Below are 72,089 nucleotides of genomic sequence, written 5' to 3'. Positions count from 1 at the left end.
CACAAAATTACTTGTAATTACAATAACCAAAGGATAAAAAGTAAGAATAGTTTAAGTATTGTGCATTATTTAACTTGGTACATGAAATATGTTTTATGTATATGTATGAAGCATGCAAATAGAAATCTGATCTAAAGTGTGCTTCCATGGCTACGGGATTTTAATTTATTTATTTATTTTCTATTGTGCTTGATTGCTGTCAAGAATACTGATAGATAAAGGATTTCAAATTACCTTAAACACTGTGCTTTTTCAAGTGAATTAAGCTTTCCTCTTGTTTGCCTGTAAGACATTTGGAAGAGGTGGGGAAAATCTTCCTGGTCAAAGGTTCTCCCAGCATCCCACAAGTTCTCCAGGATCCATAAGCTAAACATCTTCTTTGGAGAATTAAAAAGATGATAACAACTCATCACAATAAATGGGTCAATAAGGACATTTCTCCACCCGCTTGCCATGAGGTTGAAGCAGCAACCACAGTCTGCCCGCCATCAGGAGTCATTACAACCCAGTGAATACAATTTCCTGGTGCCCAAAACCTGCGAGAAGGGGAAGGGAAGGGGACCAAGATCCTGGACACTGATGCTGGTGGCTCATGGGAAAAAAAGGCCATGTGGGAACCACAGGGAAGTGAGGAATAAAGGTTCATTTTGTCCACCACCTACTTAATATGGGCAGAAAAAGCCCAGAGCATCTCTTGCTTCCCCCCACCCCTTCCTACTTAAAGTTAAACATTAAATGGCCAAACTATAGGGATCTCCCCTTTGCCAGTTATTACTTATTATGATAATCCATTTTGTTCTGTTCCCAGATCAGCCTTAATCACTATTCTCCTTGCACAAAATAACGAAAAAAGGGGGTTTATCTGGTATGAGCAGTCAGTGTGTATCATCAGAGCTGCTTTAGATCAATGGAGCTATGATACTAAGAAAAGCTGAACAGCTGGCCCTGAGACCTTAGTGTTCCCAATAGATTAACTCTGTTGATTTTCTAAGAGTGGCATTTCAGCATATCGAGAATGTATTGCTTTCAGAAGGAGGACAGGTGCAAGTCCCAGACGTCAAAGGAGTCACCCTTTTATTGTAAGGAAGCTGAAGTGTATTGACAGGTCTCACAACGAAAGCCATTTCATTCATCACATGTTGACTTTGGCAAATTTTGCCCTGCTCGGTGGAGCAAGAATAAAATAAATTTAAAGCAATGACAACCGAGATTCTGCCAGGTGGGTGTGCTATAGAGATGCTCTACCACTCTTCCACTGGATGTCACTCTGACATTGAGCCGAATTCTAGACTTTCCGCAGACCAAAGTGGCTTTGTTCAGGGAATAATGCAAGAGCTGGTGGAGAGAAAAGCTAAGTGACTTCTTATTAAAGCAGCTTCAGATATCCAATAACTCTTTGAGAAGTGATGCTTTGTCACAGGGATTGATGGGGCAAGACAGCAAATAAACAATAATTCTTCAGCCTTAGCAAAACAAGGTTGGGAGGGGATAGATCTGCTGTAAATAAATCTGTAGATTTAATGCCTAGAGGGAGAAACTACTGAAGCTAAAGGACAGTAATGCACATGAGCATAAGAGAGTCTTGATCTTATTTAGACTGGAAATTAGAGAAAGGTTTCAGAGTATAAGATCAGAGGGGGTATGGCATTGCCTGGCTAAGTGGCCTAGCAGGACAGTTCTCCCCCTCCACCCAAGAAAACAAACCCCAAGCTAGGATTAGAATGGACCTTGATCTGTTTATGAATGGCACTATAGCACATCACTGCATGGGTCAGGAGGTGACCTAAATCTGTGACCCAGGAGGTCTCTTCAATTATCAGCAGCACCTTAGCTACTACCCACCTCCACTACATACTAAGGCAAAAGATTTTGTATGGAGTACACTCCACAGCTGAGAATGACTGGAGATATTTCTGCCTCCTGGCGTTCTCCTGCCTCCCCTACACTTGTTTTGTCACATTCACAACACAAAGGGACAGTCAAACAGGACTAAGAGACATCCTGAACTGGGCAGGTTTTACAGCACCATAGATGAAATCACCAGGAACTGTATTTATCTCAAGTCATTAATATTTGGTCTAGACAAAGGACTGAAAGTGAAGCGATACACCATACAATGCTAATAGCTGCTGGAGATGTTACCTGTGGTATCCCAGGAAATTCTTTAATAAAGGCAAATTTGTTTGCAGAATTAATTTCAGATCACTTCCCTTGCAAAGTCTCAGAGGCCCTTGGAGATGGCAGTTTAGGTGCTCCCCGTGCTCCTCCTCTCCTCCATCTGCCTAACAGGTGACATGCCATGATACGACTGAGCCCAAGCACACAGAGCTTTCAGAGGGTTTCAGGCCACCTCCTGCTTTCCTTGCACAAGGCTGCACTGGACTCTGACAAAGCTCCCCTGCTGCAGAAACATCTGGATTCCCAAATCTCTGACCTCTCAGTGGCGCTGCCATGCATCTGCTCCGACAGCACCAATGACCAGGGGTCTTACAGCTGCTGTCCTCCACAGCGCTTGCATGAGGGATCTCCTGTGTGTCTCACCCCCATTCTCCACCCTCCCAGGCAGGCTGTTGGAAAGACAGCCAACTAAATTGCTACCCTAGTGATGAAGAGAAACCCCTTTACAACAGAATTCACACCATCTCATTAAAACAATAATTAAGAGTCTAGACACTTAGACCACCTCTCTGTTCTTGTAGTCTACATTAGCATCACCGAAAGTCGTCTCCTTCCCTTCAGAATCAGCCTCCACCAGAATATGATAATGCCTGAAGAAATAGCAAGAGACAGGTCAGGGTTTGGATAAGCCTACCTAGCTTTCACTAACCAAAAGTAATAATTCAGGTAGCTTACAATCCCCATGAGCTTGTGCAAGGGAATAATTTAAAGAGAGCACTGTTAGTCTCTTAACAACCAAGAAAAAAAGAATTAAAAACAATTAACTACTCTTCTTCCTGCTTCTGATCATGGATTCTCATGGATCATTAAGCAAGCCTTGCAAATGCTAGTCAAGGTCAGCCTTCTTCAGACTACCATCACTAATGTGAGAAAAAGACCAAACAGGAAAACAGCAGTGCTTCTTGTTCTTATATGGATGGTTATATCTAGATATTTACTAAGCAAAAAAACCTTTCCTTTCAAATATAGCATTAATATGAATCCTGAGTTCAGACTGTGTGCCTGCAGAAGATCTTATAGGAAAGTACAGAAAATATAGGAACAGCCAAATAGAGTGAGTATAATGAAATCCAAATTGTAGCAATAGAATGCAAATGCTGAGTATGATTGAAGAAAGGCCAACTAAGCATCTCTGGGAAGGCCATGCTACAGGCATTCATCCTAGCGGGCAACCAGAAGACAAAGAAATAAAATTGAGCATTTCTGAAAAATTCAGAGGTCCATGAATTTTTGCAGAGAACTACCAGCATGTCCTTGGCAGAGAGAAAAGAAGGCAACTTTTAACAGCAAACAAAGATTTCTAGCATCTGCAAAACCAGCAGTAAAAATATTATTTTGTGATAGAAAGATTATTCTTTACATCTAACAGTATGAATTACTGTCCGCAGAATATACCTATTTGTGACTGCATAATAATTTTGTGTACACAGTCAACAGTGTCAAATGCACAGAGAAAAGATGTCACTGAACCTTAGCCATATGACAAGTTGGAAGGGACTTTACCACCGTATTACTGAAATTATCAAGGAAAGAAGAGTCTGACGTTCCTAAATTTCTTAAAGGATGAATAATTTGATTTAATTCCCACACTGAATAACAGATTTACTTGTAAATGCTCAGACTTTCATTCTGCACTCAGGGTAAGCACCCTGGCTTTGGGGAAGAAACACTATATTTTCTTTTATACACAACAGTAAGTTGGAGACAACCCTTCAACTGCAAATCTCAATTCCCCTCATTTATTGGGCCATCATTGATGCCTCCATAACTGCAGAAGTCAGAGATTTGAGAGTTTTGAAAGGGTTTAGATTCAGAAGTCCCATTAGACTCATGGGAACCATTCCTGTAAATCTTTCAGGCAGCTCTAAAAAATTTCAGTCTATATTCCTTCCCCCTCCCTTTGCATATTTTAGAGAAACTAGACACACCCCTGGAGAACAGCAGCAAGCAGAGGAGACTACATTATCATCAGTGTTAGCAAGGTAAAACAAGAGAATTGGCTTTGCACAGTAGGAAAATTTAATAAAAGGCACTTAGAAGTGCCATCATGTTTGTCCTGCACGTCTAGCTGTCACACATGGTATCAAGTGACTGATGTTGCAATGCTATGTGGTACAAGGCAAAGTAAGCTGCATATAGTGGCTGGCCAGAGATGAAAATGCTTCTGAAAGATTGCAAGCTACTCCTGAACATAAAAAGAAAGATAAGTTTAAAAAGCTGAAGAAAGGAAAGAAAAGAAATTCATCCCATTTCAATTAACTGGGAAGGCTGAATGGAAATATTTACGCCCAAATAGCACTATCAGCTTCAAGTCTGATTCTCCTTTAGGGGACAGAAAGTTTGATAAAAAAGCAACACTCTGGTGCTGATTATGATAAATGCTCATTGAAGATGTATTTTGGTGGCGATAAGGAGCTGCGTGACCTTGCGGAGACCCAGTGCTCCAAGGCAGACACTTGCAGCGGCGGCAGCCGCACCGCCATACAGGAGCAGCCCTTCTGCAGAAAAAGCAAAAAAAGAAATGAGCTCAGCTCTGACACAAAACATCTTTTAACTCAATTACTGTTTACAAACACAGCCATGCTCCTGTCTGGGGAAGCAGAGCCCAGATACTGTCAAACTGGATAATGAAATGGAAAAGGGAGGGGGGAAAAAAGCGCGCCTTTGCCCCAGCATCCCTCCTTTTCCTAGCTCTGGTCATTCGGAGAAACGCATCCAATCCCACCCGGAGATGCAGCGAGGATTGGCCTCCCAAGAGGAGCAGGCAACATAAAAGTCTGGAATGTACTCTGTCCTACACCCATCATGGCACAGCATTTGAATATTGGATTTAGTGTTGTGCTTCCACAGATATAAAATTAGGCCGACAGAAGTCTGGATTCAGGCCCTTGCTCCATACTGCTAACTTGTAGAGAGCCGGTAGCCAAAAGCATTTGGAACGGTTGTCTCTCTCCAGATGCTGCCATTCATTTCTGTGGGAACAAGACCACTTACATCTAATTACAGTTTCTGCTCAAATTAACAGGACAGAAATGACAGCAAAAAAAAAACTTCTCTGGACTAACTGGGAGACCTTTCGTCGGCACGGCTTATAAAGCAGTTGACTTTCAAACACACCAACTTTTAAGTAATTTAAAGTTCACACGTTTGAACTGCTCAGTTTGTCTCATCAGCATATTAAAGCAACAGCAAAAGGGAGAGAAAAGGGACAGTTTTATTAAAAAGATCTCCTGCTTGTGAAAGATTTGTTAAATGACCTTGCAGTCAAGTATAGAATTGGGATCATCATGGCACAAAACATTGTTTTCGTTATCAAACCAAATGCCAATTGCACATTACATTATATGATGTGGGCTAGAAGTTATACAAAGACACGTGTTTTCACTGATATTGCATACGGACCGAAAAACAGGTATGTTGTCTTACGTGTGCATATGCTTCTGTCTCTCACTTAATTGTGGAAATCAGGTCTAATTCTCCTGAAGGATAAGAAAATCTGCAGTTTTCAGATGAGAATCAAGCCACCCATGTACACGTCCCTTCCTTGCATTACATTCACCATTGGGATCATATCAGTAGTCCATTGGACACAGAATATTTCTGCCCTTTTGCTATCACTGTCAGCTGGACTATGTTATCATCATAGGTGTTGACTAACTTTGCTTGGACTGGTCCAGTCATAAAAAGGATGGAAATAGAGGAAAGTGTAAGGCTATGAGATTCCTTCCCTCTGTTTTGTCAGGCAGTACTAACGCAGTGGCTACAGTCCCGTAAGGGGTCTCCATGTCCTGCTGGTGAATTGACATATGATTCAGGTTTCCTCCCTGCCAAAGAGATGATCTGTGCATGAAAATCATTCTGTGCTATTAATCATTATTGATTTATTATTCTGGTCCAACCTTGAATAGTCACTGTCTCTCTTAGATCTTAATCAATGTGTGGTAGATAAAATCATTCGTATCATTCCAAAAGAGGTGGTTACATCAACATAGTTAATAGCTTAATACATTCAATGGAAAATCCTGTTCCTTTTTTTCACGTAAATTCACCAGCAAACAGGTTCTTTTGCAGTTCCTTACCAGCAGTGCTACTGCATTTGGGTATTACCTGGATGCATAGGGGGACATAGAGCAATGCACAGCTGTCATACGGTGTGGGAACGTGCACTGCCCTACTTACTAATTACACCTGATTAATCATTTCTAAGCTCTGAGTGAATCTACACCTGATACACACAGATATACACAAGCAAACACTTACCAGCTCGGAATGAGCAAATTACAAACTTGAAAAGGGATGGACAAAGAAGCATGCACAGAAGGTACCGCTAGATACGGGCCCTCTGCCTGATGTTACAGGTAGGTAAGGGTCAAATACGAGCAATGGATTACACTTTATAGGATACCCATAACCCATCTTAAGACCCATACCACTGTCAAAAAAAATTAAAATGAGTTTGTAGTTGACTTCCAACACACGGGCTCCTAAATTTTGGAAGTTATTTCTCCCCCAGACTTCACAATTGGACACAATTTTAAAGGACCTGACAGCGAGGTCCAGCTCCTGACTTGTTCCAAGGGGCAAAGTAAAATCACAGAAACCATCAGACATCGATTTTTTGTGTGCCAGTTGTGAAGGCAGCTGATTATGGAGCAAGAATTTACAGACTGCAATGCACAAAATTTGCCGTTTCCATCTATTTCAGCAGCAGAGCCCTTAAGACACACCAATCAAGGTAAAAATCCTTCTCTAGAAATATGGACCTCACCTCAGACTGGATAGACTTTAAGAAACATTTCAAACCTGAGATAAACAAAAGAACAGGAGGAAATATTGTACAATGTCAGTATTGTATAATGTTCATAGGACCAAACTCATAGGAAAAATTCATAGACCAAATTCATAGGAAAAACAGGAATTAGTTTTAACTGAAGTTTTTCTCCCCTGTCCTGCCTTTTCTTAGGAGAAAGGAAGGCTCTGCATTTGCTCCCACTTAATTATTCCAAACACACAGACATGGTGCTTCAGCACATTATGCCTGTTTAAAAGTGATTTTTGAACAAACACTGTAAAATCTATTGGACGTGCATAGAATTCCTTGCTGAGGGTCCAGCCCAGTTTCCACTGGTCAGTACTTGGAGTTCAATGGCAGTTGTGTTGGACCTTTAAGGTGAGATTTTCAAAAGCTTCCCAGTGACTCACAGTGTGTCTACACAGTTAGTTAAGCTTATGTCTGGGCCTGATCCTTAACTCAGTAATCATCTGCACAGTTAACCCTCCACACGCCTATAGTTTGATGCTTGAAGACCTTCAGGAAGCGTAGGGTAAGAGAAGAACCAGCCCTTTTGAGGAGCTGTGAGGGAAAAGGCTGTGAACTCTTTCCATAGGTGGTGCAGTAGGAGGAGCTCAGGATGAAGGAACAGCTTCTCAGGATGCTCCTCAGCTGCTTAGCTGGTGATGTTAACTCCACTGTTTGACTTTGCACTGAGAGGGACTGCAAGCGTTCACATGGTTGGTAACAGCAAAGCAGAAACTTCGAAATTTATGAGTACCTCAGCAATGGAAGCACTGTTAACTAGGAGTACATGAATATTGCCGCTAGAGCTGAAGCTGATTGTATACTTAAAATTAGAATCATAGAATGCTTTGGGTTGGAAGGGACCTTTAGAGATCATCTAGCCCAACCCCCTGCAGTGAGCAGGGACATCTTTAAGGTACTTAATGTATAATTAAGTTGTGTTCATCTCTTCTGCTGAACCCAACCTCTAGAATAGCCCTAAAAGTCCAGCTTTCCACAGAATCGATATCCCAGCCTTTCCTCCAGGGAGGTTCCATGGAGTAGGGAACCACAGCAGTATAACTCCATTTTTACGTATTTTTAAAAAAAAGTTAACATAGTTTTACTTTCCTGGAATTAAACTCACACTGGTAGTTATAAGAAGAAACCAATAGGTATGAACCAGGTGAAAGAGAAAAGAAACTTTTATCTTCAAGCTGCTGAAAGATTTGAAGTGTTTTGTAAGGGACTAGCTAAATATTGATTTTTTTTTTTCCCCCCCCGGTAGAAAAATCACAGAGCATTGAATTTTTATAACAAGGAAACAGACAACTATCAATTTGTGATCAGCTTGCACCATCTTGGTCTTTCCCAGAAGAGATTTCTTTCTAGCCAAATATTAGGGATATTGTCAGTTGGTTCCAAGGATAAATTCCTGGAATAACAGCCACTAAGTCGACAGGTTTAAAGCTTTATCTAGAGGGAACGTAATAGGGAATGTGCGACAGAACAGATTTTTCACTTGAGACTCATTCCAAGAGCTGCAAAACTACAGCAGTTTCCAAAATGTAGGACAGACTTCCTCAGGTTATTGCCTTACACACATGTCCACACAGCCAAGGATTAAAAATTCACAAGAACATCTTGTCATACAGCTCAGCATTCAACTTGCTTTCCAGTCTCTGAATCTAATCTTACCTTGAGCATTCCCTATCTCAGGAGGAAGCTAGTCTTGCAGTTAAGACAGGACTAGGCTGCAAAGTCACAAGAGTTCAAGTCCCAATCCTGCTTCTGAGTTTTGAAGAACTTGTTTAATTCGTCCAAGATGCAGCTTTCCATATGCAGAATGGGGATAATACCACTTGCTTTTGGTTGTCTGTTCAGTTTCTCCAGATCCTAAGTTATTTAGGAAATAGTTTCTTACTGTATATTATTATCCTACCTATATATTATTATCTTACCTATATACCTCTTGCCTATACACCTTCTGGTTTTTGGACATCCAATGCCATTGGACCCCTTAAGCAATGTAGCAATATTAGTGAAAGCTAGCGAAATAATGCCAAAGGATATCATGGTGCATGCAGCTTTTAAAGCCAGGTTAGACAAAAGACTCTCCAGAATGTTTTAAACAAAACCGATCCTGTCTTGAAGACCATGGATCAGTGACATCATTGCTTCTCAACATGGTTTGCCACTTAAGAACTGTTTCTTCTCTCACCCTGGTATGAGGTCCTGGGTCTGAAGGGATTCCATCTCTAATTTAATGTCTATTGCACGAACACCAGGAAGGCATCACTGAAGAAGGAAATCAGCTTTGTGACTCCTACCTTGACAGAAGCTGAACTGCATTTCAACCTAAAACTGATGGGCCTGATGGAGAGACTTCAGGATGAAATTCTCTGGCTAACGTAGGCCAGATGTCAGGACAGATGATCATAGTAGATCCTGCTAGTCTCACAAAAAATTGGCTAATCCACTGTGGCCAACTGTCAGCTCGGGCTCATGAGGAAGCAGTGATTTCTTACTGTACTGGCATGCAGGCCATGCAAGGAGTAGTCATAGGGAAGCCTTTGCAAAATTCTGAGGAGCAAATATCATTCCAAATATTGCAGACCACTCGGTGATTTTTTTGCATATCAGAAAAAGGGATGTGTTCAGAAGAATATAGCCTGCAAATTGTTCGCCCCGTTCCACTAAGCCTACTAAATCATCTGGAGGTGTCCCAGTTAAGCAGAACTACAATCCCTATTAAGTAGCACTCATTGCCACTAAGCATCGTTGGACTTACGCGATTTCCCTTGTAGATGTCTGGATTAAGTGGTTTTGCCAACTAAGCACCTCCTTTTTCTGATTCAGCGGAGCGTACTGAATCGTACGTATTTATTTGCTTTATATATTTCAAATAGCATGAAAACTGGCTGGTTTTGTGGAAATTAAAATACAGTTTATCTGTTGCACAAATTTTCAATACACGTGAGTTCCCAATGCATGTGGAATACATTTCATACCATCTATATATACAGTCCTGCATTATGTATATAGTGGTTTTCAAAGAGCAGCAAACAGCCTTCCCATGCACTTACCCTGGTCTGATAACATTCTTATGAAACAGAAATCATATGCTGAACGTTGGAATAATGACAGCGCACAAAGGCAGGGAAAATAAATAAATAAAGAAAACCAAAATCCAGGCACCTTGAAGCAGAGCTCTGAGAAACCACCTGTCTCAATGGAAAATCCTAAGGCTGGTGCATTTGGCCGCTTTCAGAGCATAGTTCAGCAAGTAATGCCTCATTCATTGGACACTCAAAGCTCTAGAGTCACATCTGTTTGTGCTGGCGTGAGATTGGCATGCTGCTCCTGCTGATGAAAGCTGAAGCGATGGTGCCAACTGACAGGGAAAAGCATGGCTTTCAGGATTTTTTCCTTTCTTTCCTTTTGCTGCAAGTATTCTAATACAGTGCCAAGGTGGTGAAAGAGGCGAGCGCATACAAGTTTTCTTCGGAGGACAAGGGGGATGGAAGGAGGGATGTGGTGGGGGAAGGCATCTTGTCTGAAATCTGAACCTGTCAGAGTTCTTTCTTTTTTGATGATAGCAGAACAGGTCAACAATGATCTGGACCATGGAAGGCATCAGAAGGTTTGCCTTTATCTTCTACAGAGGCAGCTTCAGTCCCTGCGCCTCTGTGTGGCAAGCACACACGCCCTCCAACCTAAAGTGTGAATGTGCCTGATTTTCAGAATATAATCTTTACAAATTGCTTCCTTTTCAGCTGAGGCAGATCAAGCACTCATAGGATTTTAGACTCATGCGTTTGACCCAGTGAAGTGTTTAGGCATTGATGAATTAGGGGCTGCAAAGCCCAACATCCAGGTGCTTGGTCCCAAGAGACCCTACAGCTTTGTGGTGCATGCCTAGGTTCCTTTATCAACAGACGGCGAGAGCTGGAGGCCTCTGAATTTGGCTGATGAATCCTTTGCAGCTCATGCTTAAAACAGTAACTCTGTCACCTTTATTCAGCATAGTCCAAACAACTCACACTTCCATTTTTCTCCATCCTTTCCTGAGATTAATCAAGGAACAATATCCACCTAGGCTACTCTATAGCCCAAGAGGTGCAGACTACTTCAAGCTACTACCTCCACCACAGGATAGCAGCGATGGGTCAGGGACAGAAACTTCATTTCTAGGTAGGTTCAGATTAATAGGAATTGATGCTATGGCCCACAATTTGAGTTGTAAAAATAGGGCTCATGCAGGAATAAATGTGAGACCTAGGACTCTACTCTTCTGAAGGAGCAGAGGCTGCAAATTGTTTGAAACCCAGTTTCAAATATGGTTCCTTAAAAATCAAGTGGAAAGCAGAACGAGGAAAAACAACACATAACTTGCCTCTTGAAACAGCATCACCAGAAGGAAAACAACACATGATTCATGAGGCCAGATCTCAGGGAGTTTTTTTCCAGTGCTTTCATAGGGGAAGACAAAAAAAAAAAAAGTTGGGTTGGTTTTTTTTTTTGAGTTGCAGCAGGACTGAGATTTGGGGTAGCCTCATTCCCATGCCTTGTAAAATATCTGAGAATAATTAAATCTGTTCCTTTTCTTTAATTAGCCTTGTGTCTCATTAGAGCAGTTCACTGCCATGTCTTTATTTACTTGATTATATCTCCTCCACACCTTTGCTTTCCCACATTCACCTAATCTTAACATCTCTCTTTTCCTTCCCTTAAAGCTCTTTATTTTAATGCTTTGATGTTATATTGGCTTCCCCCCCACATGCTTTGTTTAAAAGAAAAACAAAGATAGAAAATCTATACACAAAACAGAAGTCAACTACATCTTGACAAATCAAGCTTTTAAAAAGTCAGAAAAAGCAGATTTAAAGATGAAAGCTCATTCTTAACCCAGCTTCCTTCTTCAGAGACCTTAATATGATCTCTTTATGTAACTGTTTGCCAATTAATTCAAAATATAATGCAAGCTGCAATGTCGCAGAGAGACATGCATTCATTAAGTTTGTGGAGAGTATACAGTTTTCAGACTTTGATTGATTTTTAAATCTTATTGAGAGGTACAGAACAAGACATCTTTTAAAGACATCAATTGTCCAAACAACCACTACTTAAATTTACAAATTTACAAGAAACAGATATTTTTCACATGGGTGGAAAACAGTTACCGTAGAAGAAAGGTAACAACATTTAATCTTAAAGCAGTGACAAGTCCTGTTCAAGTTATGACCTACATATGGAGAAAACAGCAGTTCATCATCACAGAGTTTGCCTTTCTCAACACATTACCAAAACTTATAAGCAGGGGCCATGTCCCAGGCTATGAGAGAACAGATTCCTGAATACGTAAGATTATAACCCGTAAAAGTGGCTCTGGGCACTTGTAGTTATCACTGCCATCCTCTTGCAGATGCCCTTGCATTGCACCGATGGTACAAGGACACATGGCTTTACAGGTAGACACATACCTAAAACCATCCCAAATAAAAATAGGAATATGAAAGTTCTTTCCCACCAATTCTGCTTGAGAAATACACATCTTAAACTGAAGAGACAGTAGTTGCAGGGACAGAGGTTTCACAGGCACCCTTTGAAGGGCCTTCCTGATTTCATACCTAAATAGCAATGCTACCCCCAAGTTGCTCAGCTGACCCTCATACAGTAGCTTGCTGGCATACTCTGAAATACAAGAAAAGATAATAAGAAGACATAAGCTGTGGAATATGTTATTAAGGTTTACTGGCATGTGTTTCAGGTACCCAGAGTATTCATTAAACAGGAAAGGGTTTAATTGAGCTCAACAGATTTAATTTTCAAGGATTCCTGAGTGGAATCAAGAGTCCAAACCCTGATGCCTTTCAGATCTTTCCATTCCTGACTTAGTGAAAGTGCTTCAAAGTCCCTGCCCTGCTTTGCCTCCAGCTACAATGTTGTTACTGAACAATGATACTGCAGCAATATGCTGCAGATGCAGCCTGACACCCCATCAAAAATGGAGTCACCGCCTGGAAAAAATGACAGACATCCAAATCCTGGTATAAGTCAAAGTATTCCCTGCATTCTTCACATGCAAGTGGCCTGCAGCATCCAGCATGGTCCCATGGTGTCATACTTAACAGGACCGGGTAAGAAGATGGCCAGAATCTTTCTGAGATGCATTGCAGTGCACACTGATTAGCTTCCAAGTGAGCCCTCCTCTGCAAGCCCCACGTTTTAAAAATTTCTGCCCAGACATTTTTGTCACATCAATTAAATGCCCTAGCGCATAGAATACTGAAGCTAAAATAAACTGCAAGTTGAGCATTATCACCCATAGGATTTGGTTGGAGACCATACCGGCTCTGCAAGTGTAAAAACAACCCTCAGACCCTACTATGTTCTTCAAATACATGATACAGACCTTATGTTAGAAAGGGTACAATAATACGTTGACAGATAGACCTCTTTGAGTGTGGCAGGACTCAAACTTCATAAGCCACCAGATCCTAGGTGACACAAGCCAGGTGGAAAATGAAAAACAAGCTGAGAAGCAGATTGATGAAGGAAGTGGATTGCCAATGAGAGAGGGGGCACAGTACAAACAAAAAGCAGAAAAAGGAAAGCATGTTGCTATTGGGTGAAGTGGTCAACTCTTGCCCAACCAGTAGAAGAGAAAAGCAGCAGCAGAGAATGCTGTTACCAGCAGCGTGGAGGCAAGGCACGAAACAGAAGCGCTGGACTGTGACCCAAACACAGTCTCCCCTTGAGCCAGGAGAGGGCCAGGAGTAATTATACATCCTAGTTCTTCTACCCTCCATGCAGGTATCAAGGTCTAATAACAAACATTAAAACCGCAGCTAGGTATGCTCTGACCAAGTTCCTTTGCTCCTTTGGCCGCCCTGTTGTTACCCAGCACCTCAGTGTGGATGGCAAACACCTATTCCACATGCACTCATCACTTGGACCTTATTTCTTAGTAACAGACCAGACCTCTCAGGACTTTTCTCTCCCAACATGTGACATCTCACCAGCTGAGTTAGAGGATGAGGAAAAGCTGAGTGCTCAGCTGCAACCCAGCACTACGCCTCTCTTGGGGAGAGCACAAGATGCTGCAGGGACACAGGACCCAAGCTGCAGTACAGCACCATGGCCCCGCTCACAGTCCAAGACCCTTCTCTCAAGACAGCTGCAGCTGGCTCATAAGGTAGGAGAGCAGCACGGGGCAGCAGCACTGCATGGCAAGTGTGTGAGACACCGGCTTTCAATTTCAGGGAGCAGGAGCCAGCTCTGAGCTTCACATTCAATGCATGAGACCAGAGAAGTAGTAAGGAGGTGCTCTTAGCATAGGAATGAATGGATGCCAGAATACAGCCTTAGACCTGGTTCAGAGAGGGTCCAATGGTGTCCCAAAATCCGATGCCATTAGAGGTTATGGGAGGGGAGGAAAAAAAAGAAAAAAAAAAAAAACCAGCAGCAAAACCTGTAACAAGATGACAATATAGATGGATCCCTCAAGAGTCCCAGATCATCAGGATCCTGGCCCTGTCCTCTTTGCTCAGACAAAACTACTGAAGAGAGGAATTTCCTCTGCGGCAGAGCATGCTGGAAACATGCCCAGGCCCACCACGGCTCCATCCCAGTAGTTCAGCGTGGAGCCCCTGGTGCTATTCACGATCAAGAGAGTGAATTCTATAGCCCCCTGCTTCCCCCTGCCCCGCTGGCAGCCAAATTCCAACACTGGCGTTATGCAAATCCAGCTCAGCCCCCCTGCCCCCCACTCCTTAGCTCTATGCAATATTTTGTTGAGCTATTCTTTCTCTAGGACACTACAGAAAACATCACGTATTGTCCTCCACTGACAGTCTTGAGCCACAAAAGAAAATATTCTTGCCCTCACAGATGAGTTTTGCAAGCACACAGCACGTGCTTATGCCCCATTCATGGTAGCACGCTCTCACGATGTACGGTACACCAGACTACAGTCGAGTGCAGCCTATTTCCCCAGCTGATGTTACCCTAGGCACTGTCCCAACAGTGGGCTCCCCCCTCAGCCAGCTGACAGTCAGCTTCTCCAGCATCCAAGGTGCAAAACTATGCACCCAACATCAGCCACTAATTGGGCCATTGCAGCTTACAGGCAGCTGCATTCCCTGCAGACGGGGTTGTGTAGCTGGGGTTTAAACACGTATATCCTACGGCATCGAGCTCTGCTGGGATCCTCTGTCAACTCAAGGAGCCGGCGTATGCGTCCAAGGCAATTACAGAAGCGTGCCTCGTCGAGGCAGTTCACCGCTGTAGAGACATTTTATTTCTCCCACCTGACAAAATAAAAAGCAGGAGAGAATTATTTGTCAGCTCAATCCCTGTGTTTATCTAGTTGCAAGTATAATGTGATTTCCCTCCTGCCCCAGTAGTAGGTATTGCAACACCTTACATATGGATCATTTTAATCTAATATAATCTGGCTGGCTAGAAAGGTTTCCCTCCACCACAGCTGCTTGTGATTAATGCTAAATATACATGCCAAGCTTCAATCAGCAAGAGTGTGCATCTTAGTCTGTATTTGGTAAATCAACAGTAAACCCTATAAAATGCAGAAGATGCTGCAAAGCTTTACATGCTTAAGTTATAGCCAGCTTTTTTTTCAAATGCTTCCTCTATTTGCCATTTCTAATGTATCATGATCTATTACTCCTTTTCTTTAAGCAAAATTGATTTAAAAGCTGCTGATCACTGAAGGTAAGAAGTGCCACCTCACAAATAGCAAACCGTGGGCAAATACTCATTAACTGTTTTGTCCTCTTCATTTTACATTCACTTACTGCAAACTTCAGCAGGAAGAGAAGCATTTCTGTTGGAACTAAGATCAAGCACATGTTATAATAAAAAACACAAAGCCAATAAATGATAGGTTTTTTATCATTATTAAATACAAACATATTCTTATTTTACTATAATTATCAAACTAGGATTAATATAATCTTGTATATTGCTTCCCTTCACGGTGAATTAAATTATGTAAAAAGTCTCCCACTAGTATTCTTACCCAGCAAGAAACATTTTAATTGTAAATTTGCCTTTTGGAGTCTTTAAATTACACACACACGGACATTAAAAAAAGGCCAGTACTATGGATACCGTGTATCCACTAATCTGTAAATAGACTCCCAGTCCAGGACTCATCTCTGAAATGCTGGCATCAATTGCACAGGCTCCCATTTAGTTTTAGTTGAATAAAGCCATACTAGATACGCAAATAACATCAAACTTGCCGGATTAGAAAGGGGCACCTCGTACTCTAAATCACAATTGTCAATCATCACCCAGGATTAAGGGATATAGTTTAAAAACCTAAAAGCAAGCACTTCCTTTTAACTTCTGCCTACTGTGCATTTTGGATTATCACCCAGAAACAGCATTACTTGAAACAAGGCTGCCTCCCTTCTACCATCTCAGGGAAGTGCATCTTTACCTAACCTCTGGTTGGGGCGGGGGGCAGGGGGAAGTCTCAGCAAAGCATACAATTTAGATTTGAGATCTACTGCTGACTGTGATTATATTTATAACTCGCTTTTCACAGAAAAATGGGGGGTTATTTTTGGCTTAATAAGTGCTTTCTGAACACAGTCACCATTCTTATCACAAAGATGTAAGGCAGTTAAAAACCAGAGCAGCTACTCTATTCTTATACAGAACTGGCAGCCTTCCTGAATCACTGCCTTTCACATGAAGGGTTTTGAGAGAATTACTTGGAATGTGTTTCATTGTACTCCTAAAAACAGAACAGCATCCTATGGATAACTCCGCCTGTCCTCCTGCACACAAGACAGTCAACATTCAGCCTTCCTACTCTGTCCCCCACCTCTCCCACGTTCCCCTGGTTGAGCTACAAGAGACTTTGGCAAAGCTAGAGTTGCCACTTCGAAAGTCTCTCCTTCGCGGTCAGAAAAGGCCATGGGAGAGGGAGATCGGTCAACAAATGTTAACGTTGAATGTGTATGCCAGTTCAGTGAACGGAGCTCAGGATTGGGTCATAAACTGGGAATAATTTATTGGAATAGTTAACAGAACAGGCTGCTCTCTTTGGCCCCTAACTCATCACTTAGTACCTGATTTTCCAGGCAAACAGGCACGTGGTTTTCCTTACTTGATGTAAAATTCAGGTCATTCTTGGGCTTTTGGTTATTTCTGCTCAACAACTGTCATGCCAAGTGATGTACCTGCACATGCAAGTTTCATGGAGAGCTGGACACAGATGAACGGTTGTGGAACTCAAGTGTGGATAAGTCCATGTAGAAGAGAAGGTACACAAGGAATCAGGCAGAGAGGGCAGTTGTCTATATGAACAAGGACCTGTCCGCTCTGTTTGAAGGCATTTTCACCCGTGGCTCTCCTCTTCCATTTCTTTGGCTACTACCAGAGACAACAATGTACATCCCATCATTCACGTCCATCCTCATGGACTCGGCTAATGCTTGCAGAGCACTAAGCTATGCCACATTATGGCACAGGGCCATTAAAGTTATTCAGGCAAGTAAAGCCTCTTCAAAACTATGGGATTTAGACACCCCAATGCTTTCGGGGATCTGAGTTTCTAAACTGGATGCTGCAGTGTTGAGTCTACTCAGCTTTCCACTGCAGATATCTCAAATGTCCTAAGAGGTGATCCTCCATAAGCAAAGGTTTCTTCCTGCATCTGTTTATGAGTGTGTGGGTCTCCTCTCTCTCTGTACATATGTGTATTTATACACACATGAACACATTTTTAAACATATGACATGTAATATAGTCAAGTTATAAGGAAGAAAAAGACAAACCAGAAGAGATTAATGTATCATCACTGCTATCCTATTCTATAAAAATAGGATTAAATCCACTTCCACAGCTGATCAAAATCTTTTTCAAAATCAATATTTTGGGAACATCTTTATAATTAAGATGCTCACCAGAATCTGGGGACAAGGGTCATATCCCCAGCTGGTGTAAACTGTCACAGCTGCACTGACTTCATCTGCACTTCCACAACCTAAATGAGTCAATGGTCTTGCCCCTAAGGTACAGTTTATGGCTGCATACTGATTAAAGAAAATATACACTGGTTCTTTAAGCAAGAAGGGGAAAAAACTCATCTAAGGCTAATCTTATCAACATATAACCTTTTAATCAGATTATTGAAACAACATGTTAATTTATGAGAAGTTCAGCATTCTATTAAATTGCAAACAACATAGTGAATTGCAACCCAACAGGCTGCTTCATTGAATTCATGCAGCCACTCCTGGCAAAGGCATTCCAAATTTGAACTTAATTAATATTCCTACTCCTGGTTTCCATAGTTTCTTTTTAAACATGAGTACCAGCAGAAACTGGCAGTAACTTTACCCATATTCTCAATAATAACCCCCCTCTGGCTGTCAATATGTATGAAAGGAAAAATTTTTTGCATACCCCAAACAGCCTGTCATTTTCCTGTCTTTTGTCAGAAATATGTTGGCAACTTTTTTTTCCTCTTTTTTGCTTACACAGCTTAAGATGCTTAACTGTTTCTCTGCTTTGGTTATGAGTGAGGCACTTTCCCTCTTTTGTGTATTGGAAAGATAGATCAGTAGCCACGTTCCTCCAACCTCAGATGACAGCCACGTTACAAAAAAACAAATTTCACAGACGTATGGGGGGCGGGAGGGAAGCTTTCCTTGGAGAATCATGAACTTAAGTGGCTGAAATGCTTGGGGAAGTGTTTCATATTTTCCTTTCTTGCCTAGGAACTTCAAAAATGGCTAGTGTCCTTCTTGGACAAAGAACTTATTATTCTAAATATGCTTTAAAGCTGTTTTTCTCTTCCTGTATGAAAGGGGTCTGCCCTTCATACAAGCGGTACCTGAGCTAGCCTGAATACCAGAAACACAGACCAAGAAAGTCTCACTCATTCACCATCTGGACAGAAAGCAGGAGAGAAGCACAGCACTAGGTCGCACTTGGGCAAGGAGAAGGAGGGAAGAGACATTCCTATCAGTGCCCCACTCCCATAGGAACATTTCTAGAAGGCACAACTCCTACTCTGCAGCTTAGCACCACTTGCCCTTCTGCATGATGTGGCCCCAAACCACATCTTTCACCATCACGTGAGCCTGCTCACCAAATGAACCCCTCGTTCACAGTATCCAACCCAGTATCCTCTGACTTTTGAGGAGCATTCTTTGTCTTTTGTGCTGGGACAATATCATTTGGGAGGGTACCCATAGAGCAGAGGGCTCCCATGAAGAATTTCAGGTAAAAATCTGCATAACAAATCCACTCTGAGCTCCATGCTGCTACAGGACACTGTAATAATGATTAAGCTCTCAAGCCTGAGAACCAGTCACTTCAAATTTATGCCTTTCGACTGCTGCAAGGAATAACCCTGTATCACTTTTCACGAGGAGTTCAGTGTCTCTGTTTTATCCGGCCAAGCAAACCCCAATTATTTCAGCCAGTGTCTGACAACCTCACTTGCAAGCGGAGTTGACCAGCTAAGCTTTAAACCAGGTGCAATTGAGGTGACGCTAGCTGGCAGGTGGAAAACCTGGTGAGAATTGGAGATGGTTTGTGATTTGTGGATTTGTGATTTATTCCAGTTCATAATCCAATAGCGTTATAGACTGTGCTTTTTCCAGAAGACCACTTAATAGCACCAGTTAAGGTGCTTTTCAGCTGTTACCTGCTAAACGACTAGACCCTTAACATACAGATCTTGCCATGTCTTGCATGTCACCTCCACTACAGATGTCACAATTTCCTACGTTAGGGACTATACCTAAAGCTTTTTCCTAAACTGAAACCAGCATGTAAGCTCAGGGTTTCACCATGGATATATCCAGACTGATTCTTCTCTCTGAATTTTTAGGGCTGGGGTTTTTTGGCCTGTTAGTCCATTTTAACCAAATGTGGCAGAGGCATAGAAGATTAAAAAAAAATTACGCTCCAATAAATTTTGTGCAAAACTCTCAATGCAAAGTTCAGAAATACAAATTAGTGCCTCACTAAAACAAAGGCTGCAGACCAAGCTCAGCAGTAGTTTGTTATCCCATCTGTTGAAATGTGTGAACTGGTGTCCAGTTAGCACATATGTTAATATACGAGAGATACGCAAGATGTTTATGTGTATATCACAAAGATTCACAACACAGACGGCCACTCATCCACCCAGAAGCTGGGGGACACAACATAGCACAGAGGGTACTCCAGAGTGATTTAAGGGAGTCTTAGGAGTCTTCAGGGGGAGGAACCTGTTGGACATCATTCTCAAGGAAACCAGATTCGGTTCATTCCACTGTTCAAAGAGCAACCCTTACACAAAAAAAGCAATTAACACCCCCCTGACAAAATAGGGCTTAGATACACACAATCAGCAAACCAGCCTTCTGCACCTTCTTTCCAGTGCTGTTAAACGTGTTCTTTATAGCCTGAATTCAAATATGACCCTTCTTTAAAAGTAGGGGGGGTGGACCAGATGACCTTCTGAGGTCCCTTTCAATTTGTATTATCCCGCATGTATCACACATCTAGGAATACAAGCAGTAAGACCTATACTTACCAGGCAGCTAAGTACAGCCATAGTTGAACTGGCCAACTGCAAAGGTTAGACTACAGAAAAATCCAAGTCGATAAATATTAAACTCACATATGATAAACTGGCACAGCAAGTCTATGGCATGCTCTCAACAGGTACAGAAGACAGATAGCGATGCCATGAACCAACTAATCAAACATTAAACACAACAAGGCAACCTTGGGCTGGGCAGGACCCATATTTCATTCCATCAAGGCTAATGTCAACCACAATTTCCAAGATTTTGCAGAAGGCAGAGCCTGCCTTCAGGGTACCACAGTGCAAAAAAAAAAAAAAAAAAAAAAAAAATCTTTCATCCTGTCATTCCAAATTCTTCTGTTTTATTGAGTTGAATCAACTGGGCTCTGTTAGCAGTTGCCTCCTGTGTTGCCAGACAGGGAAGCTCAAAGCCACCTGTGAATCAGGAGGGGACAAGATGACAAGAAACTGCTTGACTGATAAAGATCCTATTCTTGGAATAGTTCCTGTCTATCCTGCCAAATATGCCTTGGCTGAAGAGTGTGTGGTGGCTTGGGAGGAGGGATGAAGAGAGGGGAGGGAGCGCTGAGGATCAAAACTGCCTCCAGGTAAGGTAGGCCCAAGGCAGAGTCAAAAGAGAATGGCAGGTCAGATGGAAGCACCCTAGGAGAGACTGGGCATCTGAGAGGATGTCCAGCCAAACCCAGGATTTTCTTCAGAAGGAGATAAATAATTTCTCCTTGATGTTGGTTGTAGCCTTCAGCTTTAGGGACTCTCAAAGTCCTAACCTCAGGGAACTGATTTTTAAAAAAAAAAAAAAAAAGATCAGGAAGCCAAAGTGGTCCTTTGATGGGACAAAAAGATGTTTTGTGGTTCACAGTTCATAACATCGAGAAAGGCAAATATGATGGCTAGAAATATCATTCATTGTTGCACAGGGAAAAAATTCTCTAATTCTTCAGCTCCCCTGGGAAGGACAGCAGACTTTATTTCTGTTATGACCTGACAAGCATTAGCTAGAAGATGGATCCTTGAAAACAAGAGGGTGAAAATAGCCAGGACATATGAGGGCAGCTCATAAACAGAGCCCTGCGGGAAGCAGACAGACATAAGGTGCACCCCAACAGACTGCCAGAGATGCTCTGAAATACCAAAAGCATGAGAAGCCACTCAGACCAGGATCAGCACTGCAGAACTCCACCGATGAAGGAAAGATCACTGTGTTCAGCGTGGAAGAAGAGATCCAGAAAAGAAACTTTCGAGGACAATGGAAGGAAGTCCATTTCTACAAGAAGCCAGTGATGGAACAGATGGATGGCATCTGTAGATTGTCTAACTTGTATTGTACCTCATTGTGCGGTCTTAGACAAATGCACAATCATCAGTCGACCAAACAGTCAGGTAGCAGCTGTCACTCATGCAGGCAGAGCTGCGATCCAAGGGGGAGCAAAATCAGAGGGCCTGTTCTTCTCTGCCAAGGACCAGCAGGTGTGGAAGGAGAGAGATGCCAAGCAGAAGGGAACCAAGCTAGAAGAAAACTCATTTTGTTTGAAGTTAGCCAGTGTCAGATTAAAGAAATCAAAGACTTGTTTAGAGTAAAGCAAAGAGAAATAAAGGAAGCATTTTTCAGATTTCAGTCCAAGCCTTTTGTCCAGTTTAACCTCTTTTCTCTTGTTCCTCCATTTGCTTGTTTTCTTCATCAGTCACAACAGAATGGCTCCTCCAGAAGAGACTCATCCCTTGCCTTTGAGATCACCAAAGAGACCAAGATCAAAGCAATTTAGGAAGCACAGTTTTCATGCCTGCATCACCATGTACACTAATGTGCTTCTTCACACAGCACTGTCACTGGAGATAAATCCATAAGCAACGCTGTGCCATAGCACCCAGAGTTACTGTGCAGCCTTTGTAAAGGCAACTACTAAACACTGAAAGGCAGTATTTGCCTGCTTTCAAATTCTCTGTTCTCTAGTCTACCACCAGACTTCCAAATGAAACAAGATCAGCTCTAGATTCTTCCATTTGCCAGGGAAAATTAAATCCAACAAGCCAAGCAAGCTGAAAGGGTTGAATTCATTACACAGAGTCTTCAGGGGTCAAAATAACAAGTATCAGTAGGCTTCCTTGGCCTCTATAAGTAGGCGAGGCATTGTTACTCTTTAGGCATTTTATTTTAGCTGGTCTAAACAAGTGGCTTGTGTCCCTTCATAACTGATGAAGCAACTGAGACTCTTCTAGGAAGCAAATCATCTGTCCTACTTTAGTTCCATGCCAGGAGGAATCAGACTTTGGAATAGCTCCCTTCTCTCTTAGTCCATGATATAGGGAGCCTACACAACTAGCACAGTACATATTTAAATTCATAGAATGGGAATTTGGTGATATCAGTCCCCCATGATGTTACCATGCCCTGAGAACTGCTCCACTTTTGCCTTTTTTGGCTCCAGTTATGTCTTGCATGGGAGTGCAGAGTAGCTCTGTTGTCTTCTACCATCTTGTTTCATCACAGAATTGGCTGCGTTCCATTTTCCCCTTGGAATCCACACAGTTTGACATCCAAAAAATAACATCCCACTAAATTAAAACAAAAAATTAAAAAATGTTATGTCACTCTCCCCTAGCTTTCTTAGCACATCTAGTTCTTTCTATGTCTATTTTATACAGAGCAAGTTCCGCTCAAGAATGAGAGCCACTTTTCGTCTTTTATGGCATGAAGCAATTTGCTGGCACTTAAAAGTAAAGGAAAGTACACTTCAATTCAAAGTTCAAGACAAGTGTAAGAGTGTATCTGACAGCACAGTATATAACTCATGCCATTTTTTTAAACCAAGTTGACAGACTCTTACAAGCTTCTAAGAGTAAAGGGTAGACATTTCCTGAGCCTGATTAGGACCTTATTCAGTCCTGGAAATAAAGAACCAAGATGAACTCTCTTCTTTAGCTGATACTGCTGTTGATTTCTGCCCTCGCAACATGACTGAACAGTTGAGCACTAAGCACTCCCGTTGAATCATTATTTTCTGCCTTCTCTTTCTAAGCTAGGGCCCTAATGTTTCTAAATGTACCATTTTTACATGAAACAAAACAGAAAACTGCCCACCTTCCTGTTTGTTACCTCATACGGTGGGCCTGAATTGAAAACACCAACATGGAGAGAATTATGAGTTGCACAAAGAATAGCTTGGGTTTTCTGAACGTGTGTGGTGTCTTAAATGGGAAACAAACTACGTTTTGGATCATATCGCTGCCGCACTAGGCGTTCTCCCTCTGATGGTCTGATCTCAGGGTATGTTCTGGAATAATTTCCTAGAAGGAAACTGACAGCTCCCTCATGTCCTTCCCCTCCTCCCTACACACAACTGGCAGTATTATTCTTACAGGATTGTTATTTATTAAGACCACGTAAAGTCATTTCCTTTAAAGCAAAGTGCCTTCATAGTGTAAAGACTTCAAAGGGATCTTTGCCCATCTTTGTAGGGACTACCACCACCTTGGACACAGGTCTTTTTGTCCCTCAAAAGCCACTTTAACCTACTTTCCAATTTTCAGAAAAGAGGCATCCTTTGTCGCTAACAAAAGCACCACCTTAGCACCTCACTCACCAACAAATGAAGTGCTATCAGCTAAACACGCTCCACTGTCTGCTCTGAGTTATACACCAGTCATGGTAGGTTTTAATTTGATTAGTGATTGGGCTAAAGGCAGCTAAATAAAAATTATAATGCCCAAGAGCCACTTAGACTTGTTCAGACACTTTAAATACCAAATCCCTTCAGCAACATAACATTATCTTTATAGACAAAACTGAGTTTAAAAGTACAAATCTAATTGATCTCAAGTGCATTGGAATTACTATATTTAGGCATTGGATTATGTACTACAGAAAGCCTCATGCTATGTAAGCAACAAAACTAATTGTGGAAAGACAAAGGTATGTGTCTAACATGCTTATGGACTTTTAAAAATTCATATTTTCATTGAAGCTGGCAAAGTTACAGCTGCTCACACCAGCAGTGAATTTGGCACAGCGCCCTGTATGTTGAGCAAACATAAGCCAGCTATTTCTGGTCTCCTTCAGAAGACCTGGACTTCAAGCCCTGCCTCAAAATTACTATTTAAGGCTCTCACTGTTGCAGGAAGAAAAAAGTAAATTAAAAACCAGCAAGTTGATTCTCAACAGCTAAGCAAGACTTTCTTTTCTTTAGTCTCAACCGGGGCTCAGTTCATGTAGGCATTTATGGCAGATGCTCAGACACCACAGAAGGATGACATTATACTTTTAAAGAAGCTTTTCAGATGTAATATCCTATTTCAGAATAAACAAGTTACCTAGATGAGGAAGGAGAAATCCATTCCCCCAACCACTTCTGAGATTAATATATATCAGCATGTACTAAAACAAGACACAAAAACGGAGATTCACTAGTCCAGTTGAACTTGTAGACACAAGTTCCAGCTTGGACAGGGAATTAATTTTAAAGTCTTCAGATGGATGCATGGATTCTGCCTGCTTTGAACTCTGCTGTTGCTTGCAACTCGGCTGCCTGCCTGCAGACAGGCATCCCTGGGAGGGAAAAGCAACAAAATCAGTTTTTCCCTGAATACAATCCCATATCTGCATCTCAGAACAAAACAACCGTCAAGAAACACTTGCCGACAACATGATTCAAGATATCCCTCTAAAACTTAGTGGCTCACCCCGTGTTGCACTTTCTGCTTAACATGGGATTTTCCAGTGACAACAAGGACCAGAGAGGAGTCTCTCCTCTTGCTCCTCCCTTTATAAAAGAAGATACATTCACTAGTTAAAAAGACTAACCTTACCCTCAGGGACTTCCAGAAAAATGCATGAAGAGGGAAAAACAACAACCAACATTGCAGAAAACAAAATAGGTCTTTAAAATAAAAAAAAGTAACAGTGATCTTCAGTTAATTCAGGAAAATCCCCAGAGGGAATCCACCTATTAAGTACCTAAACCGAGGCCATATCCCAGTATTAAAACAAGGGGCTGGGCTGGGGTGTTAGAGGTCTCATTTCAAGATGTTTCTTAACAGGCTAGGGAGAGCAGGAGTGAAAGTGATTTGGAGCAGAAATTCCACAGAAGATAAAAAAATCTTTCTAAGTTGAAGGGTGATGTTGTGGGGTTTTGTTTGTTTGTTAAATGAGAAATTAAAACCACACACACTGGGAAACAAAGTTAAGTTAAATCTAGCCCAGCTTTGCACATTTTAACAATTCACTCTGCTGTCTGTAGAACACAGCAATATAAATATTGCTATCTCTGTTAAAATGAATTATTGACAATTTTAATACATGTTGCACAGTACATATTAATATAGAAAAATACATGTTATCAGCAGTGCAATGTTGACCATGTACTAATCCATTCCACCTGCTCAAATATTAGTGCAAATAATTATATATTTGTAATGCATCATTGCTGTCTAGTTTGAATCTCTGTCTCCAGAATAAATGTCTCTTCTCTGAAGTTGTTTGCTATTATGAGTAAAATGTTATATATTCATACTCAAATTGACTTTGGGTGGATAAGTAAAATGAGCAACCTTCAAAAATCCACTTGTCTAAGACTTAGCAAGTCATTTTAATGAATTGTTTACAGTAAAATAAATGTTATAAAAATGTTTCAAACACAAGCTCATATTAGCTGGCTTCTCTACAACACTCAAATACCATGCGTCAGAACAGTGTAGAGTTCAGAATGACCATCTTCAACTGGCCGCATCAACTGAGGTGAACCTTAATGATGTCTTTCAGCAGGAGTCATTCACCCCGATACCGTGCAGTTTATCTACCTATGAATCGATTCTGGGGACATCTCTCCACAGTCTCACCTTTCTTTTCAAGCAAAGAAGTGGCCTTGATGAGGCTGGACACTTGACAGAACAGCAGCTCCAATGGACTGATGATCAGAACGGGAAAAGCAGACATACAGCCAAGACACTGCAAGGGCTCGGGTTTGCCTGCATGTGCCAGGATATACCCTTGGCTAGAAGTGAAGCTGGGACAGGGCTCAGAAGGGCAAGGGCAGCCCTGAGAACAGATGAGGTGGGGTTAAGGTGAATAAATTGCAAGGGAAGACTGTGGTGCTAACAGCCGGTTGACAAAGGGGTGGGGAGCAGAAACAGCCCCAAAAACCTTACAGAGCCCCATTGTGCACACAAAGGGGAGGAATGAAAAGGACCAACATCTCTTAGCCTGTTCTCTCTTCTATCCTTGCTAAATCCAGGTTTGAGAACAACAAAACACAGCGTGAGGCCGTTTTCAGCAGCCACTGCTGCCGTGGTGCCTGTCTCCCAACATAGAGTTTGTTTCTCGCGCTCTGGCTCCAGCAGCCTTACAGACAATTTCAGTTTTCAGTGAAAGAAGACAGAGAAGCTTTAACACTTCAAGAAGTAAAATTGGGAAATATCAACTTTCTTATAATGTTGTATATTAGATCAACTGAACAAGCCGGCACTTATAGCTAAGCATCTCATGAGACAGTCACACAGGCTGTACTCCAAAATTACATTACTGGGGTGGAACAATTCCGAACTCCAAGGATGCCAAACTGTAGCTCGGAGCTACTGGACCCTTTTGGGCAGCCTACGCAGGACAAGCAAATATCTCTTCTGTAGCACAAAGGTGACACAAAAGCCTCACGCTGCTCTATGCTGAGGCTACGCAACCAGGGGAGGGCAAGGGTGGGCAGAGAGCATGCGTGCGGACCCCTGGCAGCACGGGCGATGCGAGCCGCTCGGCCGGGACCAGCGCGGGCTTTAGCGTGCCCAAGGCGGGAACTGCCGCAGCCTGCGGCTCGGCCAGCATTGCGGCCTCTGCTCCAAGGTCTCCTCGCTTCACAGGGGAAACAGCAGTGCAGATGAGCAGGATTTGCTACTCTACTCTTAACTGGTTTAGTGGTGGACTTAGTAAAGTTAGGTTCATGGTTGGACTGGATGATCTTAAAGGTCTTTTCCAACCTAAACGATTCTATGATTCGGGACCACTATAAGGAAGTCTCAGATTTATTTTCATGCCAAATCAGGATGAAATTAAATTATAAATAAACAAATTACAAATAACATTTCAAAGTATCTTGACCCTCAAGTATCAAAACAATTCATTTTGGTTTATTAAGCTGTTCTCAAAGATACTATTCAGAGATGGCTCAACTTTAAATTTCACATTGCTTTCCTGGCACATTACATTACTCAGCTGAAGCTGAGATACCTGACACTCTTCCTCCCATGGCTGGTCCTTTACATAAAGTTTCAATATAATGCACCGTAAGCCAGCTCAGGAGAAAGCACGTAGTAACAGAGACCTGCAGAGATGAGAGAATATGGGGAAGGTAGAGGAATAAAGGGGAAGGGAGCTAAACTCCTCCTCCTATCAGGCTTCATGTGGATGAAGAACCACCAGGTAATATGTAAAGGTCTCCTAGAAGCCACGCTGCAAAATTAAAGGCTTCTCTATCTCTCTCGTAGTGTGGTAAGAGATGGGAAGGGATAGTGCAATCCTGAGATCTGGAAAGGAAAACAGGGCATAGGGACGTAAAGCTAATAGAGAAAAGTAGAAACCAAGGCTTCCACATACACTAAGGGCTGTATTGACACAGAGTAAGCAGTGCCCCATGCAAGAGAAAAGACGACAGGCAAACACAGCTGCTTCCTCACTCTAAGATAAGCAGAAGACATGGTATAGAAATCTCCTACCACCAAAAGAAATTAGGATGGAGGGAAAAGAAAAAGACAAGCAAAGCAGTGAACATGACTGGGCGGGAGATCTGGCTCCCTCCCCTCCTTAAAACAGGTGTAGAAACACCAGGAAAGAAGAAACAAACAAAATACTCCAATGCAGATCGCAAACACAAATCTATCTCCACTTACAAGTAGCACAGAGGTGGTGATGTGGATAATGCCTTGAAGCCAATATCCAGCAGAACACAAGGACAGGAAAGGTGCTCCTACCTTTCAGTTGTCCTCTAGAAGAGTAGCTTTTGGTGCTGGCTTATCCTCCCTACTGCTCCTGGGACCAGAAGTGCAAAGGAGAAGAGCTGCTACCTGCATCTAAAATTAGACAAGCAATTATTTAGGTATCTGCTTCCTTTGTATAGGAAAAACCATCACCTCAGCCTGGTTTCCCTATCCATGACTGGTTCAACTCAAGTGCTAATCCAAATTAAGTTATTGCCATGAAAACTTAATCCAAAGAACACCCCCCTGTTTTGGAATATGCCATGACATCCAAAACTGAGTACGTTAGGTTTACTGCCATGCACATATTGGCTTGAGAAACCTGGAACTACAAGCTTCTGAAGAACAGGTATATCATGGACTGGACCTGTGACGGAACCCAACAGGCCTCTCGCTCTTCAGGGCACTTTCTAAGATGCAGTATTTTTGCCCCGTATTTGCAACATTTCCTACAGAAATGGAGAAATCAGTTCAGACAACACTCAATCACAACACCCCAGCACCACTTAGATGGCAGAGCATTGCTCCTTTGGCAACTGAAATTGTGAGTTATCTGTGGCAGTTAAACACTGAAGCAACCAGTGATTTAAAATGACTCTGTGAAAGCTGAGAGGGAAAAAAGAAAACAAAACCCAACCCAAGTTCTCTTATCGATTGCAAGACAAACTGACCTGCCACCTCTCAATACCATGCCATTCTCAAGTGTCACTTACCATTCTCCAGATCACTGTAGTCTTCAAAGAAAAAAAAACCAAAAACATAAGCTCAGCTCTGGCAAATTCTCCTTCCCTCCAAACAGGCTGCGTATCGCTGATGCATTTCTACTCCTCACAGTGGAAATAAGCGGAGCTCACATTCACAGCATCGCTACCTGTCCTTCAGAGCAGATTTACACTCATGTATGGATGGCCTCTTCCTGTTGGATCCAAGAGTTTCAAGATGAACAAAGAGCTCCACGCAATATTTTAGCCAGTCCCCTTCCTCTGGAGGCTCACTTCATTTCAGGGTGGGACATAGCTGTGAGGAGATTTTAATTCCAATCCTGCTTATTCTCCTAGGTTGATGCGTATGTCAGGTTTCTATTAATCCCATTTTAACCTCCTCCTTCCATGTGCTATGCTACTTCATTTAAAACCGCTTGTTCTCCATATCCTTTTAGTTCACCTCTTCTTCACTTCTTACCCTCTATTTCTAAATCGCTAGATCTTATTTTTCCAAGCACTTCCATTTTCCCTTTTTTTATATTTTTATTTGTGTTGAGAAGTATTCTTACAGAACACCAACTCCTTCCCGCCCTCTGTGCATACGCAAACAGAATACAATACCAAATCATGTTAATAAATTATAGGACTTGTAAAAACACAGCTGATTTTCCAGCCTACAACAGTTTACTGCAAAGGCATTTTCACCAATTGTAGACAACATAATTACACACACATATACACACCTCCTCTCAAGCATTCATTTGGCTGCCAGCCTGTTAAATGCCTGTGTCCTAGGAGCAAACATTAGAAAGGCAATACTTTAACTCATTACATGAACATTAAAAGGCATATTTGTATTTTGGGTAGTACTTTATTGTATTCAGAAGCCACTGGAAATATTTTCTCAAATTACATGCTATAAGAGCTCTAAACTTAAAAGTGTGTGAAAAATTATAGTTCCCCGCCCCATCACAATCCAACTTGTACTATAAAGTAAACTTACTGACAATGCAGTCTTCTCTAGAAATAGAAACTCTTTCAGTGTGTGCATGGGGAGGCGTTTTAAAGGAAGGGGAAAGGGAAAGCTCACACCAGTGATAAATTTGGTCAGTAAAATTACTTTTATTCTTTTTCCTTTTTTTTTTTTTTTTTTTTAAATAGAAGGGCTTATACAATTGAGTATAAAGATATTTGAAGAACATGAAATGAAATGAAAAAAGTGTCTGGAAGGAATTCTTTTTATTGAGGAAGAGTTTACATAACTAAGTTTAAGTATTCACCTACTTTTTGCTGCCTCCTGTTAACAGGCATAATGAAAAATATTGCACTGAGCATATGCATGGAAAACACAGCTAATAAAGCAAGAAATATGGTAAATACATTTCATACAACCTTAAAATAATTCAAACAATCATACCACAAATTCTGAAGCACTTCTGTGATCGGCAATCTTAAGATGATGTTCACTGTTCTGAAGTGTTTACAAATTGACACTTTTTTTGTAGAAAGATTCTGTATTGGTAAATAAAACCACAGCCTTAAAATTGTTGGCTTTCAGTTACAGAGGTAACAGAGGTATCATCTGAATTCACATCAGAGCTTTTGAAAAAAAATGGCAGCAGTACAAGCATGTGCCTCCTCCAGTGGCCAAAATTCTTTGTGGCTTTGCCATGGCCAAGGAACAGAGCTATGCAGCTCAACAAAGCAGCCAGTCTCCCTGAATACTTTGAGACAGTCTGGCATCCGTTCCCTTGTTTACTGATATAACGCTCCACTAAATATAAAATGAAGCAGAAGAACTTCAACTAACCAAGAGAAGTTCTACACAAGTCTGTCAATATTGACTACACCTGGGAATTCATTAACAAAAGAGGAAAATAATTTCATTTGACCGACCCTTAAAGTAAATTTATAGAAATGCTGCTCTGAAGATGGGAGAGAAAGAAGTTTCCATAACATACGCTGAGCCCGCAGTAGAAATAAAATGTTACAGATGATTTGTTCAGGGATGATTTAAGTCAGGTTGAAGACACAAACCACAGCAGTTCCAACCTGTTTTCCACAAGAACTCCCTCTGAATAAAGGTCTATTTACAACAGTTTTCAGCTGCTTGTGGAAAAGCTACCCCAGATGTTTCAAACATCACTGTTGCTTCAATTCACTATATTCACACTATAGGTCCACCTCAGAAGCACCTTAAATAAACACTGGAGCATAATGGACACAGAAGTAGCCTGTCTCCAATATTAAAATTATGATAGGTGGAAGAGAAGCTTTTACACACTTCAATATTTTATATTGCTCAGGCACTGAGGATCAATTCTCTTCAGCACAGGGATTTTCAACTCTCTGTTTCTGCTACAGCTGGTGTTCCACTCCTCCCACATATGAAAAACTGGGCTACGTTTTATCCTTTCACTTCATTATAATTTGTATTTATTTATATACAAAACAAGAGACAGGAGAAAGTTCTCTTATATTAACCCAACAATAGGCACCTTCACCTTGTAATAAGAATGCCTTAGGCAAGGCAGCTGCATTTACTTTAGGAGCATATATAAAATTCAGTGTGCCAGTATCAAACAGAAACAATAATGTCAGATCATACAATGCCAATATGTTCCGGTGGGGTCTTTACTATTAGGTACAAAAAAACCCCAAAGCCAAAGAACCGAAAAAAAAACCCCAAAATTTTCACCACTCCAGTTCTGCTTAGAATGCTACACAATGAATAAATTACATCTTTCTGGGATAGTGTTGCTTTTACTCCTACATCTCAAAGAAATTCCAAGCTAATTAATTAGAGCAAGAAATTACATTGAGCAGGATAACGTTTTAAATGAAAGAAATTACTTAGAAACACCAATCAAAGATAATTTGATTATGATTAGCTGTGCTGAAGTCTAAGTCATTAAAATTGATGAAGAATGTTTTTACACTGGTCTATTCTATGTAATCCATTACCTACGCTATGCTCTGTAGTTCAAGTCTAACAAATGGTATCTGATAATTCAATATTGAAGACTAAAATACTTTCAATGCACCACTTGCTTTCTTACACTGACATGTTTCCAATTAAAAAAAAAAGTCAATAGCAAGTAATTTGCAAAATTCTTCACTGGGAGAACTTTAGCTTACATGAAATACCATTCAGATTTTTACCTGCTCGCCTTCTACATAGTCATGTTTAAATATGGCTGCTGCTTTATTCTGAACAGTCATTATCCCACGAAAGTTACAACCATGGTTTGGTAAGAAATCATTCCCTGTGCTTTCTAACAACTGAGGCCTGCCCAAAGGTACAACATTTCTTTCCATGCTCTCAGCTGAAGTGACGAGCAAGACGAGCAGACCTATAATCAACACGCAGCTGAACAAAGGAGTGAAGGATGTTCTTGTCCAGATTAGCAAGTTGTTCTCCTGAGCAAACTTGCTTTAAATTATCTGGGGCCACAACCAGAAGATTGCAAAGTGCATGCAAGGTATCAAAGAGTTGTAACACCAGCGCAATCTGTGGTTAAGAGAAAAACAGAGAAAGATATTAAGAGTTAGAGTTGCTTCAACTCTTCTGACACAATGTCCACCTAGATTCTCAAAATAATTCCTCTCTACAGAGGATTTACATCCATCATTCTCTCCTCATGTGTGCATAAATATATACAGACACACATATACATCCATAGGGAGACAGGCACACATGCAAGGTTATACATAGAACACATAATAATGCAAACTCAGTACTTCTTCAATATACACACATAGCCTGCAAACAATAAAATGGCATCGGGAAACTGCTCTTTAGGATATGATAAAGAACTGCCGGTACAATAACAGAATACGTAACATCAGTATACAAAATGGGGACGTTCAAATAGAAACAATTTTTATCAAGAAAAAACATCTGATTAAAAATAGAGTCATGCTACTAATTTCAAGATGGCTTATGTCACCAACCTGTACATGCTTACCTTGAAGTCCTTGGCACACTTCCTGTATTCAGCCACGTCACAAATAGCTAACATGCCTCCCATGCAACTGTAGGAATATTGCTGTAGGTGTTCATAGATAAGTCGATGAAAACGAACTCCAAGCTCCATCAAAACTGTGTCCACATTCTTACCATCCATAGAATTTCTAATCTTTTCCACCTGCTTTCTAACATAGCCACAGACTTTAACACAAGCCTAAATTAAAAAAAAAAAAACAAAACAAAACAAACCAACAAGAATTAGGTAACTTACTTTCTAGAAATCTGTTCTTCTCAAAGTGGCTTCCACATCATAAGCTGAATATCAGTCACTAAGTCATTAAAATTCCTACAACACACCATTGAAATGAGTAATTTTCCAACTAACAATTTTCCAACAGATTTTTTTTATTTGCCACAAAGATGCAAAAACGCAAATAGAAAGATGGATGTAAGACAATATTCATTTCAGTTATAGTTCATATCAGTTCAGAACAGAACAGTTTAATTTGGGCTTTTAGTTCAAACAATGATCAACCAAGGGGTGGGGGGGAGAGGGAAGTGATTAAAAACCTCTTGTCAGCTGCAATTATAAACCCAAATTCATAGCCATGCAGGCATCTTCACCCTTCCCACATAGTACCAGACTCTACGTCCTACTGCTCCACTTCTCCCATTCCCACCTGGCTGCAGGTATTCAGGCAATGCGCTTGCTTCTTCCCACTGACTGTAGTTTGTTCTCTGCATCGTTCCCTAACGAGAGCCTAATGTAATCCAGCACTACAGCATCTCAGCAGCCTGTAGGCTGGCACTCAGACAGATTCGGTGGTAGAGACAAGGTTCTGCAGCAAAAAATGTTCGTGCCATACCCATGATGCTTTGTCATGCTCCTGCCATTCTAAGAGAAAAAAGCGCCCAGCAATTAGAGAGTACCTGATAATTGATTTTCTGAAACTGATAGCTTAAAGCTAATTATCAGCTAAAAACATTGTTCCAGATCTGGGCCTCTTGGGAGGGCAAAGAATGTGACAGTTTGTCCAGCACCTACTGATTTGTGTCTGACACTAGATACAAAACTGCTGATGTTCCTTTTCAGCTTGAGAAAATAGTCCACAACAGAGTTTGGAGGTGCTTAGTGCAAAATTGAATAGCTAAGTAAATTAATCAAATGCACATATTGTCTAATGCATGTTTGGTAAGGATCATCTTGTACCTGATAACACTCATGAGCATTTGAAGCTATACTGATGAGCTGGGACTTAGTTTACTTACATTAGTATATTGAATCAAAACATTGTTTTCATCTTCTGGTTTAAAATCTGTCTTCTTTTGCTCTGCAGCCAAGATGTGCTTCATCTGTCCAATCATACAATTCAGTGTCCTTTAAAGTTACAAATACAGATTGGGTTTTGAAGGGAACATTTTCATTGCCTTGACTGTTATATTTACTATTTTTTTTTATATTTACTAATACGATTCTATACAAAAGTAAGCAGCATAAAGTAATGAGGGGAAAAACCCACTACTAACATCTGGGTAACCTACAGAAGATACACTAAAAGCAAACATTTATTACAAGAAGTAAGCAGCACTAGGACATGTCAAAGGAAATACTTCATTTAACAGACATGCACACACACATATCCCCTCTTCTGAAGCTGCAATGCAATTCTATAGAGAAGATACGCTTGACTTTACGTAAGCAGTTAGAAAAGAAGAATCAGCCACAAATACCCCAACAACCCTAAAAACTCTTTCGTCCAAGTTCAGTGTCTTGGAGCAAAGCACACAGCATGCTGGCCAGCTCATTTTAAAGTGGACACATTAATTGTAAGGTAATCCATTCAAATCCAGCTCTTCAGAGAAACTGGATAGCATTCTTCAATGCAGAGGGAATCAGAAAGCCGAAGGAAGCATTCCAGAGTTTAGCAGAATTAGATCACATTGTGTATTACTTGGAAGCAAGCATCAGAAAACACTTGGAAAATGGGGGGGGGGGGGAGAAGAAGGGAAGGGAGGGACCTCTTCCTTTGCCAGAGCTTGGTATTTCTCTTGTTCTCAGAAATGTAATTGAGTTTTACAGTGCCATTAACTTCCCTCTCACAGAATTTATCTTTTCAGACCATTATCTAAGGTCAAGGCCCTGGTATACTTGAGGCCCAACCCAAAGGTCAAACAGCAAAGCAGCCAAGAGAGGCTGCGTACCTCTCGGTGCCTACCTTTGCCAGGAACCTCCCTCCCTCTTTCTCTCCTTGCACCCCCTCCCCTTTTCTTCACCCCCCCCTCACCCCTCCACTCTCCCCATAGAAAACACAGTCAGGGCCATTACAGGCCTTGAAGGATGCAAGTTGGGGTGAAAGGGAGAAGAATATATGTATCCAAAGAGGGAAAAAACTTCTTTTCTATGCACAGAGCTCAGACTTGCATTTCAAGCATACTTCATTCAACAATCCACATACCAATAGAAATTTAAAGAAATTATATCCTGCATTCTCCTCAATTTCCATTTTCAACAAACACTCCCAGAAGGCTGTGTTTACACAGAATACAAACTGAAAGAAAACCAGTTGAACTAATTTTGTTTGGCTAATAAATCACTTTTACAGAGGTAGACAATTGCTATGAATGTCACTCAAGAAGCTGTTATTGGACTTTTTCAGATTGGATTATGTTGAAACCACCAGCGTTTAGAAATTTGCTGTTATTTTTAAACTCAATCATTCCTTTAAGCAAGACAACCAATTCTCAACAGCATCAGTGGCACCACAAAGCAGCACGTAAGCAGGCACACAAACACATTTTACATGTAACATTCATCTCAAAACTAATCTCTCTTTTATATGTGCCAGAGCACAAATGTTTTTGAAGTCTCCATCCACAAACCTTTGAACATACCGTTTTCCAACAGGGCCTTGTTCTCCTAAGTCCTACTTTCACTTTTAAGAGATTAATCATTTCACACAAACAGTTACAAACTATTCTAGTGCTGATGACTGACGTGTCTGTCTAGATCTAAGTTTACGGCCTCAATGGTTCAAGTATTTCAAACTTTGTGTTTAAACCTCTAAGGTCACTTCCAGCAGGAGCAGCTAAAATCTCAATTGCCACTTACACATCCTCTATCTCTGCCTTTCTTTTTGCACCTGCAGAACACACAGGTACAAATAATGCATTAAGTCCCTTCCTTATCCCTCTGCAAGAAGTACCCATTAGGACACAAATGCAATGCCTGTTTTTCCTGTACAGTGCTGTTCTCATCCCTCTCCAGTAATGGCATGATCCTTACAAAAACCTCAATAATAATTTCCAGAGTAGCTCTCGTTACCTACAGGGTGGCTTATTTCCGTTTCTGCAGAGAGAAAACAGGCACAAAAAGCTCAGGTAACATGTTCTAGATTGACTAATGCCACCTTGAAATATGGGAACACTACATGCTTCCCAGAATAAAGTAGGGCATCACACAACAGCTCCATTTCCTAATATTAAGCTTGTTAGTTTATTTTCCTCTGCTGCAAACCAGCTATGATTTTAATTTACAATTTTTATAGCTATCCCCTCATTTTTATTTGGAAAAATGTAAAAAAAAAAAAAAAGATTAAATGAGTCACTTGCAACCTCAAAGCAAGTCAATGTCAGAATCAAAATTATTCCAGGTCTACAGACTTCTATGACTAGGTCTAATCCATAGCACTGCACAGATTCAAGCAAATCATCTAACCTATTTTTGTCAAACTTTGCTCCTAATGGAAATCCTGCAAGTCTTTAACCTATTTCAATCATCATTCCTCCCTCCTCTAAAGTAGAAAAAAGTAGTTTAAGACAGTAAGGTAAAACTGAATTACGGCACTCTCGCAACATAACCAAAATCCTTTAATGTCCTTACAGAAGTATTTATGGGTCAGAAATCTGCCATGGAAAACATGACCCTCTAAACGAACAAAATCTAAATTTCCTATGCACAACAATGCATACTTATGGATTTTAAAAAAATTCTTAAAAATAAAATCAATTTTGTGTTCAGAAAAAACTCACCCTTAAAAGGAAGGCTAACATACATCACAAAGGAGTTTCACAAGAAGTAATGCTTAACAGAAAGTTTAAATCTCTACTTGCCTATCAATGCCCATATCCAGCTTCACTTCCATTTGTTCTATGATATCCTTTTTCTTCTGAAGGCATTCAGATAATTTAGGAGAAGAACTGCAACAGTATAAAGGGTTGGGTGTGTGACAGCGTTAAAATATGAAAACAAATTTGTCTGAATATATGAAAATATGAAAACAAATCTGACCCTGAGCAGGATTTGCTGAGTGCTGACGGGCAGCACTCTCATACACTTTAGGCAGTATTGCGCCTGCTGAGCAGTGCCTCTCAGCTGCTGCCAGCCCCTGGCAGGCGAGCGAGCAAACCCAGCTTTATTGTGCGCACTAACTCACAGCACACCGGCGCGCTCTGCCTCGAGTGTATGCAACCCGTGCCTCCCAACAACATGCAGCTTTCGTGTAGTTCACATGCGGCTCCCAAGGCATGGCCAGCTGCTCCCTCTGCAGAGCCTGTGAGGCACCCCCGGAATCTCAGCAGCCCTGATATTGCCAGCTCGACCTCAGTTGCAGGCACCAACCCCCTGTAGTCCTGGCCTGTAATGCAGCAGTGGGGTCTCTAAGGAGCAACTTTTGTCTCCTTCCTATCAATACTCTTGGAACTCCCTCTCTCCCATTAGTTCTCCAAGGCATCCATTTTACCTCCTCTTCTTCCCCCTCTCATTACAGCATTTTATCTTCCCACAACACCTAGCTGAACCACTCCAACAATCAACTCCTCTTAACAGAGATAAAGAATGAAAAAATTGCTTTCCTCACCAAAAATGACCATTCAACAAAGGAAATGTTAACCAAAATAAGGTACCTGATCAATGGCATCAGATGATCATTGAACTGCTTGTCAAATAAATGGAAAATAGTATTGGCCTGGTGGACAACATCCAAGAAATAAAGATTTGCATTCTTTGAATCAGAAGAGGGAATGCCTAAAGCAAAGAAGGTTTCATTAGGACTGTAATGATACACAGTTCTTATAATTAGCATGATGACTTTTTAAATATGCAGAATTTTTCCATGAATGCTTAAATCATAGGCTTAGAGTTTCAAAAATTTACCATGGTGCCATATATAGAATACTTCTCATAGCTGTATCAGGTAATAACCATAAGCATAGAAATATCTTGCTTTTAAAATTTCTAAAAGCAAAATGAAACACCCAATTTAAATATTTCTTCAGAACATGAGTTTTTTGCTTTCATGTAGAAAGGTAGGTTCTCACTGTCAAGATTTTAACTTCTTTAATACAAGCAGTTTTCTTATTTACTGTCACTCCGTAAAATGCATAGGTATAGAAACAAGCATGGAATTCTTATAAAACATAAGACACTAAGCCTTACTTTATTCTCCTACTATGGCACAGAGAACAATTAAAAGAGGTAGGGAGTGCTGATGTCCCAATTCCTGCAACATAAACGTTTTTGAAGATAGTAGCATATTTTCATCTGTGCATCAATTCCTCAAATGGAAGTCGCACTTCAGAAGCCATTAAATGCTGACTCCCAAATACACAAAATGAATTTCATTTAACCAATATATTCTGAACAAGGCCAATCAATAAGGCACAGCAAGGACCTGAAAAGATCATCTGCACAAAAAGGCCGATGAGATGAAATGCTCAGAAAACATTACACTCACCAGCAAGGCCTGTTTCTAATGCATAATCAATGTGTTCAGTACATAAGAACTCTACAAGCATAGAAAAAATTCTGAAAGCATTCTTCGGCAAGTCAGATGGATCAGAGAGCTATAAAGAAAAACAAAAAAAAAAAATTATCTTAAAGGTCAGTTCTACATTCATTTGAAAGTTTATCCAATATTGCGTAGGGGATAAGCTTAAAATGTAACAAGTATTCCAGAATAATTGGAATTTTATTCTAAATTAAAAGTATCCATACAGAGAACTATTCCAGAACAGCCTTTACTATCAATAAACCCTTCAGCATTAACAAGCAAACTGAAGCCAACACGCCACAAGGATGCTACAGAAAGCAAAAGTATAAACATTTCTAGTAATAATAAAGGAAGATATTAATTAATTAGTCCTTAACACACAATTGTCCAAATGTAATCTCAGGAATTACCTAAACTGCATACTGCTGGATGCCAGGAAAACGTACACAAAAAAGATGACTCTATCCATGCCCTGCCTTTTTTCTTTTTTACTAAGCTTCTGCCACTGGCCACAGTCAAAGACAGGACACCGGGTTAGACCTTCAGTTTCACCCAGCGCAGCTGGTTTTTTATCACTGCCACAGTACTGCAGAAAAATAATACAGACTGAACTTCAGCTACATTTATCACAGTTCAGCTGGAGTCAAGGGAGCATGAAAATTTTTATTAAGTGAAGCAATGCCCACGTATACACACAGCATCTGTACCTTCCCGAGCCGTAAGCAACATGGGATTTTGGACAGCAACCTGTCAGTAAATCCCCTTTCTAAAGAAAAATGCAACAGGGCTTTTGCACATAAGAAATACGGCTTTGGTTTTTAAGGAATTATGTGAAGACTTTATGAAGGTAGGAGTAAGAAAGATTACTATTGCAATTCAAGTTAATTTACCTAACAACACTCCCAAAGATTTCTGCTGTATTCCCAAAAAAAAAAACCAAAACAAAAACCCCCAACAACAAAACACCGTTACAGAGATTTCCAAACACTGAAATGTTGCAATATACAGTTACATTCAGAATTACCAACTTATTTTTCCTAAAGCAGTCACAGGTGGGACACACAGCATGTCTGCATGCATCTGTCATGTGAATATTACAATTAGTTAGCCAAGGACATATTTTACTTCTCTGTTGCATAGTGACTTGTCCTGACCACAAAACAAAACCCTAGCAGCGTGTACGATAATGGAGAAGTTATACACCTGTAATTCTAAAAATCTCCTTATATGCCAAGATCCATTTAGCACTGGTTTCTACCCCAATACATACAATTGTTTTCAGATCAAGTATGAAAAATTCTGATCCCAACAGGAAAGGAGGAGGGGGAAAAAAAAAAAAAAAAGCTGCGCACAACTGGAAAAAGTTAGTTTATATCATGAATTTAACAACTGTTTCTAGCAACTATCATACTGAGAAAAATAATGATCTACTTGCTTGTCTTGTAGTCACTGACTTTCACCACTAGGAAGGTGGTCATCTCAGTGTGTATAGGTAACAGTGCTGTAGCTGTATTTTGTTATATTTTTGGACCCTCTAAGTTTATAAAATATTAAAACTTCTAAATATCTAAAGTATTAAGGTTTTTTGCACTAAGCTAATTTAGAATGTTAGACGCATTAAAGTTTGTTAGAAATCAGCGTAGTTAGCTAATAAAAAAACCCTAGCATTTAACTTTGCGTTAATTTCAAGGGTTTAATTTACACTAAAGTATCAGACAAACAGTAATTGACAGGCAGCAAAACCAGCTATTTAATCAGAAGGAAAACACTTCTTTTTTGTTAGACTAAAGCTTTTAAAGAACAAGGTAAACCATGTTAAAGATTATTCTTCTCAACGTTTATTTGATATTTTCTAATGCTAGAAGAAATGGCACATGACACAAGAAAACAACTGTGGAACTACTCTCTGTATTTTTAAAGCAGGAAAAAAAAATTACACTAAAGGCTTCTCAAGTCCTGGGTCTAATGTAGTAAGAAAAGCAATGCAGACAATAGGTTTAACCCTCCCCACTTGTTTCAGAAGTAGACAGTATTAAAACACAGTATATACAACTACATCCACATTTAAAATCAAACCCTTAGCCTCCACCATGACCCCAATTCAGTGCAAAATATGAAAGAGAATTAATTTGTTTAATAATGTCCTTCCTTTCTTCCTATCACACTTCAACTGAAAATTGAACCTCAAGACTTAATTTCACGCACAAAATTAGATCATTAATGGAGATCACAGGAAGCAAACTTACCCTGTGACATCTTTCAAAAGCTTGTTTAGTTTCTTGCAAAAGGTTAACCACCACTTCTTGCGACAGAAAAGTTTCTCCGTGCGTGTCAATACTTGGCCCCAACGGTAAGTTTGTACGTTGCCTTATTCTCTCTTTGAGGTCTTGAATACTAGAACAAAGATGTAGCAAGAGAAGATTTCACTGGATGGAAATTTTGATGCTCAAATTCAACAATGATTTAGGATATTTTAGTTGTTAACTTAAAAACCAGAACCCAAGACACAGTTTAGGATATGCAAGCATTAAAACAGTTTTGCAAGCTTAAAAGAATTTGCCAGTAAATGCAAAACTACCACCTCTGATCCCATGGTCAACTGTGTTCTACCACGGCACATTCACACCATGGGACCAGCTATTCCCCATTGTGGAATAAGAGTAATTTCAACCAAATCCTACGGCACTTATACTCTGTGGACAAAGTTTAGCCTCCACACATTCTGTCCCACTGTATATTCAAAACACTAATGAGAGCTTTCTATCTCATCCATGCCCACAAATCCTCTCATCCTCATCCGCTATCTCAGCAGTCCTGATTTAGTCAAGCATGCTCCAACATATTTCCATGCATAAAACAACCCATAAAGTCAGTCACTACAATCAATTTAATTTTCCCCAAGAAAATTAAATTTCATCTTTGTTTTTTAATTCATTTAATTACTTTGCTGCTGCTGTTCTCTCCAAATCACTTTTCATTTCTGACACACTGAACCCAGTAGCTCTTTGAAAGGTGCAGTAGTCTTATCACCTCTGCTTCACACAAGTTTTAATTCTTCCTTTCCCACTTCTCACTACTCCTTTATTAGAGTCTCTCTACCTTGAGGATAATGAAGTCTTGTTTTACCTTTCTCTAAGTCCATTGCATCTTCTGGGCTCATTAAGAGCTTTCTCACTGACATTGCTATGGTCTTTTCCCCTTCCTAGGTCTTGGGAGGGGACCACAAGACCTGGGCAGGTGAAAAAAAATGTATGCTTTTAGATACACACATACACATGCTTTAGGTACCTTAATTTTGCTTCAGTCCTTTTGTGGATCTGGATCCTAAGTTGAAACATAGGTTTAACTGGTATTTTTCATTTCCCATGAGCGTATAAATACCATGCATCACCTTTCACACGTACCGAGAGCAATACACTTTGTAGCAGAAGTTAACAGAAAGTGAGAGCAAATTATAAAAAGCTGTAAGTCATTTCAGAAGCCTGCTCTTTTGCAGTTCATCACTGTATATCTGACACAGCAAATGCCGTTTCTCCCCTTACCGCCTCCCTTCCATTTTGAAACTACAAAACTTCACAGAAGAAACTTACCCTCCAGTGCCAATGGACCTCTTCTGGTGGTTTTTGGAATCATAATAGCGTTGCAGAATCATAGCACTCCTACTTTTCAAATAACCGATTTCCACCTCAATGTAATTCTCCAAGTAGGAAATGAAAATGGATTTGATAAGCTTAGACAAGAAAGTCTGCTTATCAGTACCCAAGTTAAATTCCATCAATTTGCTTGACAGATTAGTAGTTCTTTATGCAAAAGAAACAAAGAACAGGAGGGGAGGAAAAGGCTGAATTTGTATGAACTACAGCATTACATGTTTGTAAAGTACATAGCACAACAGAATCCTGATTGCGATTAAGACTTCTAGCAGCTTTACATTTAAGTAAAGAATTTCGCATAATTCATGTTTAATTACATACAGTACAACTGCAATCAAATAAGTCACCAGTGAGATGCAGAGGACTGGCTTTTGCACAGTTTTAAAATTACTCTCAAAGATGACTATACTAAATACTTTCCTTTAAAAATAATCATGGCAATTTTAAATTTTCTTTAGGAAAGCAATCATTGTAAAGGTTAATGGCCATAAAAATATTTCAATTTTTACAAGAATTTAACATTTTTGGCTTCTCTTCCTACATCTTGATAATAAATCAGTCTATTACAAGAGAGTATCTACAACAATAATTTCATCATCAATATATAAATACCTGGTATACAGATCATAGAGATTCTTAAGATACTGTTCTGCATCTGATTTCCTGTGTTCTTCTAACTGGTCCTTTACGTAACTCTGTAAAATTTGGGTACATGTGTTAGAAGGATAACTATCAGCCACAGGTCCTACTCACTACCTGCTAGGCTGTACATAGTTTCCTGTAAAGTATATGTCTTACTTAAGGTAATTCATATATTCTTGTTTTTAAATCTCTAATTTACAGATGCTGCATTATCTACAGCTACAGTTAAATGCAACTTTTAGAGGGAAATCATTTATTAATACAAAGCAGTAGTGTGTGAAGCAAAGACAAAAGACAGACTGCTTTGAAAACGTGCTTGACCAACAAACACAAAATCCCCTCTTTTTAAGAATCAAACGCACCGGAGGCCTAGGAGTATTTCTGCAGCTGACAGTAAGCAAAGGAGATGCTTATATATTTGCTTATCATAATACATACACAAAGCAGATACAAGCTTGGAGCCTTCTTGTCACTGAATACTTGGATAAAAATATTATTACCATAAAATAGTAAGTCAAAACTGACACACAAATTTGGGGTTCAAAGACAAGCTCAATCTCTACACTGTAAGGAGAACACCACCTACAGGGAAATTGATTTTTGCAATGCACAGTCATGTTGTTGACTTTACACACTTAAGTGACTGTATTTGCAGGATGGAAAACTGAGTATTTTCAACTATTATAGACTTTCATATAAATACTGCATTAGCTGCAAGACAGTATTCACAACATAAGTTATTTTCACTTATTCAATGCTAACCTCACACATGAAACCCAATTCCAAGAATGAACAGATTAAAGATATTTATTAAATGCGACACTTCTTTTTGTGACATATTCTTGGTAGGGGGCATACAGAAAAAAATCAAATACATGTATGACATCTTGTGAGTTAGTTAATGAACACACCGATTCCCTTATAATTTTACACATTGAGTATTTCCAGTTGCACTGTATTCAGAGTACAAGCAGCTCTATTTGATATAGGCTTGATTATCTGTCTGAATTGTTACAGAGCAATCAGCTGTGATTCTACATCCTTATACAAGATTACAAATACTTAATTGTTACTACTAGATACAGTATTTTTGGATGAAAAGTTTCCTCAATGAACTTCTGCATGTTAAAATCTGAAATACCTGAAGTTTAACTTCAAAGATATTTTGAATGAGTTTGGCTAGCACAGTCTCTGGATTGCTAAAGACTTCTCCAACTTGCTTGTTCACTCGCTGGCAGAGAATGGCTGCATCTTCAAAGACGTCATTCCTCAGGAATGCACCCTAGGGTTTTAGAAGCACATTTCATAATACATTTACAACAACCTATAGGACTAAATAAATCAACACCCAAACTGATACATGTAAAACAAAATGCCTTACCTCTTGACACTGTTTTATGTACACATCAACACAATGGGAATAGCCCTATGGAAGGAGCAAAACAACTCAATGTTAAAGCAGGTTCTCCATGCTTTCAGTACAGAAGGAAATCAAGGAAATACAACCCCTGGGAAAAAGTTATTGCAAAAAAATAGATTCATTGAAAGTGTAGACTCTTTCAAACCCGTTTTTGTCACAAACCTAACATAACGTCACTTATCACCACTCTACATGGATATACACCACCGGTTTCAACACTTTCTCAGGCACGGAAGTCAGTTTACAGACATACAAGAAAAGATTATCTTAGAATGATCTCTACTGACACTGCCTCCAATCCCCCATCATCTGCCTCTTTTATTCCCCTGCATTTGATTTTGGATGGAACATCTCAGTATTTTTAAAGTTATATGTATTATTTGATATGGTGGTTGTGCCCATGCAAATACGTTCACTTAAAACAGGCACTTACTGTATTGTGGGTTGTTTTATTTATGTATTTAAATTAAAACTGTCAGTTTTTACCTTAAAATGAAGTAAAACTGCTGCTACTTCTCTCATTCTGGAGATTTCGCCTCTACGCTGTGCACTGGTAAACTCTTGAATTAGCTGGCACTCTAAATCGTGGTACTTACCTGGAGAGGAAAGGGGATAACAACAAAAATCCATCAGGCTATGTAATACGAGCACTGACAAAAACTGTAATACTGACAGTACTGCATACTTCTTTAATCATCTTTAACAATTCAAATACAGGAATATGGATTGGACTAGATAGACAACTTACTTGCTATCTTTGATTTTACTTCAGAAAATCTGTTAACAACAAAAATACCATGATTAAATTCAAATCCACATTACAAGAGAAATCACAGACATCCTAGACCATGAGTAACAGGCACTCTACTTAAAAATGAAAACATGTAACACAAAGACGACAGTAAAGTTACACACTTTATATCCGTAAAAACCTACACGCATCTAATTCGAATCTAGCATTAAGTCAGCACAGCAAAATTATCCCATTAAAAGTCTGTTAAGCAGTTTAGGATGTGTATGTAAAGATGATCCTACAACATGAGTGTGTGAACACAAATTCGAGAATAGAGGAGAGAGAAATAAGCACACAATCCATCTCAAAAGCTACATGAATCACTAAGGAAAGCACCAAAAAAATAGACAAGGGAAGCATCAGAAAATTAGAGCTATGTGAAGATTTTTTTTTTTTAATAAGATGTTCAGATAGAATTTTACCTGTCAAAAGGCAGTTCCTGTGCAATCAAATGCAGTTTCTGAATAATATCAGCTGCCTCTTTAATCTGTTAAGAGTAAAAAATGACAGAATTATTAAAGAAGGTCTGATTGTAGGCTATTCCTTTCCTCCCCCTCCCTGTCCAATTTTCATACATGTAGTTCCTACTTCTAAAGCTGGTTGAGTTGATATACCTATGGAAGAGAAGACCCCCTTAAAAGTTCCTGTATGTACTTTTATGATGCTGAAGGTTTGGGGGGTTTTAACATAAAATTATATAGGTCAAATCATGATAAAAAGTCTTTTATTATATGTTCACATGGGCATGCCTGTCTCGGTGTCTCAGCTACGTGGACAAATAGCTCATCACTGCACTATGCCAACATAGCTATACAGCTTGCGGACCAAAGATTCCTCAGGACTGACTAGATCAGAATGTGGCTAGAGCAATCTCATGAAAATTTGCACCCTTCCATTTGGGAATAAAATATATAGCTGTAACACAGAGCTGGCTGAGCTGCAACATTATACTTTACACAGGATTAGGATCAAAGTCTTACTGAGTAACACCCAGCCAGAAGAGATCTCTGTTGAACTCAGAAGTTAAATGGTGAGCAACCCTTTCAGACATGTCAGGAAAAGCACTGGGGAATTCTTTGCAATTGATGAAGTCAGCTGTATAGCTGTATCCAAAAAAGCCATGACAATGCTCAGCATGGAGAGGGGAGGAAGGGGAACAAGGATCAAAGCAGAGCATAGAGTACCTCACATTCTCCCAAAGAAGGAGAAATGGCAGCTGTATTAGAAATTATAAATTCTGAGTCCAAAGCAAAGGTCGAGATGAAAGTTAGTTAATCGTGCATCTACAAAATACGAATAGCAGCATGCAAATTTCTACTCTGTCCTGGACAGCAAAACATTTTATCATTTATTCTTCGAAGATCAATCAGCATGGGAAGTGTACCTAGCTAGCGCTTAGTGACTGTTTCACTAGGCTGACTAAAACTATAGAAAACGCTAATTTGAAAATGTGGGGAACGCAGCTGGTTGCAACTGAAGTTGGGGGATTTAAGCACACAGTGTTGACTGGCCCAAACGGGACACAGCTCTGGGATGGTTTTACAGGCTTTATTATGCTGTCTTGGTGACTGGAAGGCACCTCGAAGGGGGCAACGAAAGCTCCAGCTACTACATTCAAGCAAAATCTTTAGAAGTTAAGACAGCAGAGAACATGGAGAACATGCAGTTTATCTTGTTCTTCCCGTTAGTCATGTTCCAGGGAACTGGAGTGAGAGGAAAGGAAGTAATGAAATCCTATTCTTCCACCACTTAGAGCAGGTTGGGATTAAAACTTTTCAAGAATAGAACAAGACACACAGGTAAGAATACAGTGCACAGGCATCACGCTAGGTTTGTTGTTCAGCAAAAATAGGGGCGCTCATAAAGTATATCCATTCTGCTTATGAAGAGCAGCTTATGTTTTGAACTGTCAGCTTACAATAGCGTCTTAAGTCAAAAGCAGCTACACTCCTCAAATAAATCCAATGAAACAGCAGTTATTTCTATTAGCTTACAGCAACCTTAATACCTAACTAACAATTGTGATCAATACTGATGTCATTAGAATAGCCCATATATTAACAGTTATTCACGGATGTTACAAAAAAAAAATTAGAACAAAACACCCCACAAATGCAACATTTTCTTTGTCTCCTCTTCACACAATAGCTGTTAACTAACTTAGATTTTATTGAATTCAGGGCCTTTTCTTATGCACAACAGAAGCCATGACAAATCAATTCTCCATGGTTTCTGCTTAAATCTGGACATATTTAATTTTTAATTAAATCAGGCTTCTGTAAACTATTAAATCAAAATAAATATAGATTCTGTAAAATACAACTTAAAGGCTATAACTAGAAAACAAAGAAAAACTAGTAAAAAACCTAGAAAAAATCTGAAAAATCATGGACAAATCATGGCAAGAGAGAATTTTAACACAAAATATTTTTATGAACAAGTTAAAAGGCATAATGGAATAATGTTGAGTACAGACCATAAATGAAGAAAAGGATGTAAGAATAATAGTAAACACATTAAACACAGGACAATGCTATTGCATGATAAACAAGTGAGCTGCTAGATCATTTAGATAGTTTAATTGTTTTAACTGGAGTGATTTGCCCACTTCAAGGCTCTTCAGTATAGTAGAGGGACTGGTTAGCTGGCAGTGCAAGGGAAATTATAAGGATTCAGAGGATGAAGACACACAATACATAACATGGGACAAGACAGCAAGGAAAAACCTTCACAGAGACGATAAGTTAGAAATTGCTCAGTACGGCTAGGAAAAAGTAATGTGGGAAGCAACAAGTTGAGTGTAGGGGGAAAAAAAGAATCAAACAGATTTTAAGAACTGACACTACTGAGAAAAATATGAATTCCCTAGGAAATAACTACATTATAATTCTTTTCTTGCCTTTCCTTTCTCAGTATCCCCTGCTCTCAGTGTCTCAAAGAAAAACCCCACACTTGTGAGGAATGGCATAGTACAAAAAAATCATAACATCCTCCAAAACACTATCTAAAAACCACATCACTTCAAAGATCAGAAGACACTGACAAGGCATTAAGGATTAATGTTTAAGACTATTTGTTACTATCTCACACTTTAAAACTATTTTTAGTTCAAAGATGCATTAATATATGATAGCACATGTCTAGGCAGGTTCTTTTATAAACACTACTTCTACTTACTATTTAAATTAGGAAGCAAAAAGTTACAGAACAGTACTAACCCACCTTGACTGAAATTAGTCTTACTAAGATAACTTGTATCCAGAAAATCTTGTTTGTGTTCCCACACACTTCCTATGCAGACTGGCACAAGACTTCTGGCCTTTACTACATTCGTCTCCCTCCAGATTTGCTGAATATTTTATTATTCTTCAGGCTGTATAAAGATTAATTTGTTTACCAATTTCCAGGGTTACCCTATTTATCTTTTATCTACCATTTTTTTCAGATCCTCCAACAGAAAATGTTACAAAACTTTAAGTTAGAATTCAGCTTTCACTTTACTTATATATGAGACTCTTCAGCAGACAACACATAATTCTCTAACTTATGTGTTGTTATTTACCATGTTGCCATTAAATATTTCCAAAAGGCATGTTTTATTTCTACTTGGGGGCGGGGGGGGGAGACTTATGCAGATCTAGAAAAGGCTGTCCATAGAAGAACTTCTGTTATGTTGAAACGTTTCTGTTTTCCTAGGAAGTCAGAGAAGTTTTTATGTGCTCCCTCTTTGATTAGGGCAATCTATCAACTGGTAATTACCATATACCCACAGACCATGAACTGAAAGTCACTATGCAACTGACTTCTTGGGAATACAACTATATGAAATGATTAGTTTTTCATTTCCCTGAGAGATACCTTCAGCTCAGTAGAGAGGGGATGACTATTAACCTATTCTCGGGTCCTTTCTGAGTTGCATTTCAAGCACATATTTTTTGCTGAATGTGCAAACCAAGTTTTTGCTGTTCCCATACTGTAATTTTTTCCTGACTACAATCATACCACTGCACAGAATTTAAGGCGAGCAGGAAGATTCTTCAGGACACACCTCAGAAAAACCCCCCAAACCAACAACTTTATTTATCTTTCAAACTGCATAGGGAAATCTAGTATGTGCTCTTTTGCTGACAGCTGGACACTTTCCCTTCAGTTTATTTCTATTAGCCACACCATTCAGATTATATTTGCTTCATGAACATACTCTTGAAGCATAAGAACAACAAAATGCTTTAACATTCTTTGAAGTTCTCCCTCCCGGTTCCTCTAAATTCAGAGGGTGGAGACATAACCACAGGACTATACAAAGCCCAAAGGCATGCTGTGACAAAAAGGTATCCAAGGCCAGTGGACTGACCCAACAGAGTAAAGTTTCACAAAGAAGTTGCATTCAGAAACGTTCTGCATTACAGGGTGGATCTGAGGCAAGGGGTTCAAAGGAAAAAAGCAGATATTGTATGCACTCTAAAGTTGCCCTCCCAGCATTTCTCAAATCTCTGATAATTTCATAAAATGAAAAATGCCAACATTGCCACATTAAGCATCACTGAATACAAATGCTTTATCAGCAATCTGCAGCCTAGTGTTGTTAATTTACATTTCAGAACAATGAAACTTTAACAAGTCAGTCACTCACTGGTTTGAAGTCTGACCATGGTAAGTCATGGTAGCAGCTTGTAATTAGGGCAGTACTGCTTATTGCTTTGAACTGCTTTCATCCCGCTGACAGCTCTTACCTTTTCAGAGTTTGTAAAAACATCAGACTTCAGCTCTCCATCCAGAAACTCATTAAAGTATTTCATCAGCTTCTGAGCCTCCACAGCCCGTTGCCGTGGCGTGTTTACCCCCTCCAGTTGGTCGCCAAGGTGACAGACCTTAGTTGCTACATAGCTGATGTGCTCATCTAGTTCTTGGAAATGTTGGAAGGCAACCTGGGAGAACACAGACACGGACACAAAACTCATGATTTCCATTTACTGTACTTTAGGAAACACTAGATTTACTTCAGCAAGAAGCATAGTGAATGCAGGCATCAACTTTCCAGGTGCTGTATCTCAGAACTACAGAACTACTCAGAACCACTAATTAAGTACACACCACTGCTTAAAGTTTAGTGTCTTCCTTTAAACTATTGTGAAGACTCGCTACTTTCAGAATAGCTACCACTCATTAATGGAACATGCAGATAAGCCCCCTTTGACAGGGGAAATTGTTTTCCATCAAACCCTCTTTATTCTTACCTCAAACAGTAGCACGCTGTACCAAGAAATGTTAATAGAGCATGTGATGCTTTTAAAACTTGCACAGCTTAGCACTGACTATACGCTTTAGATTTTACCTGGTTGCTTTTCTGCAGCTCTTGTACTTTCTTGGCAAATTCCTTTGCTTCCTTCTGGCACTGCTGTTCTAGTTTCTCCACCTTTCTCTGAATCCTTTCATCCATTACCTGTAACTCTTGGATATGATTGACAAATTCTTCCAATAATCTGATTTAAAATAAAATACAGGAAAGCAGGCTTTAATTTGAAAGACATTGTCTTCTGCAGAGAGCTTAACAAACCTCAAAGAAAAGAGCTTCCCTACAAGACTGATATCATGTCTAACTTACAAATGCTGTTTTGTTTTAAACTACATCGCCCTAGCTGTGTAGAACTGTATGCCTACCTGAAAACTATGTGATCACATAAAAGGTAGGCCGGGGAGAGGGGAGTACCTAAATACCAACCACTCAAGAACATGTCTCTGCCACAGGTACAAAAATCCCTATATGCCCATCTTCCCTAAATAAGTCTCATAAGGACAAAGAGAGCTTAGGCCACTACATCCCTTCAATGTAAGAGCTATAACAGGGAAATATTTTCTAGTGTACATATTACTGTAAACTTGTAAATCAGCATCCTATTAATAGGCAATGAATACAATCATACAGTCTCATAATGTTGTTTTGGTTATAACCATGTTGCTTCCTGACTTTACTTCTTTTCTTCCTATAAGATATACCATTTTAAGGGTTTTTTCTGCCCTTTCCCATCACTTTGAATTTTCTTTTAGATTCACATTTTACTCTTCCCAAACACAGTACATCTGCATGCATTCTTAAGTTTCCTCTATTCTTTTTCATTCCATTCTCAATGTCTCTCTCTTTTTCATTCCTGTTTTTGTCCATTCTGTCCCATTCCACCTTTTCAGCTTATACGTTTCTAAACATCCCAGTCACTGCTGCTCAGGGAATGGATTATTCCCAGATCCTTCATAGCCATAAAACTCATGCTAATAACTGAAAACATATGAAAGATTTGAGAACTCTGCTGTCCAGGTTTAATGTCAAAGCAGAAGAGGAAATGAAATGGGTATCTCTTCGAGTGAGCTATTTCTAGACTACTCAGGAATTGGCGTTTTCACATATACTCTGTTCTGAAGGTATACTGTGAATGTGAAGCCCTTCCAACCTGCAGCGCTGCTGAAAGGCAGAATGAGCATGCTCTTCCTCTCCTGGCTCCCCATGCAGAGGCTAGAGACTCTCAGCAACCAGAAAGGAAAAGTAGAACACAATATTCTACCCTGACACGACTCCTTCCCCGTAACAACTACAGTGCCTCTCTTGGCCAACATCTAGAGCTTTCTCTGAGCAACACCTTAATAATACTACTGTGATTCTCTTTAGGTGTATGGAGGGTCACTGAATTTTCAGTTTTAACTTTCTGCTGCTAAAATGACTGGCTTTTACCCTGCTGCTTAGGGCATGTAAACTGTCTTTTTTCTCACTTATTGGTGAAAAACCTATTTCAAGTGATATCTTTACAACAGTAAGTGACTTAAAGGCATAACTTATTAAAGAAAACTGGACTGGGACAGATGTTTATGACTTCTTTCCTCTACTTTCTGCTTGCCAGAAGCCCAAGAATAAGCATGTTACATTAGATTCCACAGAAAGCCACAAGGAACAGAGAAGTTTACAATAGTATTTTTAAAATAAAATTAAAAAAATAGTGACACAAAGCATATTTTCAAACAAAAGCCTAGAGAAGTGCAGATAGTTTCTATTCATTTTAACAAGCTGATTCAGTTCAGTTTAGGGTTTGTTTTTTAATTGTGCCAACTCAGCATTTATTCAGCAAAATTATTCAACACAGTGAGAGAGGAAAGAATGCTTAAGTAGAAGAGGTAGCTGCTGGTCAGGTTTCTCAGAATAGAAATAAAGAATCCAACATTCTTTCTACCAAACAAAAGCATCATCTTCTAAAAATAGAAGAGAAAAAAACCCCATACACCAAAAGGTCTGTTTCTCTTTGATATTAATTTTGGCTCCCTGCCCAATACTATAAGATCCCACAAGGAAAATATTTATTGTTGCAGGATTCTCCCACTTGTCCTGAAAAATATGAAAGCACTTCACAGAAGTTAACACAAGCAAACCAGCACAAATGAGGAAGATGGGTTAAACTGAGTTGGTATTGGTACAAATCATTAACTAGCCTAAAGTATATACTAGGCACAACTGTGGGGAAAGAGCTACAGGAAGCAATGCTGTGTATTGCCAGGCTTCTTCCTGCTTAACTCACATGTCAACTCTGCATAGAATACAGGCCCCAGACTGAACGTCAAGGGTTCAAGCATCTTGCTAGAACTCCAACAATATCCTTCCTCTTCTCATAGCCTCCAAAGAACCAGACTGCTCCAGAAGGAACATCCTTTGACCATGCTAATGAAGCTTTTTGTATCTGCTTTTCAATAACAACAGCTTGTCTATGAAGTTAGTAATTCCTAAACTTCTTAAGAGTGCTAGCTCACATTACTACAAACAATCTCAACCTGGAATAAGACCCTGTAGGCGAGAAGTCACTAAGGAACAGCTATTGCACTTTTGAATTCGTATCACCATAATCTAAATTAACATTCAGGTAGCTAAACTTTTTGTTGAGCCCGCTAGCTCAACAGCGTTCCAATAACCCTAACAGGAAGAAGGTCAAGCTCATCTCCCAAGTTATAATCATGTGAAAAATGAAAACACTTAAGTTAATTACATCTCCAGAAAGAATACGAATACTGGTACCAAACCTAAAAAGTAGCATATTTGAAACAGTCACTCTTTTCAAAACAAAACAAGGTCCAGCGGTTTGGAGTACAGAAGCTTAGATGTTGAACACTGCTGTATAAAATTTTGCATCTGAGTTAGCAATGCACCGCCCAGTGCTGGCCCAGTAACCAGCGAGCTGGCTGCTTAGGGTGAGGTTTCTCAGCAGAGCCAAGCCTGCTCACCACAAACAAGAGAAGGTGCTGCACTGCCTCCTCCTTCCCCACTTCCCCTACCCTAGCCTTGCTCCTTTCCACACCCACATTCCCTCTCACCACCCACTCACAGCCATACAACCTCCTCCCTCTGCACCTGCTCCCAGGCTCTTCCAGTCGCCCAAAATTGCTAACCCGACTAGAAAAAAAAGTTGATTTATTTTTCTTATCAGGTTAGTTTTCTGACATCTCAGTGAGTTAGATTAGCTTATCATGAGATCACATGCCCAGAGCTACCTCAAGATGACCCATCGCAGTGTGCAGCTAAGAGCAAGGAAGAGGGGCTTGTGCTGGTTTTGGCTGGGGTAGAGTTAATTTTCTTCTTAGTAGCTAGCATGGGGCTATGTTTTGGATTTGTGCTGGAAACAGTGTTGGTAACACAGGGATGTTTTGGTCACTGCTGAGCAGTGCTCACACAGGGTCAAGGCCTTTTCTGCTCCTCACCCCACCCCAGCAGTGAGCAGGCTGGGGGGCACAAGAAGCTGGGAGGGGACCCAGCCAGGACAGCTGACCCCCACTGACCCAAGGGGTGTCCCACACCGTATGGCATCATGCTCAGTACATAAAGCTGGAGGAAGAAGAAGGAAGGGGGGGACGTTTGGAGTGATGGCGTTTGTCTTCCCAAGTCACTGTTAGGTGTGATGGAGCCCTGCTTTCCTGGAGATTGCTGAGCACCTGCCTGCCCATGGGGAGGAGTGAATGTATTCCTTGTTTTGCTTTGCTTGGGTGCGCGGCTTTTGCTTTACCTATTAAACTGTCTTTATCTCAACCCACGAGTTTTCTCACCTTTACTCTTCCAATTCTCCCCCATCCCACCGGGGGGAGCGAGCAAGTGGCTGCATGGGGCTTAGTTGCCGGCTGAGGTTAAACCACAATAGGGGCACAAGCCCATCTCCATGCAGCAGCACCGAGCTGTTCATTTGATTCAGACTATACAAATTCACATGAATTCAGTTTAAAACAATCTAAGTCAACATTGCCATGTTCCTGACCTTCTTCCCATCCTACCTGTTTGTGCCTTTTATTTGCACCAGGGCTACTGGGTCTTACAAGCAGCCAGCTCAGGGAGCTAAACTAACAAGAAACTCATTAAATTGACTTAACTATCATAGCAGTGAAGCCTCATATTATGCTTTAATCCAGAAACTCTAGTGCTTTGGAACATTCATGTCTGACACGTACAAACAACATCAATTCTCTTTCATTCAAAAGGTCTAAATCAGAAAGTGACTTTTCCCTACTCTTGTTACTGAATAATTGGTTCTAAATAATTGGCTCATGGTCACAAATTCTAGCAATTCTCCCAAATGAAAACCTCCTTGGGTGCACACCAACACTACATACAAGCTCTTTGTTATACGTGTAATAAAACAGTACAATTAGAGATACATTCACTTTGACCATTATGCAATTTTATTTTACCTTTTCGGGTCAAAAGCTTCTCCACCTCTGGAACCTCCTCCAGGTGTTCTCCATGCCAGGCGTTCAATGTATTCATCTGCCACAAAAGGCTCCTAGCCACAGAATAAAAACTCCTTACACTGCGCCACAGCAGGTTGTTCCTTAAGCAGCTGCTTACACATAATTTTGAAAGCGTTTGGAAGCTTTAGTACAATCAAGAGCAAGTACAGTGTTGACAATTACCCCATCACCTCTTATGTTTACATATTTAATATAGAGAACACTGCTCTTAATATGGTGGGTTTGAACATCTAGTCTAGAGATTGCCAGACTACGAGCAAAGCATTTGCTGTAGGTCTATGAAGAGTCAGCTCTAAATTACCTGTCCATATTTCCAGGTGAGCTTATGGCTTGTCATTACAAAGTATCTGAACCATGCAGCAGCTACACTGATTTGAGATACTATATCACGAGACCCAGCTGTCAGCTGTGCAGCAAATCAGAGAGAACTGATCTGCCTAAAAAAATTACATGGCAAAGTAAGTTTTCTTTGCAGTTGCTCAGCAATCTGATGCGGTTCACAACATGGCATCACAAGCAGAACTGACCAAGGCACTGTCCCGTGGCAAAAACAGCATGAGATTGCCACTGGGCATAAAGCAACATCAAAACTGCAGCTGCAGAAACAAAGCAGATAGAGGGGAAAAAAAAAAAAAAACCACCAAACCAAAGCAAGCACAAAAACAGATGATGGACTTGACTTTCCCAAGAAGGAAAAATGGGGCATAAGTGATGCTAAAAACACAAGTTTACTCAAGTTTCTTCCATAATATTTGCCAGATCTTCCCTAAAAATACTGCACAATGGTGAACAGTTAAGATTATTTTTCCACCCAGCAATGTTTTCTGAAGGCAGACACCTCATTATAAGAGCTCCTACTTTAGCTGGCCTAATACTTAAGCCAGCTCAAACATTTCTTCAGGTAGTTAATATTAATATTAAATACTCAAAACATAGTCCAGCACCTATCCTTTAAAAAAACTAGTATTTATCATTTCAGCTTCATTGGTAATCTAGCAGTATTGTTTAGGTGTTAACATCAGCACATCTAAGATCAGTAAGCAAAGTATTCTCACAACCACCAGGATTTCATGGAAAGCTCTTAAATTAAATGCAGGGATGGTTCTAGAACTGTGAAGCACAACCCAACACAGAGCCAGATTGCCTGTGGTTGATGGTGGTATTTGCCTCAACCCATTTCTGATAATGAAACATGTGAACATGCCCCACTGCTTTTGATAAAGCTTGCTTTAAAAAAATAATAAAAAATAAACAGACCTCCACAGGTCTCAAATGGGTTCTTGCACCAACAGGTCTAAAACCTTGTCAGAAGTAATAGGGAGGGAAAAAACCATCATTATATAGTATTATTTTAATAACTAAAAACAAGGGTTGGAAAGCAAATATTGGCAGTTCAAGGTTTGTCATTCCTCAAAAACAAATTATGCCCTATCCAGTCAGGCCCAGCTATTAAACAGAAGTATAAATTTTTTTTTAAATACACTTTGCAACATGCTGAATCCTTCTAGACAGGACAGAAGTTTCACCCTTTTAACAGATGACCCAGTAACTCCTCATTCAAAGACCAACTAAAGTAACTGTTTTGCTCAGCCTCCTTGGTTAAGCTTCAAAAATAACTGGGTAATACCACACACAATTTCTTTACAAGTCACTCGTCTCTTTAACCCAGTTCTTCCTGATACACAACGTTAAGTTTCCTTTACGTGAATCCTTTTCACTAAAAGTTATAATGCAGTGTTTTCATACCAAGTGTAAATTCTCTCCTTATGCCATCTTTACATCTAACTGTTTGGCAACATTTTTGCAATTTTAATTATAGGTGAAATGAGCCATTCAATGCAGTAACATTCCCTTCAGGGGAGTCCTCCAGCTTCCTAATTACTTTATGGCTCTTTGCAGCACTTCTCCTTTATATGAAAATCACAACCACAATCTTTCCTCTGAAGATCCCGTAATTCAGCTGGAGTACCACTCTAGTTACAAGGATACCAATGCCAAGTACAGAGCTATGGATGAACCCTATATAAAGGGTGCACTGTTTACTGATGCTCTGTGTGTATATAGTATTTCCTGCATTTCTCCCTTCCTTCAGATGTTCGTGCTAAAAATAATTCACATACACACACGCATAATGACCTTGATTTTTTCTTTTTTTTTTTTAAAAAAAACCCAACATTTACAGAGTTTTTCCACAAGCCTATCAAAGCCTCCTCTCCTAAGGAAATCTGACAGGCATGCCCTAGACCCTCAAAAAAAAAAAAGCCAACCTTGCTCTATCCATTATGCCTCTATACTCCTCTAAAGCTCCCTCGAGTGCATGCGTACACAGAGTACCTGCAGCTCCCTCCCTTGCATCCCAAAAAACCAGCCGGGCACATGGCACCAAACGCTGTGGTTAACCCCAAACTCTGTGCCACCTGACCAGCTACGAGGCCAAACTGAACCAGCGGTCTGCCTCTCACCTTCAGCAACATCTGCTATTCTGCAAAAATTATAAAGCTGCGTTTTGTTCTAACAATTTGGCACATCAGCAAAGAGCGTTAAGTAGTTTATTTCGACCTAAACGATGGCAGAATCACTGCTATAGGCAGGGGTAGTAATATTTTAAAGGGGCATAACCTGAAAAATGTCTGGTTTTCAAGAACATTGGAGACCTGTCCTTCAGTTTTTTAATCATATAAACCCTATTCTATATTATTTAAGGAAGAGTAACTGTAGTGGATATTATTACATGCAAAATACTGACCAACAGAGAAATAAAATGAGCTTTTTCTTCCAAATATTCACAAAGGGTGTGCTGAAAATAACCTACTTGATTTATAAAGAACAAATGAAGTTCAACAGTGTCATTTTAAGACATGATTTCACAGGTTCCACTGCAAATCCCAAACTCTTTAGTTTTGTTTGTATATCGTATCTTCCATATACATTTGCTCTTTTTAATGCTATCTTGATAACAGGGTTACCTATAGCTATCCGACAGCCTAATTCCTATTTTAAGTCTCCCATCCAGTTCTGCAGAAATTGCTGAAAATCAGCTGTTACAAATGTCATTTGCAAGTCCTTTGCCTGTTATCAGATGCGCCCCAACAGCCAATTTCTTCACAGCTTTGAACTTCCCTCTAGCTCTAGACGAATTAACGTGACCCTATCCATTCAGCCAATACTACTGATTTAATAAGAGATATGCCTGAAGTGGATGATAACCTGGTTTCATCTGGTCTGTATAAATGAAACTAAACTGGACCCAGCCACATTAAAACCCAGCAATCATTGTTAAATTACGCTTCGAGTTATATGAGGGAGAATTGAGTCCACGCTGTGTCCATTTTCAGCAGAGATCCTTCTACACAATGTCATGTATCTATACTGAAAATGACTTTCAAACACACTTTCATGCGAACATGGCAGGCAACTACTACCCTCAGTAGGCAGCTCAGGGTCACTCCCATAATAAGCATACGTTTTCATGTTCTAACCTTCATGGCAGCAACTTCAAACTAACATAGTAGGCCACATTAATTTAGTGAACGTCAACAAAACCTCTCTTGCCTTTGGGGTGAAAGAAAGGCAAAAGCAGGAGAGAAAGAAATAATGGTTTCCATATTGGAAAACATAATTTCAAGCCCTATCTCCAGGCAAAGGTCTCACCTGCTTTGCAATTTCATCTTTATTGCTATTGCAAAATAGAACAAATTGTTGCATGACCCAAAGCAGCCAAAACATACAGTTTGCTTTCCACGTCCAAATGATCTTACATTCAGCATCCCACAAAGAATAGAACTGCACTGTCATCACGTTGAGAAATCAACGGATTCCTAGGACAGCCAGAGAGGTGTAGAGAGGGTGTAAAACTTGGCATCTAGCTACTTAGAACATGGTGTATTGGTCTTGCTATTTCTTTCAAACCATGCGAGCCAAAAGATGTGAGTCATAACACTCATGTGTCATAACAGTGATTCATAAACACAAGTGCACACAATGCTTTTATATAAACCACAGATAAAGGATCTTCCAGAGAAACAGGAAGACCTTTCCTGAAGGCTGGGCAAAGCGTGTCCCACCTTGGCTAACGCACCAAATGAACAACCGGCTCTTGAGCGACTCGGAGAGCAAATACAGGATAGCTGGGAACGATACCACATCCCTCGTGCACTAGCGAGCGGGGACAGACCCTTTCTGTTAATCACAGGTCACACCACGAGAGCCTGTGGTCCAGGCCAGGAGAGGAGAATTCGCCAGACTCTTGCTATATTCCCGCCCTGCTTGTACACAGCCTTGGGCAAGCTATTTGGCTTCTCGTGCCTCAGTTCCACAGCGGCTAAAGGGAGGGCAAAGTTATTTCCTTATTTCAGAAAAGCAGCCGCTGCGCTGAGATACCACGGTGCTGGGGTCGAGTGAATATGTGCCTTCGGGAGAAGAGGAGTCACGTTATGGGCTGGGCGGTGGGGCCTGGCACGGCTGTGACCCCGCTGCAAGCTGTGACCCTCTGCTGCAAGCTGTGACCCTCTGATGCGAAAACCTGGCAGCCCCAGGGGAAGGAGGCCCCAGCCTGAGGGGCATCGAAAACCCTCACCTGAGGGAAGGTGAGGGGCTGCCCGCTCCGGGGGCACCGCCTGCGCTGCCGCCCCCGGTTCCTCAGCCCCCCACACACCGGCACCCCGGCCTCCTCAGCCCCCCACACACCGGCACCCCGGCCTCCTCAGCCCCCCACACACCGGCACCCCGGCCTCCTCAGCCCCCCACACACCGGCACCCCGGCCTCCTCAGCCCCCCACACACCGGCACCCCGGCCTCCTCAGCCCCCCACACACCGGCACCCCGGCCTCCTCAGCCCCCCACACACCGGCACCCCGGCCTCCTCAGCCCCCCACACACCGGCACCCCGGCCTCCTCAGCCCCCCACACACCGGCACCCCGGGCTCCTCAGCCCCCCACACACCGGCATCCCGGGCTCCTCAGCCCCCCACACACCGGCACCCCGGGCTCCTCAGCCCCCCACACACCGGCACCCCGGCCTCCTCAGCCCCCACACACCGGCACCCCGGCCTCCTCAGCCCCCCACACACCGGCACCCCGGCCTCCTCAGCCCCCCACACACCGGCACCGGGCTCCTCAGGTTCCGGCGCTGCTGCTGCCGCCGCTCGCCCCCCGCACACGCCCTCACCCCGGGCGGGAGGGCCCCTTTCCCTCCCCGCCGCCCGAGCGGGGGCTCGCCGGGAGGCCGCCGCATTCCCTCAGGGAGCCGGGCGGCCCCGCCACCGCCGCCCGGGCCCAGCGCGGCCCCCTCCGCCCGGGGAAGCCCGCAGGGAGCCCCGGCGCTGCCCGCACCCACCTCGAAGAGCTCGGCCGTGGTGGCCATGGCCGCCGGGAGGAGGGCGGCGGGGCTCCTCGGCGGGGGCTCCTCAGCGGCCCGCCGCCGCCCCGCCGCTGCCGCCCATTGTGTCCCGCCGCCCCGGCAGCACCAGCAGCAGCAGCAGCCGCGGCGGCGCCGCCTCCGCCCGCCGGAAATGGGCCTGCGCCGGGCGGCCGCCGCTGCGCGCAGCTCCCGGCCCCTCCCCGGCCGCCGCCGCCGCCGCCTCCTCCGCAGCGCCCCGGCCGCCCTCAGCGCCGCTCCGCCGCCATCGCCATGGCCCTGCGGGCGCTGTGGCTCCTCCGGCACGACCCGGCGGCCGGCGGCGCCGTGCTCTTCTCCAGGTGAGGGCGGCGCGGCCTGTGGAGAGCGCGGAGGGGGAGGCGGGGAGCGGGCCCGCGGGTCGGGCCGGGCCGGGCCGGGCCGGGCCGGGCCGGGCCGAGAGCCCTGAGGGGGCCGGGGCTCGGCGGGGCTTTCTGGCCGCGCTGGCGGGCGGGCGGCTCGGGCGGGCTCCTGGCCCCGCCGAGGGGGGCGAAGGGAGAGGGTCGGAGGGCGCCGGGGCTGCCTCGGGTCCCCGAAAGAGACGCAAAAAATACCCAAATAGCCTGATGCCTCATACATCCCTTCGCTCTTCCAGGCGCCGCTGGCCCGCTGCACCGTTCTGAACGCGATTTTGAAAATGTTCGCATAATGCACTTTTCACAGCGGCCTAAATAGTTTTTTTTTTAACAACTTCTCCATTTTGCGCATGACTTTCCTTTCTCTGTTCCTCTTTCTGTTAGTTACTGTAGCGATTTTACCTCGCTCTTCTCTGTCCTAACACGGAAAAGGACAAGGTAGTGCTAGGAAGCACTGTTAGATGAAGAAAATGGGCAAAGAAGAAAGCATGTATTTTGCTTATGTTCTCCTCATCTTGTTCTGTACTTGTACTAAAAGTGCAGTATTTTCAGGCAGAAATTTAACTCGTCACTTAATTTTATTTTTTTTGCATACAAACCAGGTTTTTTTAAGTCAGTGAACTAAAGGAGGGCTTTTTATTCAGAACTCTTACAGAGTTTAAAGTAAGGCTTTGGGTTAGGCAGGCTGCTTTTGTTGGTCTGGCAAAATTTGTTGCCATTTCTGTGTACTCTCTGTGATTTCAGAGGACTTGATTCCAAAGAATGAGAGGAAAAATAACTGGGGGGGTAAGAAAAGGAAAAATACTGGGACCTGGATAAAGAGATGTGACCTACAGTCCTACTCTGAATGCAGTAAAACTGAAGAGAGAACCTAGAAGGAGGAGGGGGGGGGGGGGGGGGGAAAGAGCAAGTAGGCTATCTTCCATCTTCAGGTGCAGACAGATCCCTACATTGGACATTCCGCTGATTGTTTTAGGATTAGTATTATGGTCCTTGTATTACCTACAAGACTAGAGATGAGGCCTCTCCTCTACAAACACAGAGAAAGAGAAAGCCTTGTCCCAAAAATCTGAGAGTGTAATCACTGTGGAGGAAGGGGGGGGCTAGTGACAGGGATATGTGAAGTGACTTGTCACACAGTAAGCAGCAGAGACAAGGAATAGCACTCCTTTGAAAAAGGCAAACTATACTTGATACTTCAAGTGATTTCCAGACTTAGATCTTTCAAGTTCCCAGAGGAAATAATAGGGCTGTAGAAACCCCAAGTTTATCCTCCTAACTGACCTTAAATTCAACAAAGCGCACAGACAATATAAAGAATGCCGGATCACATGGAAACTGTTGGTTTCGAGACTTACGCACTCAGCTGGAGATACGTGAGCCCTGATCTTTAACCTCAGAGAAGACATCTGGGACATCAAAGCATTCCACTTTTTTTGAGCTGATCATAACTTAATTCAGGCAACAAGTAGGGTCTCTCTCTTGAATCGCCAAAGCTCATTCAACCCTGGAAACTTTCATCTTTTTAAGTTTTCATCACTTTCTAGAAGGGAATACTGAAAAACTGAGATCTGAAGGGCTAAGTAATCATCTAATGACTCAGCTGAAGCTGGGAAGATTCAGTGGGAGAAGATTGCTGTGGCGTGAGGACAAATGGAGCAGGCAGATTGGGACATAAGTAAGACAAAACTAGACTGAAATATCACCTCTTCCTTTGTTTTAGAGACATCAACCAAAAATAAGAGATGCTCACCAAGGTTACATGTAGCCTCTTACCAACAACCTTGCTCTGAAAGTCATAAACTTTTGAGCTGCAAAACCACTCTGTTTCTTTGCTCTTCAAAATAGATGAGAGACTGCAGGGAGATGTTTTACTGTCATCTGTATCCTGTTTACGGATCTTGTAGCTCTGGCTTCTCTCTGCCTATGCTTGCTTTTTCCTTACTGAAAAAAAAAGAAAGCTCTAGATGCCTGATTAAGAATCAAACAAAAAAGCACAATCACTGAAAATAAGCCTGAGGAAGTGTAGCTGCCTCCAGCAAGAGACTCTGCTACTCAGTTAAGGAAAGACAGCGTAGGTGGGACTTAAAGGCAACGGGATAAGAACCATGCAAGTGTTCCGGAGCAGAAGGGGAGCACCACATATGGAGGTCATAGATAAAACAAAGTACCACATTACTGGTATTACAAGTTCCATGACAATTTAAGAAACAGACTGTCAATGTGTCTTTAAAAAGATGGTATAAAAAGGGGAATAAATTAAGGCATTTACATATCTGTGCGTTTTTTCTCCCATGTTTGTGTGTAAGCGTGGCTCTGAGTGCAAACAAACATGCAGCCTGAGAACAGATCTGCTACAAGGTGATTCATAAAGTGATTTAACTAGTTGCCTGGCATGTAACCTGTGATATGCACTTTGAGGGTCTGTGGATAACTAGTAAGGGAATCCCCAAAAGAGGATGTAGAAAAGCTAGCCCGTTATCAAACTTAATGTAAGAGAGACTCGGGAGTCTGTAGTTCCAAAAAAGGATGCAAACCAATGCATTAGTGGAAGTAATAATTTTTCTTTTGTCGGCTATTTATTAAAAGACAACTCTTCAGTTCCTCTTGGTAGATTCTGGTTAGCTTGAGAAGAAATTCATCCCTCTCTCCTTTAAAAAATAATACTGCTTCAGAAGAAAAAATCCCAGGCATAGCATTAAACAGCTAGTATAATTTTTCTCGAACATTGTCTCTAGGAAATTTGAAATTAAATATATATGTTGATGCAACATAGTGGTTTTAAAACATACAAACCCTTGTGTCTTTGTAACATGATTACATCTTAAATACTCAAAAGTAAAAAAAAAAAGAAATTATGAAGCAGTCATAACAGCTTTCAGTCACATATACCACACTTGCAGTGTGGAATCCATTTCACTTACCCCCCAAAAACCATGCAGCTCTTGTTGGAAAAAATGGACTTATGTACAGTAAAATCTGTTTGTATTTATAATATTGTACAGATTTCTAGTTAATCTTGTTAATTAAAGCAGCTGCTGCAGATCAATTGTGTAAGCTCAGAACAGCAATGAAGAACCTGTATATAAGTAATTTCCATTATACTGTCTCATAAATATAGTATTTAGTAGAGTAGCAAAGCTGTAGCCATAGCATACTATATCTAGGCAAAAAGCTGTTGTAGTTGAATTTTATTATGTGGGACATCCATTTTCTTAAATGTGGAAACTTTTCTTCAGTGTGATCTCGCCTCTTAGAAATCTTTTGCTGTTGAAGTTTCACTGCACTGGTGTGAGTTGTGCTTGGGTTCATCAGTGTCATTTAAACATCCTGTACCTTTGTGCAACAGGAAAGGTAGACGGACAGATTCACATTTTATTAAAAAAATGAGTCAATGTATTTGCTCAAAGTTTCCAGTAGAAATCCTCCTGCTAGAATGAATCCTAATTACTCATTAAATAGTTTTATTGACAAAGATTTAGATGCTGATCCTGGCACTGTTTTTATCAGGATGCTGCTGGCTTCCACGTAAACAAGGTTACTTTTAGAACCAGGGTGGTCTTTGGGAGTTAAGAAAAGTCATCCTTGATTGTATCAATATTCCAAAGATTTTTATGATGCTTTTGCACTCTCTGACAGCCAGAAAAGGGATTCCATGGTTCTGCTTCTAGGAACTCTGTTGATACGATATTTTGGGTGGGAAAAGATGAGTAGCACTAAGACGATCTTATTTCCATGTCACAGACGTTACCCCACCGTTGAAATACGCGCCGAGACCTTCAATGGGTCAACACATGTGCCTGTACCGTCTGACAGCGCTTTTCTTAAAGCCTTGCTTTTTGAACTGAGACTCATAGATGACCATATTTTTGTGGAGCATCGAGATACTTGTACTCGAATCAATCATTCATCAGTATATTCAGTTCGCACCGAAGGAGGGGATCTCTGGCCCGTGCTTGCTTTTCAGAAGAGTGGGCTGATATATGCATGTCTTCCACTAGTTGAGGAGACCTTGGAGCCACGGCCACCCCTCCTCACCATCAGTGGGCTCTCGCAAGGACTGGCTCTTTTGTTAGGCATTGTGGACTACATCTCTCCGAGTCGGAAAAATGAAGCTGAGATGAGTGCGAAAATAGGCCAGCTTCGAAATTTGCTTATACAGGCCTGTCCGCTTGGCACCCCCTTAAACACAAACATCCGCAGCTTGAACAGCTCGTTTGATGACATTCAGGAAATGCCTACAGATGAAAACCAACCAGCTTGGAGATCCAACACATATAAAGGCAAACCTCAGGTTAACGTCTGTATCACTGAAAAAGTCAAGTGTATGCAGTATGACAAAAGAGATGTTGTGGACATGTGGCAAGTTTATGGAGCTGTAAATTGCAAGGTGAGAGTGTTTTATGTGTGCAAGTCTGGCCAAAGTATTTTTCATGCAAGCACACTGGGAAGGTAAATACTCACGGCATTTTACTTTGGTATGTGACCACAGTGAATTTCTAATACTGTAATATTTCAAAGTGTAATGAACTATTACATATTAGACAGGCGCATTAGCAGTGGTTTTTATTTTGGTCTTTACTGTTTTCTTCCTGCGTGCTTCATGCATTTTTTCAGTAACTATTCATTGGACTTAAATTTCCAGCAGTAGCTACATTGCATGTATTTTCCCAAATTTTTCTTATTTTAAATGAAGTAGGGAGAAATAATTTCATATGGTCTTCGTGTATAGAGATTAAGAGATGGTAGTGCTAACACCAAGTTTATTTCCAGCTATCTAATAAGCGATGTGTTAAATAATGATTAGAAACAGAATTTCTGAATGAGTCTTCTACAAGTGTCTTTACATGAGCATTTTTAATTCATTTTCCTACCAAATGAAAGTTTAATCTTCTACTTTTTTCTCTTACAACAACATTTTCAATCCACAAATGCTGTTTCTTTGGCTGACCTAAGAACTGTTGATACAGAATCTGGTGAAAGAAACTGGTTGTGTAATTGTTTTGAATGTTTTTTGTATGTGACAATGGTTTTCATTGTTTAATACTAAAAATTGGGGAATATCGACTAAATAGATCAATAATAATTAGGAAATACATTAAAATTTGCATTTTCTATAGTGGATGTATTTAACATTCTTTGTCCTGAATTATGCGTAGGAAGCACACTATATTATCATGGTACTCTGTATTTGTAACTGCCAGTGTTTTAAGAGGAGAAAGACCCAATAAAGAGGATCATGGTAATTTAATTATTTGCGAGAGGAGGGATACTCATCTCTGAAGGAAGCCAACCTAAGTACTGCGCTTCCGAAGACTGGGCTATATGCTGGTAGGGATTACGTGGGTGAACAGCTTCCTGCTCTCAGAGGGACGAGTTTCTAGGCCGTGGAGTGGATGGCCTTACGTAAGTAGAAAGCCCTGGTGTAATCGTGCACTGCTGAGCTGGCACGTGAGGGGCGAGACAATGGATGCGCCGCGCGTGGTCGCTGTGAGAAAGCTGACATGGGACCACAGTGGCCATTAATAGCACGCTTGAATCCAATAAGCGGATGCTGTAAAAGTAACTGAATTAATTAGACTATCACCAAGTGTGTTTGCGTAACATTCATAATGATGTAGCTATACAGTAAGTCCTTGGCTCGCTTATCTGCCGTTTTCTTGCTAAAGAGCACTTGTCAATTAAGAGATGTTTAGCTAAGACTGCACCGCTAGCCCTACTGTGGGAAAGGCTCCAGAAATGGGAAGGGGACTTTGCTCTGAAAGTATTTGTCAGTGCTAATGCTTGAAGCCAGCTGAAATTTTTTAGTGTCATTTTTTTAATGCTTGTGTTTGATTTTTGAGCGTCTAATTCTGACTTGAGGGAGATATTTTAGAATAACTTCTTGACTTCATTTTTTTCAAGTGTGACATAGAGGGATCTGCACCAAACGTAACCCTCAGTTTGAATCTCCCGACTAACGGTCCTCCGCTCCAAGATATCGTGGTCCACCACTGTGTGACTTCCGTTGACCCTGCCATGCTGATGTCCAGTAGTGCCGAGCCACTGGATGATTCTGTGTATAATGGACCTTACAAATTTCCTTTCATTCCTCCTTCAGATTCATTCCACTTGTGTTACTACACTTCCCAGGTAATAACATCCCTGACCCTCGTTATTTTCCAGTCTTTAAATGGGAATAAAAATACCTGTGTTGTTGAACGTGTCTGAATGAGTTTCACTCCAATTCGGGCAGGTAAAATGCTTTTTATAGAATAAACTGCTTGGAAGGCACTTCAGGATTTGAGTCATCTGAGTCACGTTCAGGAGGTGCCAGTACCTTTGACTGCTTGGCATAGCTGCTCTTACTTTAAATGAACCACTTAAGTGCCCGAATTAGATAAAATCAATCCAGACTGAGATGTCAAATGCATATACCACAAACCTATGTATCACAAGCAGCCTGAAGAGTTTGGCATATACTGTTCAACACCAGTCAGCAATTAACGGGTTTTTATTTTTTAAAGTACTTTAGCAATTAAAACAGTATATAACTGATCTTATGATTGATGGTGTTAATTTATCTTGAGAATGAATGTAGTTTTTTCCAGGTTCCTGTTCCACCAATTTTGGGATGTTATCAACTCACTGAAGAGGGATCACAGTTAAAAATAACAGTTAATTTAAAGCTTCATGAAAGCATAAAGAATTCTTTTGAGTACTGTGAAGCTCGTATACCTTTTTTCAACAGGTAAGAATAAAGAAATCCTAAATAAATTTCTTCCATTTCTCTGTGATCTTCCTGAAATGAACCTGTCAGGAGTCAGTATAACAGATTATGCTCCATCAAAGTACTACCAGTGGACACCAACCTTACAAATGTCAGGAAGTCCCCTTGGAATTCTTGTAATTTCCATGACATAGAATTATACCAGAATATTTGGTAACGTTCTGAATACCTGTTGCGCATCCTGTTTCCCTGTGGTATTTTTTCACGTAAAACACTGCCACAGTCCTCCAGGTGGATTAAGTCTCGAGATCACTTCCAACCCCAGGTTACCTGTTCCTTAAGACTTCTAATCCTAGCTACAGATCAGCTTATCAAAAATACAGTTATTTAAAATTAAAACGATAGTTTTCCTTTAAGCCTCTCTGACAACTGCCATGACTACACTGTCGCATAATTGTCATGAAAATTTGAAGATGAAATGATACAAAGTTGCTGATGCTGATCATGGTGTTAGTAAAACACTATCAGTGAACTAAAGACAGTAAAATACCAACAGCTCGTTTATGATTACTAGGTTGAGACCATAGCGATTTCCTCCTGCTCTGTAATTTCTTTTTACAAATTAGCGGTGTGCTCAGATAGGTATGATTTGTCTGTATGCACATAAATAATGTCTTTCAGCATTCTTTTTCTTTCTTTAACAAAGTGTGTGTTAACAAATACTGAGTGACACTAATTCCAATGGTTTTATATGTCTTCTGTCATACTGTAGAGGCCCAATCGCTCAATTAGAGTACAAAGTTAGTTATGGCCAACTGGATTTGTCACGAGAGAAGAGCCTACTGGTTTGGGTCATCGGTAAGCAGAATGCCCCTGTGCACGCCTACTTCCTCCCCCAGTCAGTTCTGTAGAGTGTAGACACAGCTGTATAATTTCTTATAGATGCTGTTTCTGGCTTTAGGACAGAAGTTCCCTAAATCTTTGGAAGTTTCTCTGACCGGAACCGTGTCTTTTGGCACTGCAGGCAAAGAGCACCCAACTGATTATGTTTGCACTGGGAACACTGCTTATGTAAAAGTAAGTCACAGGCTCTGTCAAGAGGCCTTAGTAGACCTTTATTTATTATCTTAAATCGGCTATGAAGAGACGTTGATTTTAAATCAGACATGATTATTAGCCTCTTTGTTCTCAGCATGGCGTTTTCTGTTCTTGCTTACAGGATTTGACATCTTGTCATTTTGGAGTACGCTTGCGCACCAAGAGCATGTAACACAGATTGCCAGTATTTGCGCAGCAAGCATGACAATATGCATCTGATGACGTTTTCTCTCTCTTTCTATAGCTGTATTTTAGGATCCCAGACTTTACACTTACTGGATGTTACGTAGACCAGCATTCTATTCAGATCTTCGTACCAGGAAAACCCAAAATTACTGCATGTGAGTTGCTAAAAATGTCGTTTATTTAATTGAAACCACGTATTGAAGTTACGAACTGGATGTCAACGAGTAAAATTATGTAGCTAAAGTTGGACAAAGCTTTTTCCTGGTTTGCCTGGGACATCCCAGAAATTTTGTTCTCTGCTTTTTTTTTTTTTTCCTTTTTTTGGTGATGCTTAAAGCGTCCCTGGAGTAGGGACTGGCATCCCCCTTCCAGATGAAAGCGCTTATTACTCCGTTACAAAGTCAGGCTCTCTCTTGGGCTCTCTCCCCTTCACCCTGTGATGTTTTACTGCCCTCTGCATAATGGCAGAACTTTTACTGGGGGGGCAGAGAATGCCTCTCCGTAGTCTGGCCCCTTGTTTAGGACACTTTTGTCAGAGATGTGATGTGTGGATTGGCAATACCCAGGTAGAGAACTCGGCTCCTGCATGCAAGGTGAGACTGTTGCTGTCAGTGTTATCACACCAACATCCCTTGGTGGCTGTGGCTCTTCGTTGAATCTGTGGAGCAGAAACCAAGTCTGCTTATTCTTGAGTTGACCCATGACTACTTCCAAGTCTGCACCAAAAATATACTAATTGGGAGCGCAGTAGGCACTCATAAATCTGAGCAGTACTGTCTAATGGAAGCATTTTTGATTGTTGCTGTCTACATGTTGCAACTTCTGTCAGTCATGTTAGCAGAGGTCTGAAAATGCCTTTTGAAAACTGTGATCTACTCAGTTAATTTTGTGACAGGTCACATTCAGTCCTGAATTGTAATACAAAAAGCAACATTTTCATACTGTATGTTTTATATCGAGTATGCAATTATATTCATTGAACAAAATCCAAGCCATCCATCTGCTTTTGACTTAACCTTTGTTTGAATTTTAAGCTCATGACTGATAAAGTCAGTAAAGGTGATTGAAGCTGAGACTTTAAATGTCTCATTATCAGAAACAATTTTCAAATAATAGTAAGAGTCTTACAGTTTAAAGAGGCCATTATACCTTTTCTGTAAACTAGTGAGGATGGATTAGTAGTCTCTTAATTTGGATGAAGGAAAGTCGGATTGTAAGGCACCCTATAATGCTTATTTTTCTTTCCTATGTTTGTTTTTTTTTAGCCCGGGAACTGATTTCTTCTGATTACTACATCTGGAATTCCAAAGCACCAGCACCTATGGTGTACAAAACCTTATTTGACTAATTTGCTTGTGAATCATTTTTGTATTTAAGCAAAACAGACAGCTAATGAGAGTAAGGTCATGATACAGTGAAAATAAATATTTTCCAGCACTTGTACTTTGTACGTTTGCTTAAAAATTTCTGTGAACAAAAGAAGTCACTTCTCTTAAAAACGTAAGTTGTTTTTAAATTGTTTAGTCCTGGATAACAGCTTAGAGAAGACAATTTGAAATGTACTTGCCGTGGCCATTTTTACTTTCCCTTCTAACATTAACTGGTACAAAATAAGTACCTAGTGATACAGACTGGTACGACTGGGTGGCTTCCGGGAAGACTCCCAGTTACTTCACTGGTTTTGTAAACCAAAGAGCTCACGGGATGGGAAAGCTTTCAGTGTCTTGTTCTTGTCATGAAGTCACAAGAATCTTATTAAACCCCAGATTAACAGGACAGTTAAAAGAAGAGTTTTGTTATTTTCACGAGATGTGTACAGAATATGTAGGAGTCAATAATTTAGAAGAATTTTAAGAGGGGGAGCATGGCATGAGCGGTGCTTCTAAAAGTGGAGACGACACAGGGGTCTTTATTGCCCCTGTCAGCAGAAGTGACGAGTTCCCTTTCATACATGCCTGTGATCTGCATTGCTCTGAAAGCTAGCGTTAGTGAGGATCCAGAGGTGTGAACCTGGTTTTTCAAATCGCAAGACTAGCTCTGAGCAGGCAAAACCAGCTAAATTTGCTGGGGGTTCCAGAAAACATCACTGAGCCATTTTCCCTGGAAAAACAGGCGTAAAAGAAAAGGACTCAGTTTACAGAGGCAGATCTCTAGTTTTGAGAAGAAAATTGGTGTCGGCAGGAACACAGGAAATGGACTTTAAGAAAGTTATCAGGAAATGAGCAAATTCTGAAAGGCTGGTGAAAAACTGAGAGAACCCGGAGAGCAGCACAAAAGAAGAGAAGAATGCCGTCTAATAACCGAGCATGTCAGCTGCTCCTGCCGTACCTCTTGTTTAACTGTACACTGTGTGATAAACAAGGTTAGTGATTATGGAAGGAGAAAAGTTTTAAGCTATAATTTAAAAACTGCTTGGATTGAGATGGTAATCTAATTGGTTGGTTAAATGTTCTGAAGGGTGGATTAATTCATGTGAAAAATGCCATTCAGCTGAAACTGCTATGCAAACTTCTAAAACAGAGCTAGGCTATGACCCATTTCACACAGGTGATGTGTCCATTTTGATTAGCCAGCAAAAGGTCAATTAATGATTTTGCCCAGAATCCAGCCCCTACCTGCTACAGTCGTCCACATGCCTGGACACCACAGTGTGAGTGGGGAGAGGAGGTCTGTCTGTTGGAAGGGTTTAGATCACATTCCGTATGCCAGGCACCCACCACAGGATTTCAGTGTGTGGTGTTTGCTTTCCACCTACCCCTGAGGAAGATGGGAGCTGTCTGTTCTGCGCAAGCAGCACCGTGGAGGAATGGCTTTTCTTCTTGGCAGCATTTCCTCGAGAAGCGCTATGAAACAGTGGGACTGTCAAAATTGACAGCACGTTAGGAGGAAAGCCCCTTGCACTTAATAGCAGGGAGTCCTTCCCAAATCATCTTCCTTTTTGTTTCCCTCCTGTCCATGTCTCTAACTCTCAAGGTTAGGAGAGCTGCAGTGCTCAGGAATGGAGGGCTGCTGCTGTAGATCACTTTGCATGCACCTATCAGTGTGGGTTTGGATGGAGGGAGGGGGTGGGTGATGGTTTCTCTTCTAGCCCTGAGCAGTTTTCCACAACTTCATGCAAGCCATCACCTGTTCTG

General features: G+C 41.0%; 2 protein-coding genes across 2 annotated transcripts; one reads left to right on the top strand and one right to left on the bottom strand.

Moving 5' to 3' along the window:
• Positions 1-30,444: 30,444 nt before the first annotated feature.
• On the bottom strand, positions 30,445-60,573 carry EXOC5 (exocyst complex component 5). The gene is made up of 18 exons (XM_075711848.1): positions 60,547-60,573; positions 55,152-55,243; positions 50,779-50,926; positions 50,177-50,371; positions 45,866-45,930; positions 45,399-45,427; positions 45,137-45,246; positions 44,612-44,656; positions 44,372-44,512; positions 43,201-43,283; positions 42,526-42,735; positions 41,182-41,329; positions 38,900-39,008; positions 38,070-38,190; positions 37,278-37,364; positions 34,437-34,545; positions 33,166-33,381; positions 30,445-32,708 (listed from the first exon to the last, which is right to left on the bottom strand). Exons 1-18 carry the CDS (start codon positions 60,571-60,573, stop codon positions 32,520-32,522), a joined length of 2,124 nt encoding a protein of 707 aa, XP_075567963.1. The 3' UTR covers positions 30,445-32,519.
• A 267-nt stretch (positions 60,574-60,840) lies between these two features.
• On the top strand, positions 60,841-70,395 carry AP5M1 (adaptor related protein complex 5 subunit mu 1). Its single transcript, XM_075712493.1, has 8 exons — positions 60,841-60,908; positions 64,707-65,352; positions 66,867-67,094; positions 67,553-67,692; positions 68,444-68,529; positions 68,633-68,748; positions 69,014-69,110; positions 70,221-70,395. The coding sequence occupies exons 1-8, from the start codon at positions 60,841-60,843 to the stop codon at positions 70,301-70,303; spliced, it is 1,464 nt and encodes a 487-aa protein (XP_075568608.1). The 3' UTR covers positions 70,304-70,395.
• The last annotated feature ends 1,694 nt before the right edge of the window (positions 70,396-72,089 follow it).

This window comes from Pelecanus crispus, chromosome 6, assembly GCF_030463565.1.
Source record: "Pelecanus crispus isolate bPelCri1 chromosome 6, bPelCri1.pri, whole genome shotgun sequence".
NCBI lineage: Eukaryota > Metazoa > Chordata > Aves > Pelecaniformes > Pelecanidae > Pelecanus > Pelecanus crispus.
Note: the sequence above shows the minus strand (reverse complement) of the source record. Positions and strands in the feature narration are given on the sequence as shown.

Excerpts from the sequence above, each read along its gene's own strand:
- AP5M1 (XM_075712493.1), top strand. The coding sequence starts at position 60,841 with ATGGCCCTGCGGGCGCTGTGGCTCCTCCGGCACGACCCGGCGGCCGGC. Across the intron at positions 67,693-68,443 it reads CGTATACCTTTTTTCAACAG|AGGCCCAATCGCTCAATTAG; the intron begins GTAAGAATAAAG and ends GTCATACTGTAG. Across the intron at positions 68,749-69,013 it reads GGAACACTGCTTATGTAAAA|CTGTATTTTAGGATCCCAGA; the intron begins GTAAGTCACAGG and ends CTCTTTCTATAG.
- EXOC5 (XM_075711848.1), bottom strand. The coding sequence starts at position 60,573 with ATGGCCACCACGGCCGAGCTCTTCGAG. Across the intron at positions 43,284-44,371 it reads TCTTTGAAGTTAAACTTCAG|AGTTACGTAAAGGACCAGTT; the intron begins GTATTTCAGATT and ends CAAATTTTACAG. Across the intron at positions 38,191-38,899 it reads ATTAGAAACAGGCCTTGCTG|GCATTCCCTCTTCTGATTCA; the intron begins GTGAGTGTAATG and ends TCTTTGCTTTAG.